A 72089-nucleotide genomic window follows, 5' to 3' on the forward strand; every position below is an offset into this window, starting at 1 on the left:
GATCATTCAAGTGGTAGTTTAAAGAGTAATATATCACATTTCAAAGAGTTTTCTAAATCCCAAAACGACAACTCAACAAAGTGCATTGTAGACTGCTAGAGCTGCTCGATAATCACAAATCTGCAGTAGTCTCTTCCTTTTATATTGCTAAGCCTCAATAAACACCCCACCCTCCTTTACTGCAACATTTTAAATGTTATTATTACTAACATGTATTTAAAATGGAAGCAGCCTCTGCTAACATTGACCTGCTTAGTGTGGATCGTTGTAATATTCTCCACTTGTTGAGCAACACAGTAAATAGAGAACAAGTCAACCTGGCCACGAACACAACCTGTTACTGTAATTCATCCTCTTTGGTCTTTAACTCACAATGCACTCTTCTGTTGCCGCCTTGTTACCTGGTGGAGAGAAAGCCACAGTCAGTGTTTCCATGGCGATAAAAACAGGTGTGAAGATGGAGACGTGACCACAAGTTAAGTAAAGACTATTAGTAAAGCCCTTAACTCAGTTACAGTCTCAAAGGCCTTCACAGACCCACACTATATTAGACACCCCCTCACCCCAAGGACTAGACTTTAAGCCTTCTGGAGGACAAGGAAAACGGCACAACACAGAAATAGGTGCTGTTTTGCTTAATGTTGTTCACTAAATAAAAAATCTTTGTGGCAACCCGTCTCTGGCCCAGCGCCCCTGGAGGCCAAGGGGGCAGGTTGTGGAGGTGGTGTACCACCGATTCTCAACAGATGGCGCCAGTAAGAACATTGGTGCCAATCATTGAAATGCGGAGCACCTGAGGAGCACGTGTGGAAGCATGCTTTAAAAAGCATGCTTCCACCCTCATTCAGGGCTCTCCTGGGTTCGCGTGTGCGGAGAGACCAGGCTCGTGGGTGGTGTGATTCCACCGGGAGGAAGAAGACTGTGAATTCCTCCAAAGCTGAGTTTTGTTTGCTTTGATAGATAAATAATTTATGTTTGAATAAAAGTGCCATTTCGGCTTTATGTAAGCTCCAGATTGTGTGCTGATTGGAAGGAGGCGGCTCACTCACCAAGCCGGGTTGCAACATCTTCAAGACAAATTTAGACTCTCTCTCCGTCTCTCTGTCTCTCTGTGTCTCTGTGTCTCTGTGTCTCTGTCTCTGTCTCTCTCTCTCTCTCTCTCTCTCTCTCTCTCTTCCCCCCCCCCCTCTTTCTCTCTCCTCACCTCTGGTTCTCCACCAGCCAATGAGGCGGAGCAGAACCACCAGGGTCAGGACGGAGAAGCCCAGCAGCACCAGGACCCGCAGCAGGACCCCCGCTGTAGGAGCTGCAAGAGATCACAGCGACCTCCATGAGCTGATGGTACAACGCCTTGAGTGGTTACAGAGGGTGATGGAGTCCATTTACCATTATAACAACCAACATGGGGTTATGTCTGAAACCACAGAACATTAAACAGACTTTATATATAAATAATAGGATGAAAGAGAGTAGGATGGTCTAACTAAGTGTACATATCTGGCCATGGTCTGCTATTCAAAATGACTTAAGGTTAAAACCGACACACTATAGAAAAGATTCGATGATAGAACACAGAATATGATCCTAGTTTTAGAGGTTGACTCCCAGCCAAAAGGTTCTGGGTTTGAACCCCACTTTGACCCAACATTTTCAGTTCTGAGCACATTTTCACTTTTGTGAAAATGTGTATGTTCATGTCCTTTAGAAAAGATGCAGATTCGATATCTCACAGCCATTTCATTTGCAGACGTGTTGCTGTGGCCATCGGTTCACATGCGGCCAGACATTCATCTGTCACAGCGTATGGGGAAGTATTTTGTGTGCTGATGAAGTTGTGAAAACGTTGTCTTAGATTATCAGATCATTAACACACATCCTATGGCCACTATGAGTCAATAGATGTAAATATATACAGCTCACTTTGGTTTCTAATTGAACTATAGCCTAATAACTAAAAACCTCCTTACTATAGGAAAATATTTCATAACCATTGAAACAATAATCATGTATTTTAATTCAGATTCAGCCTCACTTATTTTTAACAGCAAAATAATAGCCTACCTTAAGACAAATGGCAGCACTAACTGGAAGTGACCCAATTGACTGACCTCCACTACCAAGTTCTCAGAGTTACATGATGGATAAAGACACCATTTTGAAACATGGCTCCACAAGATAAGAGATGAAATACCTTTCACTGTAGGTGAGGTTGGTTGGGATGTGCTTGTGGTTTTCGCTAATGCAAATTGTGCATATGTAAATAGCAAATAAAACATGAGCTCAGATCTGTATTGTTCCCAGGCTACATCCCACCCAAACTAGTTTGCAGACATGCTGCAATGGTCGTGGTTAATGAAGCAGGCCTACGTCACTGGCCAGCGCTGTGTTCCTGTGAACCTGAAGTAGGAAGTGTGATGGTTTCATAGGGTTGGCTGTGGTGGTGGTCGGACCGTTATAACACATATGTTGATGATTTACATGACCTAAATCCACAGATTAAGAAAGAACACCATTTTGAAACACAACACAAGATAGAGATGAAATACCGTTGGGTGTACGTGGTGTTGGTGTTGATGGGGGCCTTGATGTTGGGCTGCTGCTGGCGGCTCCTTGTGGATTAAACATCAATGACAGAACAAAGAGAAACATGGAACAAGTCGTCAGCTACTTGTTGAGGTGTTTGACTCCCAGATAGATTGGTTGTGGGTTATTGAGGAAAAACTACTTTGATCCTTAGTGGTATGGTCGTCTCGTGCTAGGTATGACTAGGAGAGTGGTAAATGTTCAACACTTGGTTTATTCTAACAGAGGCACAAGTTAAACAGGCTTGTGTTCTGGAGGTGGTTCATGAAGCATCTCCCGAACACAGGTAAATAAACCGTTATATTGGGAGGGGGCGGAGCGGTAAATAGGCCACGCCTACATGTTCTAACTGACCCAGGTAAACCTTTGGTCTGTCTGGGCTTAAACGGAAATGGCGAAGTGGCCATGTTTTTAGTCTTTAACTTATCTTTAAAATCGTTAAAACCTTATATGGTGCGGTCCATTATGTGGTGAAGAAACCATTCATAACTGTTGTTAGCTTGACATATGTCATCAGAAATAACAGACTAAAATAATTTACATCAGGGTTCCAACCCCAATGTCCACACTCCACAGCCTGACTGTCATGGAGTCCTTGAGCGAGCTGCCCCTAACCCCTACCTGCTCCTTAATGACATGTGTCTGAACTCACTGTTTATATACCGTGACTAAAGCATCGGCTAAAGTGACTCAACAGAGATTTATATAGTTAACTCTCATTTAGAAATTATACAGATTCTGTTGCAACACTTGCTCAGATGCTTTCCTGTGGTGAGTGGCTCTAAGTCAGGTCACACAGACAGAAATTCAATTGGGTTTTGTGCAAGGGCAAGTATTTTTACATGCAGAAGAACGTGGGAAAACTTTTGTTGGTGATGCAGTGAGATTGTTAGAACACATACCCAGGTCCGTAGTGTTCACATGTTAATGAATTTGGTTTTGTCTCTGGCTTAACTACGATAACTCAAAACCTCTTAACTATATCAAAACACTTATCAACTCAGCCATCGTTTGATGCATAGTGTGTACCCAGCCTGACTCATGCCCCTGCAGACATGTTGTTGTGGTTAATAAAGTACATCTCTGGCTAGCTCTGTGTTTCTGTGAAACAGAAGTAGGAAGTGTGATGGTTTACTAGTGTTGGTTGTGGTGAAGTTAGATAGTTATGATACATTGATACATTGTTACAATACATTGATTCATCATACTTTAGTGGAGATGTCAGAGATTCTACAGGTTCCTCATGGTAGGCCACTCGTACCTCCACTACCAACTCAGAGTTACATGATAGATAAAGACACCATTTTGAAACATGGCTCCACGTGAAAGAGAATTACCTTTCACTGTAGTTGGGGTTGGTTGGGATGTGCTTGGGGTTTTCGCAAATGTAAATTGCGCATTTGTAAATAGCAAATAAAACATGAGCTCAGATCCGTCCTGTTCCCAGGCTACATCCCACCCAAACTAGTTTGCGGACATGCTGCGATGGTTGGTTAATGAAGCAGGCCTACGTCACTGGCCAGCGCTGTGTTCCTGTGAACCTGAAGTAGGAAGTGTGATGGTTTCATAGGGTTGGCTGTGGTGATGGTCGGACCGTTATAACACATATGTTGATGATTTACGTGACCTCAATCCACAGATTAAGAAAGAACACCATTTTGAAACACAACACAAGATAGAGATGAAATACCGTTGGGTGTACGTGGTGTTGATGTTGATGGGGGCCTTGATGTTGGGCTGCTGCTGGCGGCTCCTTGTGGATTAAAATCAATGACAGAACAAAGAGAAACATGGAACAAGTCGTCTGCTACTTGTTGAGGTGTTTGACTCCCAGATAGATTGGTTGTGGGTTATTGAGGAGAACCTACTTTGATCCTTTGTGGTATGGTCGTCTCGTGCTAGGTATAACTCGGAGAGTGGTAAATGTTCAACACGTGTTTTATTCTAACAGAGACACAGGGTAAACAGGCTTGTGTTCTGGAGGTGGTTCCTGAAGCATCTCCCGAACACAGGTAAATAAACAGTTATAATGGGAGTGGGCGGAGTGGTAAATAAGCCACGCCTCCATGTTCTAACTGACCCAGGTAAACCTTTGGTCTGTCTGGGCTTAAACAGAAAAGTGGCCATGTTTGTCGTCTTTAATTTATCTATAAAATCATGATAACCTTATATGGTGTTGTCCATTATGTGGTGAAGAAACCATAACTGTTGTTAGCTTGACATATGTCATTAGAAATAACATAGACTAAAATAATTTACTTCAGGGTTCCAACCCCAATGTCCACACTACACAGCCTGACTGTCATGGAGTCCTTGAGCGAGCTGCCCCTAACCCCTACCTGCTCCTTAATGACATGTGTCTGAACTCACTGTTTATACACCTTGACCTAAGCATCTGCTAAAGTGACTCAATAGAGATTTAGTTAACTCTCATTTAGAAATTATCCAGATTCTGTTGCAACACTTGCTCATATGGTTTGCTGTGGTGAGTGGCTCTAAGTCAGGTCACACAGACAGAATTGCAATTTGGTTTTGTGCAAGGGAAAGTATTTTTGCATGAAGAAGAACGTGGGAAAACTTTTGTTGGAGATGCAGTGAGAGATTGTTAGAACACATACCCAGGTCCGTAGTGTCACATGTTAATGAATTTGGTTTTGTCTCTGGCTTAAGTATGATAACTCAAAACCTCTTAACTATATCAAAACACTTATCAACTCAGCCATCACTTGATGCAGAGTGTGTACCCAGCCTGACTCATGCCCCTGCAGACATGTTGTTGTGGTTAATAAAGTACATCTCAGGCCAGCTCTGTGTTTCTGTGAAACAGAAGTAGGAAGTGCGATGGGTTGCTAGTGTTGGTTGTGGTGAAGTTAGATAGTTAGAAGACATAACTTGACGCTACAAGTCCACAGAGTAACAGGGATAGATAGAAACACACCATTTTAAACCATGACAGTGATAGAATACCGTTCAGTGTGTGTGTGGTTGGTGTTGATGTTGAGGGCCTTGCTGCTGGGCTGCTGCTGGCTGCTCCTTGTGGATTAAAATCAATGGAAAACAGGAACATTACTCACACCTTATAACAAATATGCTTTAAAATATCATTTTAGACAAGCGTTGAGTTTTATCAAGGTTTACAGTTATAACGGAAGAATGTGCGATTGTTTCATCATACTTTAGTGGAGATGTCAGAGATGTTACAGGTTCCTCGTGGTAGGCCACTCGTACCTCCACTACCAAGTCCTCAGAGTTGCATGATGGATAAAGACACCGTTTAGAAACATGGCTCCACAAGACAAGAGATGAAATACCTTTTACTGTAGTTGTGGTTGGTCTGTTTGTGCTTGCTGCTCCATGTGGATTAAAAGCAAAGACCGAACAAAGACCAACATCGAATTACTAAACGTACATATATTTGAATATAAGGAATAAAATAATGTAAGAAAATGTCCACAGTAATATATCTGATATATCCAATGGGAAAGAAAAGAGAAATATGGTATTAGAAACTATCCAAATCACTCTTTTTCAACAACTAAACCAGCTTAAAATATATCCTTTTATAACAGGGTGGAGGGTTTTGTCTGTGGGACAGATATTTGACTGATGAATAACTGAAGACCATGAGGCTTGAAGACTATAAAAACGTAAGAAATAAATAATGTAAGAAAATTACGAAAGTAAAAATGACATCTATTTAAACTGATAAAAGTTAATCTCATGATTGAGTTTTGGGAATCATGTGTGACTAGAGGACCCTATATTCAAATATTAATAATTGAACACCACACAGGTCATATCGTTTTCATGGAAGAGTTTTAAACCAAAAGTGTTAATTAAGGTTAGTACATAAGAATATAAATACTCACTCATTAGCTTTAGTTGATGCGTTGCATGATTATACTCTACTTGTTCTGATGGAAAGGATCTGCAGGTGTAACGACCTTCATCTTCCTCTCTCAGAGGCTTTACCTCCAGAGAACACTCCTTTGTAACATGTAGTCTTCCTTTGTTTCCTTCAGTCTTAACCTTCCCTTCTTGAACCAATTCTACAGTCGTTCTATTGTTTTCACTGAACAGCCAGGTAACACTGGCACAGTTACCTTGAGCCCCATCACATGATAGAGAGACACAATCTCCAGCTCTGAACTCTGTTCTTCCATGATCTGAGGAGAAAGTTGATAACACTTCATCACATGTGTCATTGATTGGAAGGATATCTGTGAGACAGAACAATCAGTTATGTAATGATAAGCGGACTATGCACCTTCTCATTTGAATAAATAACTTCAAGGCCATCAAACACAAACACCCACTTATCACTTCACTAGTTATTACTATCTTGTACATTCAATATTTTTGTCCTTACCTTTGTGAGTGACCATATCTGTCCCCCTGTCTGTCCCCCTGTCTGTCCCCCTGTCTGTCCGTCTGTCCGTCTGTCCGTCTGTCTGTCTGTCTGTCTGTCTGTCTATCTCTCTGTATTTTTAAGGCTTCTTATAGCGAGTGTTCTCTCACTTCCTCAAACCTATTTACTCTTCTCTTTTTTCATGCAAGAGATTATTTGGTACAGTCATGGAGTGTCAAAACATATTGTAAAGTAAATTGTGTAGATGGCAAATAATAATATTTCCTATTTGTTTGCAATGGCATCTCATCAGTGATACAAAAATACGATGCTTTACCTTTGCTAGTGCTTAATAGGTTAGGAAGTAGCCTACATGTGAAAGTCTTTGCCTCTGATCTCAAACCATTAAGTAGTATCCTCTATTTTTGTTGAACATATTTATTGATTATCAGTTCAATGTCATTACCAAATGATAACATAATGCACAATGGTGATGAGCAGGCCTGTTGTATTATTTTCACTTTGTTTAAAATGTGGAAGTGGTAAACAGGTAAACAACAGGAAATTATAAATTTTTAATTGCTAATCTCAAACCTAAGTATAAAGCAGGTTTCTCAAGTCAACGTTAACACAGGCATTTCCCCACAGAGATCGTTAATATAAAGCTACCACACACAAATACTCTTTAGTCTTTACTCACTCTACATAATGCCAAAACAGAAGAAGGGTAATGTAGAACAAAGCAACTCAAAAATAAAAAAGCATGAGCTAAAACTTCAGATTTGTACCCCTCACTTTAACCACATTTACACACTGTAAACTTAACATTCATTTGATAAGGTGTAGCTCACTGAAGCCATGGATGTTTAATAAGAACAGTTCTAGGCCTACCTTTTCACATACCCCATAGATTTAGTCTATGGCGCCCTCTAAGGGCTGTCTAAATAATAGCATTTTCATAAGATATGCTAGCCTGGCTATTGCCAGACCAAGCTCAATCGTAGATTGCACGTTGTTCTGGGTCTTAATTGTAATTTATTTGAAGAAAAAGCATTCATCAGATTATTTGATAAAAAAAAAGGGTTTGGACCTGAAGGTAAATATTGATAATTGACAGTTTTCTATATTTTTATCGATTCATAATTTCTACTGCTGTTTGCTGCTGCTGGCTTTGCTTCATCACATCCTAATCTGAAGACCTTTGGTCATTTTTCCCATCAGGGGTAACACTGTACCTAGCCCCGCCCCGACTCCCAACTCTAACCCCTGGGACGGTGGTGCTGTAGGCAGCAGCCCAGCTGCAGCACAGGAAGAGTTCAGGTTAAAGGTCCCATGGCATGCCACCAGGTGTGGTGTGATTAGTCGCTACAAGCCGTTTTGGAAATCTGCCCCTTATGACATCACCGTCACACATCTAGGTGGACACACCCACATGTGATGTCATAAGGGGCAGATTGAATTACTTTCACCCAATTCTTGTTAATATATTCCGCTTCTTTATGTCATGTGATAATAACATGGATAAATTGTGCCAGGACATGTGTTTGTTTGTGCGTGTGGGTGTGGGTGTGTGTGTGTGTGTGAAGAAAGGATGAAGTCTCACCTGGTCATGAAGGGTGAGATAACATCAATAACATTGAGCTAGTTTTGACTTTTATACTCACAGTGGTTCTGGTGTCCTTTGGCATCTTGTTTGCTGTGAAGAGAAAAGCCACAGTGAACGTTTCCATGGTGATATATAAACGGTGTGTAGACAGATGTAGGCGTGACAACATGATGGTGTCAATGGTCTCCTCTCACCTCTCCTTCTGTGCCAGTGAATGAGGAGAACCAGGCCCACGATCAACAGGACCGCTGTACCCAGCGCTACCCCTGCTGCCAACCCTGGGTCTATAGGTCCACCTGAGCACAGGGAGAGGTTACCTTCCTCTCGTTCAGTCGGCAGGATCTCCGATGAATTAAGAAGCTACATGGGTGGACCCATGTTGGAAACCATAGAAAAGACTAAAGGTTAAAGGTTAACCATTATTGTTGTCACAACATGTAACTTGATGAACTTGATGATAACCAAAGACCTCAGAGCTACATGGAATCATCAAGACACAATTTTGAAAAATTAGCCCACAAGATAGAAATGATGACGGGCCAGTCTGTAGGTGTAAACACCTTTGTCTTTCTTTCTCACCTCTTAACCCCCAGAGAACACATCTCTGTAACATTTAGTCTTCCATGTTTCCATTCTTACTGAGCAGCAGGTAATATTGGAACAGCCCCATCACCACATGATAGAGAGAAACTTTCTCCATGTCTGAAATACTTTTCAACCCTTTTCCCCAATACTTGAATATGAGATTGAATATGTTACTTTTATTAGTAATATAAAGATAAGTATATCTGTGAGAGAGAACATTAAGTTACGTAATGTTTACCTATGCTAGTGCTTAATAGGATAAGAAGTGGCCTAAATGCAGTCTACTTATTGTAGGCTACATGTAGGCTAGAGACAACCACCATAAAATAAATAATTGTAATAAATTATACTTGGCTTACGTCAGAGTTCTTACAAAAATGTAAGAACTCAAGTTAACAAGTCTGATGCGAACATATTGATATTTCTGATAAATTTAATGTAAAATTTTCATTTAATGGAAAATGGAGAAATACAAATATGTTTTATTGCACAATTAACATCTTGATAACATTTGTAGCCTACATATTTAGATACATACTTAATCTGTTTATATAAGATGTTGTTTTTTTTCGAACAAGAAACTTTTAAACAGAAACGCTTTAATATATAGTGGTTATTATTGATTTAACCTGCAAACTTTTGTGTTCATGGGTCCGTTGATTCTTTTTCATACATTCTGATTTGTCGGATTGGCCAAGGACAACATATGAAATCATTTGAAAAGCATGTTCCCATCTTTTACATTTATGAGAACACGCATTAAGAAATTATTGCTTCATGGATTTATATTAATTTAATTATTTCCGTTGAGTATAAATGTCCAATTGACCTACAGCCTAACTGGTGTTAAGGACTACCGAGTGTAGACATACTGCTTGTTGTGTAGGCCTAAATGCTTGTTTAAGGACCAAGGGAAACAAAGTTTGTTCAGTCGGTTATAATGCAACAAAACACATCCATATGATCTATTTTACAGTCTGTAGGCCTACTCAATCGAATTGGATGTTGATGAACAACTACTGCGGAATGGTTCGTCTATACATTTGAATGAAAATGAACCGTTATTACTGAACAGAAGTAGAACGCTAAGTTAAAGGTTGGGTGCTCTAATCAAAGCAAATAGGGTTGCAGAAATCTTTAATAAAAAGCTCATCAAATTACCCTCAATAGAATTGTACATATTTGATCCGCATCTATCGATTCACCCACATTTACACACGGTGAATGTAACGCTTTATGTCCTATTAGGTCTCGCTGTCGCCATTAGTGTTTAATAAAATAGAACAGAGAAATGAAAGAAAGGAACAATACGCCTGCTTTTAACATTTACCCATCAGTTTACTCTTCGGCGCCCTATAAAGGCCATCTATATACAAGCAGTTTCATAAGACAAGTGATACTCGACGACTGTAACTATCCAAGTCGGGAAATTCAAGTAAATTGTAGTTCACCTTAATTAACTTTGGTGATTGGTAATTACCATGCCTACGTCATGGTAATTACTAGCACTGCTGTGAGCAGGGCAAGAAATTTTCTCTTGCTACTTGCAAACCTGCAGGCAAGGCAAGTACTGTTTTTCGCACACTTCTTCTTCCCCTTCCGGTGCTACACCTGTCTCTATCTACTCGCACAAACGGAAAAAAAACACGAAAAAATAGGAAGAAAAAATATATTTGTAGTACTAGTGTTCTAAGAATTTTCTAAGCAGTAGTTCATATTGCTCTTAAGATAATTCAAGTTACATTTTATTACAAATCCCATGTGTTCAATAAAAAAATATGGAAACCAAGGAATGTGTATAAACTGCATGTACTCCCTCAATATTTACACAAAATACACATATTGTACATCAAAATGATGAACATGATGAGCTAATAAGATATTATACTTTTGAATTTTCCAATGCACACAACCTTCAAAGGGACATCTGTGTAAACAACAGACTAGCAGTGTTGGGAAGTTTACTGTTAAATTGTATCCAGTTACAGAACACAGAATACATTCCCAAAAATGCAATATGTAACGTATTCCGTTTCATCACTCCATCTGAGTATTGTACTCTGAACACTTGGATTACTTCCACATTGAATTGCATTTTATAAGTGTAGGAATGCGGCATCAAATCCTGCTTACTAAACAGGCCTATTCTGGTGTGTTCTTCTGTTCAAACTGGCTGAATGTGTTAGGCCCAAGTCTCCCTGAAAGTGAACTATTTTATATGATTTGCTGTAGTGGAACAAAGACTATAAGGGTATGTTAATGCGAAAGATATTTGCTATTACATCGAACATTTTTTTCACTGAACTTAGTGCATAGGTGTTGCGGGGTCATCCCTATGTTCCCCGGGTCCTATGTTCCCCGCTCGGGGAACATAGGACCCTTTTTTCTTAAAGTCCTATGTTCCCCGTTTTTCCCAAAAAGGGTCCTATGTTCCCCTGTAGCAATACATACCGGGGAGCATTGGACCCTTTTTGGGAGAAACGGGAAACATAGGATTTAAAAAAAAAAAAAAAAAAGGGTCGGGGAACATAGGACCCGGGGAACATAGGACCCGGGGAACATAGGACCGGGGGAACATAGGACCGGGGGAACATAGGACCGGGGGAACATAGGACCCGGGGAACAAAGGACCGGGGGAACATAGGACCCGGGGAACATAGGACCGGGGGAACATAGGACCGGGGGAACATAGGACCGGGGGAACATAGGACCCGGGGAACAAAGGACCGGGGGAACATAGGACCGGGGGAACATAGGACCGGGGGAACATAGGACCCGGGGAACATAGGACCCGGGGAACATAGGACCCGGGGAACATAGGACCGGGGGAACATAGGACCGGGGGAACATAGGACCCGGGGAACATAGGACCCGGGGAACAAAGGACCGGGGGAACATAGGACCCGGGGAACATAGGACCCGGGGAACATAGGACCCGGGGAACATAGGACCCGGGGAACATAGGACCGGGGGAACATAGGACCCGGGGAACATAGGACCCGGGGAACATAGGCCCCGGGGAACATAGGACCCGGGGAACATAGGACCGGGGGAACATAGGACCCGGGGAACATAGGACCCGGGGAACATAGGACCGGGGGAACATAGGACCCGGGGAACATAGGACCCGGGGAACATAGGACCCGGGGAACATAGGGATGACCCCCGCCGGTATATGTATTCCGTTACTCCCCAACCCACATCCCCATGCACATATAAGCATGCAATGGAAGTGAAGTACAATTTCTTCAGCAATTGTAGGTTTTCCAGTTTACATTTCCCTCTTATCTTCTCTCATATGAAAATTCAGTAATTCATTCTAGACTATTGATCCAATTTATTTTATTTTGACTATTAATATACTAAACTTGAATACAACCTTAATTGCTACTGCCGGTTGCTGCTGCTGCTGGCTCTGTTTCATCCTGCACTCATCTACAGATGTTTTGTTATTATGCCTGTTTGTTGACGGTGGCGTAGTGTACGTCCCCACCAGCCTTCTCTCCACATCTGGGAGAGGCTCTCACTGAGGCGTAGGTCACTGCATCGCTGGAACCGTCCTCATCCTATAGCGTGAGAGGGAATGCTGTTACATGAAATTTCGTGACATGTTATATCGTGACATGGAACAAATTGATATGGCATGTTGCGCTATGATGTTATGGAATTCCGTGATATCCCACACTATGTCTCGCTGTGCTGTGCTGTGACATGGTACTATGTGGTGACCTGTCACCACATAGTACCATGTCACATGTCGTGAGAGTCGTGATACAATGTCACCATGCACTGTGATATGTCGTGACGTTATGCGATGTGCGGACCCATCACACAGTTATGCACAACATGATATGCTGCAACATACATGTGAGTACTGAGTAGTGACATGATGTGGCAAAAAGATAATGCATACTTTAAACTAATGACAATAATTCAGCTGCTAATATTATTGACTTCTTGTGGTATGCTTCCACTTGGAGACAGTTTACCTGTGCTGTAGCCACGCTCCTCTGTCCCTCAGGCAGGACAATGGAGGCGTATGTTGGACCTCCACCCTGATCTCCGTCCACACTGAGATGCTGTGACACGGTCAGGAGTTGTGGAGAGACTCATTCGATTCATGTTCCATCGATTTTGTCTTATGCTCAATTGAATTACTTTCACCCAATTCTTGTTAATATATTCCGCTTCTTTATGTCATGTGATAATTACATGGATAAATTGTGTCAGGACATGTGTTTGTTTGTTTGTGCGTGTGCGCGTGTGTGTACGGGTGTGTGTGTGTGTGTGTGTGTGTGTGTGTGTGTGTGTGTGTGTGTGTGTGTGTGTGTGTGTGTGTGTGTGTGTGTGTGTGTGTGTGTGTGTGTGTGTGTGTGTGTGTGTGTGTGTGTGTGTGTGTGTGTGTGTGTGTGTGTGTGTGTGTGTGTGTGAAGAAAGGATGAAGTCTCACCTGGTCATGAAGGGTGAGATAACATCAATAACATTCAGCTAGTTTTGACTTTTATACTCACAGTGGTTCTGGTGTCCTTTGGCCTCTTGTTTTCTGTGAAGAGAAAGCCACAGTGAACATTTCCATGGTGATATAAACGGTGTGTAGACAGATGTAGACGTGACTACATGATGGTGTCAATGGTCTCCTCTCACCTCTCCTTCTGTGCCAGCGAATGAGGAGAACCAGGCCCACGATCAACAGGACCGTTGTACCCAGCGCTACCCCTGCTGCTAACCCTGGGTCTATAGGTCCACCTGAACACAGGAAGAGGTTACCTTCCTCTCGTTCAGTCGGCAGTATCTCGGATGAATTAAGAAGCTACATGGGTGGACCCATGTTGGAAACAATAGAAAAGACTAATGGTTAAAGGTTAAAGGTTTTATTATGTAAAATATTTGATGATAGAATACTGAATTTTTTTTTAGTTTTTATAGTGGTTTGGACCCCAGTTTGGACCCCACATTTTCACTTTTATGAAATTGTGTATGTTCATGTCCTTTAGAAATTATGCAGATTCAATATTTCACAGCCGTTGCATTTGCAGACGTGTTGCTGTGGCCATCGGTTCACAAGCGGCCAGACATTCATCTCTGTCACATGTACGGGGAAACATTTTGTGTGCTGATGAAGTTGTGACAACGTATGTTTTCATGAGGTAGGCTATACGTCATGTATTTTAAAGCAGGTTTTGCCTCACTTCTTTTTAACAGCAAAATAATAGCCTACGACAAAATAAATAGCAGCACTAACTGGAAGTGACCCAATTGACTGACTTCCACCACCAAGTCCTCAGAGTTACGTGATGGATAAAGAAACCATTTTGAAACATGGCTCCTCAAGATAGAGATGAAACACCTTTCACTGTAGTTGAGGTTGGTTGGGATGTTTTTCGCAAATGCAAATTGTGCATAGAAATAGCAAATAAAACATGAGCTCAGATCCGTCCTGTTCCCAGGCTACATCCCACCCAAACTAGTTTGCAGACATGCTGCAATGGTTGTGGTTAATGAAGCAAGCCAACATCACTGGCCAGCACTGTGTTCCTGTGAACCTGAAGTAGGAAGTGTGACGGTTACATAGAGTTGGCTGTGGTGATTGTCAGACCAACACGTATGTTGATGATTGATTTTACGTGACCTAATTCCACAGATTAAGTAAGAACACCCTTTTTAAATGGTGTTCTTCTCACCATTGGTTGGTGTTGGTGTTGAAGTCCTTACTGCTGGGATGCTGCTGGCTGCTCCATGTGGTTTAAAATCAATGACAGAACAAAGAGAAACATGGGATTTGTCGTCAACTACTTGTTCAGGGGTTTGACTCCCAGATAAAGAGGTTCTGGGATCCAACCCCGATGTCCACAATACACAGCCAGACTTTAATGGCGTCTTTGAGCAAGCTGCCCCTAACCCCTACCTGCTCCTTAGTAACGTCATTAAGGAGCTGAACTCACTGTTTGTATACCTTGACAGAAGCATCGGCTTAGTGACTATATGGAGATGGATATAGTAATCTCTCATATAAAAATTATGTAGGTTCTGTTGCACGCATGCTTAGCTGTGTTTAGTGGCTCTAAATCTGGTCACACACGGACATCATTTCAATTTGGTTTTGTGCAAGAGGAAGTATTTTTGCAAGTGGAAGAACGTGGTGTTGTTGGTGATGTAGTGAAAGATTGTCATTTTGTTAGAACACATTCCCGGGTCAGCAGTGTCACATGTTGCTCATAATGAAATTAGTTTTGACTCTTTGTCGCTTATCTATGAGAACTCAAAACCTCTTAACTATATCAAAATACTTATCAACTCAGCCATCACTTGATGCAGAGTGTCTATCCAGCCTGACTCATGCCCCTGCAGACATGTTGTTGTGTTTAATAAAGTACATCTCTGGCCAGCTCTGTGTTTTTGTGAAACAGAAGTAGGAAGTGTGATGATTTATTAGCGTTGGTTGTGGTGATTGTTAGATAGTTAGAATACATATTAACCTGATGCTACAAGGGCCACAGAGTAACAGGGATAGATAGAAACACACCATTTTAAAACACCACACACACCTTTCAGTGTGTGCGTGGTTGGTGTTGATGTTGAGGTCCTTGCTGCTGTGCTGGTGCTGGCTGCTCCGTGTGGATTAAAATCAATGGAAAAGAGAAACATGGAATTAGTAGTCAAAGACCTTTATATAACTCACTCATTTTAGCAAAGATGCTTTAAAAATATAATCTTAGACAAGTGTGGAGTTTTCTCCAGGTATTGATTAATTACTGAAGCTGCTATAATTGAACACAAAACATATCTTGAACATATCAGACACAGTGGTTATTCAAAGTGCTTTAAAATATAAATAAAATAGAATGAAATATATCTATCCAAAAAACAAATAAAAATGATGTTTATATAATTATTCAAGTAACAAAAGAATAAAACAAAACAAAAACAATATTAATTGAAAGCAATAGAAAATATGGCTAAATGCCATTTCACCCTGCCTAGACCTGACCCTAGGCACTACCAGCTGACCAGTGTCAGGAGATCTAAGTGACCTGTTGTTAGGTTTGTAATAGACTAGAAGATCTGAGATGTATTTTGGCCCCGGGCTATTGAGTGTCTTAAAGATGATAAGGAGGACTTTAAACTCAATTCTGAATTGTACTGGAAGCCAAAACTGAAGCTGATGTCTAAATGTAGTTAAACACAGAACAAAACTAAAAAGAAAATACGTTTAGTTATAACTGCAGAATGCTTTCTTTTCATTATACTTTTGCGGTAATGCTGTTAAATATTGTCAGGTTCCTAATGCTATCATTCATTCATTGACCACTAGTACCTCCACTACCAAGTCCTCAGGGGTACATGATAAAGACAGCATTTTGAAACATGTCTCCACAATATAAGAGATGAAATACCTTTCACTGTGGTTGTGATTGGTCTGCTTGTGCTTGCTGCTCCATGTGGATTAAAAGCAAAGAGAACAAAGACCAACATGGAATTACTGAACATAAATGCACAGCCAGATAATACTATATATATAATCTTGTATATTAAAGGTATGCTTACCTTCATGTGACGTTGAACGACCCATATCTATCTATCCCTGTGTCTGTCTGTGTGTGTCGTGTGTCTCAAACTACTGCTCACTGTGGAGAGCAAGACTTTTATAGCGAGTGTTCTCTAACTTCCTCATTACTGATATAACATTCCTATTTGTTAATGACAGTGATAGAAAAATACGATGGTTTTCCTTTGCTAGCACTTAATAGCATTAGAAGTAGCTTACATGTGAAATGCTTTGCCTCTGATCTCAATCCAATTAGTAACGTACATTTTTGTTGAACATATTTTCTTAGTAACTGTTCAATTTCATGACCAAATTTAGAACAAAATGCAAAATGGTGAGGAGCAGGCCTATGTTCATTGTGTTAAAATGTGTACAGGGAATTATATATTTTTAATTGCTCATCTCAAACCAAAGCAGAAAGCAGGTTTCTCAAGTCAACGTTAACACAGGCATTTCCTTACAGAGATCGTTGATATAAAGCCACCACACACACTTTACTCACCCTACATAATGCCAAAACAGAAGGTGTCATGTAGAACAAAGCAAAAAAAAAAAAAAAAAGCATGAGCTAAAACCTCAGATTCACACCCCTCACTTTAAACACATTAACACCCTGTAAACTTCCTTTTAATATGGTGTGGTAACCCGCTCCCCCAATGTGCCGGGTTCCAGGTAGGAATCACACTTTCAGCGAGGGTTAAGCCGCACTCGGCATTTATTGCATACATCTTAGACAAATAATATGCTTGCGGTCTCTAGGGCCTCCGTGAGCCTCTAGTCGCTCGCGGACCCGAGCGCTTCCTTCTCCCTCGCTCCCGTTCCTCCCAAATGTGTCTTCCTTTTAAAGTGTCTTCCTGGCTGTCCAGCCAGGTGTCTCCCATCTCGCCGATTGGGGTTCAACGGGTGCTCTCCGTCGCCGGCTGGTGGATGACGGTAGTATTTGCCGTCCAGGATGAAACCTCGGGTCCGTCTGGACCGAGGTTTAAGGGGCGGGACGCCACACTCCACCGCTTGATTAGGCCCCCTGGTAGTAGGGGAACCCGCCCAGGCAGGTATCGCGTCGGGACAAGGCATCAGCGTCGGTCTGCTCGCGGCTGTCCTGTTTGCCCGTTAGGTCCTGCAGCTCGCGGTTCCTCTCCTTGTCCGCCGCCTTTAGCTTCTTGTCCCACAGGCTGCTGATCTGCTTCTTGTGGGCCTCCCTGTGAGGCATGACCTGCTTCTGGTGGGCCTCCCTGTGAGGCATGACCTGCTTCTTGTGGGCCTCCCTGTGAGGCATGATCTGCTTCTGGTGGGCCTCCCGGTGAGGCCTGATCTGCTTCTGGTGGGCCTCCCGGTGAGGCACGATCTGCTTCTGGTGGGCCTCCCGGTGAGGCCTGATCTGCTTCTGGTGGGCTATCGGACAATCCCTCCCGATCAGGAGCGGCACCGGGAGGTGTGGTACGATCCCCGCCCTAGCCGTGAACACCCCCTGTGGTGTCCGGATGACTACGTGGCAGGTCCCGTAGGTTCGGGTGTCCCCGTGTACACATGTCACCTCCATGGGTGACCCTTCCCTTCCCTCCGCCAGGTCGGGGCGGAGGAGGGTGACCACGCTGCCGGTGTCCAATATGGCCCGTGTCTCTTTGTTCATTACCCTCGCAGGTACGGTTGGGCACCCGGACGCTTCCTGTGCCCAACAGGTCGCCAGCATGCAGGGCCGGCCCATCCCCTCGTCCCCGTAGGCCGACTGCACCGTCACGTCCCGGTCTCGTGCTGCCAGAGGTTGGGAAACACTGGTTTACACAACCTACTTGTTGTAACATCCGCTATATTGTCGTAATAATGCTACTTGTTGTAGCACTGTTAATATGAAGCGCTCCGCTACTAACATTGAACCAGGTGGTTTTCAGCCTTTTGTCTAGATACCTATCTTATTACACAGGAAATAAAAACCCTTACTCATTTATTGTAAGACACACTAATAGTTTAGTATTGTGTTTTAAACTCACGATTGTCAGGTCCTTTGGCGTCTTGTTTCCTGTGAAGAGAAAGCCACAGTGACCATGGTGATATAAACGGTGTGTAGACAGATATAGACGTGGCTTCATGATAGTGTCAATGGGCGCGATTGATTATTGACCTTTAATCTGTAGTTTAATCTGACGGTGGGAGAAGGAGACGCGGAAAGTTTGAACGCCGACTGTAAAAGAAAATGGGGTTTAGTCCTTAATCAGGTCGGGGAAAGAAGGAGCTGTTCGGGCTTTGGATACGTTGGGAGCGAGGGGTTGAGGTGTTATAAAGTCTGATAGCATGAGGTGTGGTTACTGGCAGCAAGCACAATGAAATGCAAAGATCAGAGAGTGAAGGGGAGTCTGTAGAGTCACTGGTTGTGGCGAAAAGAGCAAAACGGACGGTAACAGGTCTTTGAGGCCTCCGGAAGATGTTTGGAAAGGGATGTTGGTGTTTGAGCTAAAGGGTGGGCCAGATCTGCATCCAATCCACATTACGAAGGCAATAGAGAAAGAGATAGGTCAGAGTAATCATGCGCGATTCATGGGGAACGGGAGGATTCCGATTTTTGCAACATCCAAGGAACAACAAAACAACATACTCAAGAAAAACACACTTAATAACCTCAAGGTAACGCCACACATTCTTGGTGCAGCATCTAAGGTTCAGGGGAGAAATATCTGGGATCCCAACATCAGTAACAATGGGGGAGATCATGGAGAATTTTAAAAGAGCATGATGTCATTGAAGCTAAGCGCCTGACAAGGTAAAGAAAAAACAGAAAGTTTATCTATTCTACTATGCTTTAAGGAAGAACTACCCTCGAGGGTTCAACTGGGATACATGTCATATTCAGTGCGAGAGTATATACCACCGCCAATAATATGTTTTAAGTGCCAACAGTTTGGTCATGTTGCTAGCCAATGTAGAGGTAAAATTAGTTATGCGATGCAGTATTAAGATTTTGTAATTGTGGAGGCAATCATAGTGCAGCATATTGAGGTTGTGGAAAGCACAAAGAGGCAAGAGAAGTTCAGAAGGTAAAAATTATTAACAAAGTGTCCGATGCAGAGACGACTAAGAAAATCATATTGGAGAAGAAAGGTGCCAGCCTTAATGTCCCCTTCTGTAGGCCTACATCAGAGAGCAGGTTTGGGAAACAAATGCCCCATGTTACATATTAGGCCACTTTCTTTCTTAAAGGCGTATGAACCTCCGAGGGCATTATTTATTTCATCTGTTTCTCATCTATTGTATTTACATTATATCTATAGAAATACAAGCCTATTCGTTAGGACTTAAACAATTTATTATTAAAAATTCTACAGTAAAAGCACTTGACATTCAGCACTGCAGTACCTGGGCATATGTTGAACCAGAATATGGCTGAGTTTGTAGAAAATTGTGAATTTTCTATGTCTGCCTTCATATACCAATGCATGCATATTGAGTAAGACATACATATGTATTGCAGAAAAGGAAATAAGAAAATATATCCCGTTTTAAACCACTTTGCTGGCCATTTGAGTACATATTTCTGAGTTTACGAGGTGCAGCAATAGATGCGCAACGATTTGACACCAGAATATTGGTGACCTTGGGTGTCTTGAAAGGCGCCTCTAAATTAAATGTATTATTATTATTATTATTATTATTATTATTATTAATAGAAAATAGCTGAGTTTTAGAGAACCGGGGGATTTTAATCCCTGATACTGCATGTACTTTTTGAACGTTCACATTTTAGCACTCAAAGATTTCGACTTTATATGTCTTGGTCAAATATGTATGTAACATTATTTATGATTCACCTTATGGATATGGCCTATGTGTACGCTGTGTGTGCTCGGTCAAAGAGGAAGTCGCTTCACCGTATCCTAGATACGGTTGCTATGACACTCACGTTTGTTTTTATTCTCCTCTCGGACATGTTTTCAAGCATCTACTTTACCGATCAATTATTTTTCTTAAATATCGCTCTTATCTAACATTATTTCAGCTTGGATGAATAGTTTCTAGTTTGAACAATGAGCTCCGTTTTGCCGACTCAGAAAGAGTCTTTAAACGGCACCTACACCTTCTCAAGTCGCCCGAGACCAGCCCAGAACCGCTCGAAATACAGAGAAAACCCAGCAGAGACGTAAGCGGGACACGTTCTTTCTAAAAGTGCCAATTTATTATTGATATTTATATGATTTGTTACATGGCCTCAGACGGGAAACCAACTATTTTATAAAGGAAACGATAACACAAGATAAAAGAGCTAACGTTAATGTAGATTACACTTGGGTTTTTACACTTGGCTTAGAGAAATTCGACTAATTCAATGTGTTGTTAATTAAATGCATTTCCACTTCTGCTGTCGTGACAATACAGCAATGAAAGACACACAAATTATGGAAACATCATGTATGACCGTCGTGTGGTCAGAGGAAACACGTATGCACAACAGATTATACCAATTGTGAGTACAAGCAAATTATATTACAATACAACACAATTATGCCAAACACAGGACTTTCAAAGGCAGCCTATTCGGTTGTTCTTAACTACTAACACAGACACACATACTAATAAGTGTCTATACAATAGCCTGCCCCTGCAGATCGCGCTGAGATACAGCAACGGGAGGCCCACAAGAGAGCCATGGCTCGTAAACGTGCCAGAGCGCAGCTGAGATCCAAGACCCCGGACGCCATCGCAGGCAGAAGCCACGTTGATGTACAAACGGGTAAAGACCTTTTTTTGCGATGCACAAACGCCCATTCAGGATACAACCATGGAAAAAACGAAAGTCTCCATATGGATACGTTTTTTTCCCAGAACTTTATCTGGAGGAACTGAGCGATCACATAGAGGGCACCAACGTGGACTGTCAGACAGACGCATTCCTTGACAAGCCACCAACACCGCTCTTTGTACCTGCAAAGACGGGCAAAGATGTAGCCACGCAGATCAAGGATGGAGAGGTCGGTGAATCTGGTCATCCAGGTCAACTTTCGTTACAGAGTGGCCGGTTGATGTGTCAGTGTTCAGCTCTTATTACATTGTGTGTTTACCAATAATTTCCTCTCAAGTATAGTCATAACTAAATATGTTTAATGGAATCTATTTTATACTTTTTTTTATTCAATCCTTTAAACATTTCCAAAACAATCATTCTAAACTCTGTGGGTCAATCTATCATCTAAGCATGATTATTGAGCCCTGCACTTACTCTCCCCTGCAAACACTCTCTCCTTAGTGGTTGGTCTTTCGGGGATTGTATAGCAATTTCTGCTTTCGCACAGCCGAGGTGCTTCTGCTTCTGGAATATTCCCCAATGAACTCCTAATGCTTGCTTAGGCAAGGACAAGTCTGATTTACACGATAGGAACCCTTTAAACGAGTAACAGTAGCGGTAGTGCTTCTTAAAAGCCTGAGTTTGTTGCTTTGGATAAAAAGCCCAACGTCCTCTGTGACTAGGATTTCAAATGTTAAAATGGAACAACAACATTTCAACAATGTAATTGCTTTTGAGAGTAACGCGTTATTATTTTTTATTCTTTCCCTCCACCCTTCCCAGCTGTTTGACTTTGACGTGGAGGTGAGGCCAGTGTTGGAGGTGCTGGTGGGGAAGACCATGGAGCAGTCCCTGCTGGAGGTGATGGAGGAGGAGGAGATGGCGAGCCTGCGGGCGCAGCAGCGGTCCTTCCAGGAGCTCCGCGACGCCGAGCTCGCCGAGGTGCAGCGGCTGGAGGAGCAGGAGCGCCGCCGCCGCGAGGAGAAGGTACGTCTGGACCAAACGGAACACACCTCCAGTGGGTATCATAGAGACGCTTTGATTCAGTCCCTTTTTATTGATCTTCTGGGTTTTTAATCGGGCTTCAGCATCGTTTCAGCTTTGTCTGTAAGGGTTTTGGTTTCGATATTTCAGTTTCAGTACAAGTTTTTATTTTTTGCTCTCCATTCTCACCATCTTCTCGCTACCATCCACAGAGATCAGCACAAAGACCGGTTGATTAGCAGGGAAACATATTTCACATCAGGAAATGTAATTTGCTTTGTAACATCCTCTGCAGGATATGAGTAAAAGTCCAGTGAAGTCATCTTTGAACTGAACTCTGAAACACTTTGAGCGTATCACCGGTTCATGCGCGCGCGTGTGTGTGTGTGTGTGCATACGTGAACTTTTGCCTTGCATCCATCTGTAAATAAATAAACCCACAAACAAATGTCTATGCCACAAGGGGCGTAGGATTGCTCAGCAGCGCGAGGTGCTGGAGAAAGAAAGGGAAACGGCGGAGAAGGTTGCGGCATGGGCGTTCACCCAGCACTACCTGGCTGACCTCCTGGCGTCCGTGTACACCGCGTTGGGGGACCACGGCTACTTCTACGACCCTGTGGAGAAAGGTGTTGCTGCCCTTTACTACTGGCTCCAACTTGCTCACTTGCTTTTACAATGGGTCACTCCACTGTTAAGTATGTCTCTCCTCCCCTGAAGATGCATGTAGTGCTCCTGGTATGCCGTGTGTATGTGTTCACCGGCTCCTGGATGGGTCAAAAGCAGAGAAAGAATTTCCCCAAAAAAAGGGGCAATAAAGGATAACTTAACTTAACTTATACCAACAACCAGCCACCGCGGAGACTCACAGTAGGCCTAAAGGCTCAGTTATGGTTCCGCATCGACGAAACGCAATGACCAATCAGACGCTTCCATGCAAGGTTACAATTTTTAGGAGGCGCATGTCAGGCCCTTGCGGGGGGATGCAAGGATCGTCCCCAAGGTCGTAAGGGGTCCGTAAACCCCCTTGCGTTGTGTCAACTTACATCCCCTTACATATGCTTTTGAATGGCGATGATAGCGTTGCCAGATCTCTGAAGGTAATCAAGCAAAATCAGCCCAGAATAATGATTATTAAAGTTTTTCGAAATCCAGCTGTGTGGGGAAAAGCAGTGGTATCTTGATTGGTCATGTTTTTTTTCCCCACATGCAATTCAGATCAAAAAAATGCTTTCATGTTGACTTCATTATTATACTTTACATGTATAACTTTGTATTTATTCTAGATATTGAGACCAGTTTTTTCCCGTGGTTGATGGATGAAGTGAGCCACAACCTGGAAAAGAGTTATGTAGCAAGAGACCTCCTCGACAGTAAGAAAATACATGTTTGACACGTTACAGATATAGATTTTACCCAGGACAGCTAAAGTGCATTCAGAAACGCTCGCCCAAAGATTATACGCCATAGAGGCTTACAGCTCTATCTAGTGGTTATGTTACAACATTACAACCTAGTAGTGTATACGGCCATGACTCTTTCTTGCGTTTCCTTGTGTTTCTTTTTACAGCGCTCATCCTTGAAGTTACGCAGAAGAGAGTGGATGGCTTCCAAGAGCTAGACTCGTGAAGAATTACATTTTAACTTGAAGAATATATCTTGAATAACGTGATAAACTCGTTTGGCATCGACATCAACCTACTTGACTTTGTTCATTTCCTGAAATTATTACTCTGTGTAGGTTATACAATGAGTCAAATTAGTTCATTGTTAGAAAGATGACTATAAAAAGCCTAATCAAACCAATCCATGAAAGCAGATAAGAATCCTAAAAAGTTATATCAGCTCATTTATATTCAGCCTAGTAGCCTATAACTGTAACCTAAGCAATCAACGCAGTCGTATTTTTAACTAAACATTGTTCTACGCAAACGCCCTCGGGTATCTCAATGCGTCAGTGGCCACCCGTGAATTTGACTTGCACGGTCTGTATTTGCGTGCGTCCTCCTGATACATCGCCGGGCAGTAGGCTACGTTTGTTATTTGGTTTTCAGTCGTGCATCATTAATTTCTCTTTGACAGAGAGGCTAACAGTAATGTCAAATGGTAACTTTTATTGAACTATTTTCTATAGGCTAAGCTTATCATAAACGTTTCAAATGCAGACGGATTAGCATTTGAACAGTCCTAAATAAACTTGACGTGACCAGTAGGTAGGGCTTCAAGTTGGTGACTCAGAACGAGACAAAAGTATGATAAGAGTAGCCTACAGTGGTACTGTTCACGACACGTCCTCTCGTTTGGTTTAGACGCAAATCTTTGCGCGAAACTAGGTCTCATCTCTGATATATACGGCTCTATTTTAATCCTGTCAAACCATTGGCCAGTAGAAACACCTCCCATTTAATCGGCACTTCCTTGGTTCTCAGTGTTTGTAGATACAATGTTTGTGTGACGCAGCCGCCCGTACGGAATTGTAATTGATGTTATAGTATAGGCAACAACAGTACCCTATTGTTCATTATAGTGTTTCTTGCTCACTGCCTATTTTATTATTAGGATAGATAGAGCTATTCTATAAGTTAAGAATGCAATTAGAAACAGCCTTTTTTATTATTATTTTCACACATAACTCTTGATAAATGAACATCTAGCACATGCTGTTATTTACGTTGACAATCATCACTTTATAAATAATAATAATAATAATAATAATAATAATATATAGGCTAATAATAATATAATATTTTTATTTTTATTCTAATAAAAAAGTAAGTATTGCACCTGGCTCAAACAGAGAGACCGCGCAATTACAAAGATTGTTAAGATTGGAATTTTAATTATTCACCAGTATACCTGTAGGATGGTCTATTGATGCACTACATTCATTTATCCTAGGTGAATATCTCCTTAGTGAATTGAGACGCTGTCCCATTACGAGTGTCGTTAATACGTTCACAGAAGCGTTAATCCCCTTGCTTACATGCCACCGTGAGCCAGCCCCAGTACATCCCAGACCCTCCACTGCTGACCGTGTGTCGAGCCCGGCGGTGACCACAGGTCGGCCCTCTCTGGCACAGCAGCAGCGCACTCGACCACTTGTCAGCCATATTGCCGCGCGTTACAAATTACAGGAGAAGGAGGGGGAATCAACGGCTACGAAACCGCCGACAAATCGTCGATTTGGCAAATCCCACAATTCGGTAAGACTTTCGATACGTATCTGTGTGCGTTTCAACAAACGGAAACACTTTTCGCACTTTTGCGCCTTGTTTACCAGCCCGCGCGACCCATAGGAGCAGATCTCTCAACAGGTGTCCGCAGGATTACAGTGAGGATGTTCGCCTCTAACGCCTACATGACGGCTCCACCAACATAACAAGCCGAACAAATGCATTTGAAATAGCTGTAGGCCTACGGAAGCTTATTTTAATTGGGGGCAAAGTTTTCCACCTTCATTAAGTGCCTTTGTTTTAGTGTTTTAAACGAGCTGAGATATATTGGGTCGCTTGTCTATGCGCGTCAAAGCTAAACATGGGATTTGCTTTAACGCGGACCGGACTTTTCCTGTTACACTGGGTTTGTTATCTACTCGGGAGAGCATATGAGAGGTGTTTTCACACCTACTTTATCACGTTTCTGTAAGGTAATATCTCTTCCCGAGATTCCATGCTCAGACTCGTTCCCATGCCCCGCGTCCTATTAAATCTGTTCAATTCAAAGCAGTTTTATTCCAATAATAGTATTTTTTTTCTTTACAAACTAGGCTATTTCTAGCCTCTCCGGTATCGATACGCCAGGTTTCCCCATCCTCTGAGTAAGGTAACCAGGAGAAAAGGGTGGAGACTTAGTTGATCATAGCTGTTGGGAAGGGCTTCCATATTTGATCTGGATTTATGCGTGATTCATCATGAAGCTGTGCGTCAACTAGTCGTGCACAGCAATTTAAAGGCAGGCTATTCCGTCCCATCCAGTATCGCCGAGGTGGGTATAACTCGTTTCTCCTCTTTCTGTCTCCAGGAAGGCAAGACGAGAGCGTCTCTCACACACGGAGCAGTCTCTTTCCAGGGAACGCTTTCTTTTTGTATCACGTCTCATACAAAGTAAGGAAAAGGACCAACGATGCCTAAAGCGGTATGTATTTTATTCTTTACTTTCGCTGTTTCACATTAATCAATCATTACGTTGAATATTTCTATGATTCTATGATTTGTGATGGGGTTTACTCTAGCAGCCAAACTAACATACATTTGACAATATGTGGGCTCTTCCAATTTTAATAACAGACATTTATTTTTCTGCTGTTTGTTACATTAAGACAATTAACTCTTATTAAAGTAAAATCGGATTGCCAGCAATGATTGTACCTAATCAGGATCAAAGCACCAATTTGGAAGCACCAATTAACACAATTTACCATTTTCTTCCATTGTCCATTATTAAAATTAAACAGAAACTTATGTTTTTCTTGATTAATAATTTTCTTGGATACAGACAACGGATCTAGACCACAGCTTTCTGTGTGTCCTGTAGGGCTGTATAATCACTGTTTAACCACACTGGGACCAATTATTTGTCTTCTATTTGTCTTTAGTCTTCATTTGTATTGGGCTGATGTAGATATTCTCCTGTTATTTCTATTCAGATGTCATTGTTAAATTTGTTCAAATAAGAAACCATATTATTGTCTGTGTGTGGTGACTGATAAACTCCCTGAACTGAGAGTGGGGTCATGTTAACAAGTCCACATTGTTAAGTTCAACTTTAATTAAGAAGTGGTTTGAACAATACAACTAAATGGTTAAATGTGCTGCCACAGTGACGTCTACTGTCAAACAGTACATGGTATTGTGCTCACTCTTGGTACACGTTGAACATCTGAAGGAGGTCACTGTCGGGCGTCACACAGTTTGTTGATGGCTTGTTTAGAACTGCCTCAGGGTTGTCAGGAGTGTCACCGTGGAAATGACATCATCACGGGCTGATAGCACAACCCCGGTTGTAGGTACAGAAATACGTCTGGCTCCTTTATTTTTTTTTATTGGGGGGAGGGGGTTATAATGGCAAAATGTTTCCTTTCCATGATGTCAAGCACACAGAAGCCCTGATTTTTTTTTGTTGCTTGCTGAGACTTGAGTGTTCACTTTGTGAGTTCAAGAGGGGAGGCTACACAGCATCACATGAACCAATAGCAGGAGCATACACTAAGTATGTTTTAATGAGTTTGTTCCCCTGTTCTTATTTGCCCACCGTCTATAATTGTAATCTAAAATGAATCCCCTGAATGCTGAGGTCTATTATTGGCACCCAGTGGGTGTCTAGTTTCAGGTGTTATGCTCTGTTAGCTTCAGGTTAACTTAAGTCAGCCTGAGAGCAGGAGTGAAAGGACTTAACTAACGTTATAGTGAGTCCTTGAAAACGTTGTTAAACATCTTTCTAAGTTACAAATGTAAAGCGCTGAAAAGCCCTTACCGTAAATACACATCAATTACACCCTATGTGTCCTAAAGACTCTGTGAAAATCTTTTCGTAGGGAATCAGGTATAGAAATATATTTGAAATATCGAGTTACAGATATTGATTTGCAGTAAAAAATAAAATGTAAACACTATAAGAGCTGTTGAGAATATCTTTTGAAATCAATCAATCAATCAATCAATCAATCAATCAATCAGCTGACATGCTGTCAAAGGCCTCTCTCACCTCCAACATCGTCTGGTGGGGGTGTTGAGTGAGACGACGAGCCATCCAATGGGAGAAAGTGGGACGTGATTGGAGGTTCCTGTGACTCACGTTTCCCTCATCTGAATGACACATTGTGGCGAGGTAAACGATAGTGCTCCTCGGCTCTCCCAGAATCCTGTTTCCCTTGCGGTCACAGAGCCATGATAGAAACCTCTCAGGCGTGGCCGTGACCAACATGCATGGGTGTTTCCTTTTCGTGTCCAGCTCCATTGTTAATTTGTGTTCCTTGAAATAATTGATAACGCACTGATGGCTGGAACGCCCTCGGGGTCATTGCACAGTGCAAAAAATAGATGCTGCTCATTTGGCCAAATGTCTGCACGCATTGTGTTTGTAGGGGTGCATTATCCTCATCAGGCTGGGACCGAGGAATGCGGAAGGAACCCGAACCAAACATTGTTCAACTCCATCAGACCCCCACCATCGCACCTTCCCCCTCCCCTCCGCTGAAAAGAAGCACCACTGCTGGGCATATAAGTTTCTCTATTGCTCTGGTTCACAGACACCAAGATGAATGATTATATCCCATGAGGACGCAGTGTAATAAAAAAAGATGTTAACGTCTTACAAAACCATACTAGGCAGCTTACAGAAGCTTCTTCGTCTGTTCGTTTATTGCTATATTACCTGTGTCTATTCCTGGTTGTCCTACAAGGCCTTGCAAACGTTTTCAGAGAAGGCTTATGTTTTGGATGGCTTTCAGTGAGGAATTCAATTCAACCCCACTCAGAGTTTAACCACAGCAATGATCATGGCACAATCTCCTTAATGTGACCAAAAAGCAAGTCTTAAACCCAGGCCACACAAGGACGACAATGTATTTGGCAGTTAAGATGCAAGACTAACCAAGAGCCACGTCTCTTCAGTGTAGTAACTCTGTTGCCTCTTTTTTTCCAATGGCCAAGTTTATTATGTAGCGTTTTAGTTTTTTTCCCCCTCAGCATTGGCATGGTTACCGTAGAAACCAGTGTTTGCAACACTAACTGTCAACCTATTTATCATTCAGCGAAAGTAAGTCTAGCATTTATCCTGGACTGCTCTGTGTCTTGGCGGTTACCTTTATGGATCTGTCTGGTACCTTTGGCTTTCTAGTTTTCTAACTTATTAATAAAGGACAGAGATCTTGTGAAGTGAGCCTTCATAATGCTTAATACAACCTTTTTTTTTGCCCTGACTGAAGTCCTGTCTGTGGAACATTGGGCCTTTGCCTGGTATATTTCGAGTATATGTGTCATGTTTTCTTTTTCATGGCCTCGGTTTATTGTGAGTTACCGTTGAAGGGATTAGCTTGGAGATCACATATCACTCACACGGTGGTTTCTGCTGGCCCTTCGGTCTGCGCACCCACTCACATGTTCCATTCCCTCCGCTGCCTCGGACGCAGCCCACCGCCAACTGTAATCGCAGCGTATGTGGACGCTGTCGGTGAGAGGGACAGCCTGAGCGGCCTTAACTGCTGTTGCAGACGTAAAGAAATTCAAAAGCATCCAGTGTTGCGATACCCAAGCCCAGTGCAGTGCCAACTGGTACAGCTCTTCGGTTTTCGCTGTAAATCTCTGAAAGCGTGGGTTCACTCCGGCATAAGCATACTGATGCGGGAGAGGACACCAACTGCTTGGGGACCTGCTGCTGAATGGGCACCTTTGTTCAGCTGTGTAAATGGAGGTTTCTATCCTCTTTTCCTTTTTTTCCCCTTTTTCTTTTTAAACCGTGCCCCCTCGCAACCCAAGCTCCTCACCTTATGCACGGAGGAAGCTGTAGCAAGGTCGGCACGGGCCTTCCTCTCCCCTTTCTTTATGAACCACACGCTAGGGAAACTCAAATGACCATATTTCCCTATGCACCGAGCTAACTTTCTCCCAAATGAGAACCACTGATCAATAGATTTGACCTGTGTATACTTCACCTTTTTCCACAAAGGCCGGATAGCCACACAATCGTGAGCTTTTCCATCGGTTTTCTGCCATTGGTGTGTGAGCCTGAGCGGTCTCAGCCGGGTCACCCAGGCCTCATGCATGTTTGCAGGAAGCTGTGAATCTGCAACTCAGTCAGCACCAAACCCCTCCCGCTGAGGCCCATTTTCCAGTGGGCGTCATTGAGCTTGTGTCTACCATCGCTGGGGCTGACTGCCGTTCACAATGGCCTGGAGATGAAAGATATCAGTCAAGGCTGCTTTAGCTAGCAAACTCTCTCGTGCTCTCTCTCTCTCTCTCTCTCTCTCGTGCTCTCTAACTCGCGCTCTCTCTTGTGCTCTCTCTCTCTCTCTCTCTCTCTCCCTCTCCCTCTCCCTCTCCCTCTCACCTTCACTCTCGTTCTCGTCCCCCTCTCGGCCCGTCATTAAGAACTCCCAGAGGAGAAGAAAGTAAAATCATACTCTAGACATATGACTAAATGTCTCCTGGAAACCGCTGGTGATTGGCAAGAACCTTGGGCATTGTAATCGAATAATTGGTGCAGAAAATGTGTCAATAACTCTAAATACGTCTTGGTAAATATCAGTGCTTTGTTGTGTGTTTCACGTCAGCGAACATCGAATACAACAGTGTTTTTCTGTGTTGTGGCATCAAAACCGACGTCATCTGTTATTGTTCTGCGCTTCGTATTAGCTCAAGCTATTTGTTGAGGTTTATGCATCGCATAATAATCGCTTGGCCGGACTCTCTGTGAGTTGACATTAAAATCTCCTCTCATTAGGCCGGTTTCCACGAGATGGATCGCCGTTTTGTACACATAGGTATGGCTGGTAAATCATTAACCAACGGGGAAACAGACCGGCTCCCAGTAGGGGGAGATAAAATGAAAAAGGATTCACCAGCTTCTTTCTGTAACATCCAAACGGATGGTCTTAAAAAGGGGGCAGAGCTGGGGAGAGGCTGATAACCAGCCAACTGGCATGAAGTGCCAGTTGGCCCTCTTAAAGCCAAAGCTTTAAGAGGGTGTGGAAGGCCAGCATTTGGCTGATGGCTGCTATTAATTCTCCATTGTTAATGTCTGGTGGGTTATCAGCATAGGGACCCACTCTCAAACCGTCCCATCCTGCTTGTATTTAATATTTAACGGCTAGTACTGCACATTTAACATATTAAGGTTCAGGCTATGGCTGTGCTAATTTCCCAGGGTCCTCATGAAGTAGATGAATGCTCAAAGAAATGGATTATTCTGTGCTCCTTGCTTAATATTTTCCACTGAAACCCCCTATACATTTAGCAGCTGAATGCCTTTCAAACAGCCCATTCTGCAAAGCAGAGAGAGTGGCGATTAACACAGGGTCCTGTGTGTGTGTTTACTGTGTAAACACAACCCCCCCCCCCCCCCCCCCCCCCCCCCTCTAACCTTCCTCCAAAAGGCCTCAGCCCCTCTTTCGTTTGGCTAGTTGGGTTGGCTCTCTTTTTTACTGGGATCGAGGACTATTTGCTTCATCAGATGGCCTCTCCCCCACTCTTTACTAGTCTGTGGTTGTTTTTGTTGTTTTGTGTTTTCGTTGATGCTTATGAACTTGACTCACTGTGGCCTTGCACCTTGTGTTTTTTGTCAGCAGGTCAATGTTCGCGTCACCACCATGGATGCGGAGCTGGAGTTTGCAGTCCTGCCCAGCACCACGGGCAAGCAGCTCTTCGACCAGGTGTGTGTGTGTGTGTGTGTGTGTGTGTGTGTGGGTGTGTGGTTGTGTGGTTGTGTGTGTGCATTTGTGTCTGTTCGGGGTTGTAGTTGGCACTGAGGCAACACACATGTCTGCTTCATTGTTCTTCGTCTCCTGTACACAAAATCCATCCACTCTCACTCTCTTTTATAGAATGAAGTGAATAAAGAAAATGAAGACTACACTCATTCATCATATAAATCTATAAGGGATTTCTTCTTCAGAATGTTAAATTATAAAGCTGGCTGTTGGCTTTCTTCAAAGGGAAAAGGGATTTGAAGCTCCGGTTGTACCAGCTGTCCTCCGGCTTGCTCAGTGGAATGACATCACTGAGAGAGTGTGTGGAGAAAGCAGCTCTCTCTTTTATCACTGTGGCCTCAGTCTAGTCGCCGTCGTTGACAGTGTTATCTTATGGAGGACTGGAGGGCCACTTATCTCTCCCTCCATCCCCCTCTCGCCTCCCCCTGAGCCATATACAATCAGGGAGTAATTCCTGGTTATTCTTTATTTTGATTTGACCAAACCTTTGCAGTGTCCCTGACAAGATAATACAGCACAGCAAGGCCCACACAGTTTTCCTTGAAGTCCAATAACAAATAACAGTATAAACAAATTATATACTTGGGGAGACTTGGGGAAAGAATAACATTGAGATTCAAAGAGCTGCATGAAGAAAGTCAAATATTATTTTGAGGTCATTCTGAAGCAAATTTCAAGTAGATGGGGAGAGATCAAGATAGATAAAGGCTTTATCCCTAGGTCTACTCAAGTTCATGCATGAGCACAAAGAATCAACAAACATCTTTAGATGACGACGATGCTGCTGAACCTTTCATTGGACTTTTTATATTGAACTGGTTCAAAATATTATCCAGTTAGGGACTTTTCTAGTGTGGAAACGGACTTCATTGGAAGTTATGAAATGTTGAATGACGCAGAATAGCAAACCAGCCTGTTCCCTTAGTGTGTGCGTGTTTGGTGTGTTTGGTGTGAGATGCATGAGGAGTTGAAATGTTCAAGGTGAGGTCATAATAAAGGCAGCTCCCGCCTGAAGATGGCCTCTGTCAGGGACGGCTCTTGCCAGTCAGTGTCACGAGCCGAGATGGGCAGGATGATTGTGACGTGACTCAGCCTTATCATTTTGTCAGGGGCTGGGCCCTGGGGCTGATTTTAACATATTAGGTGCCTCTGAACTTTAGTTACGGTTTCCTTATTTTAATTCTTACAATTCAGATTTAAGATTAGTGTCTCAAGATTGCTGGCAGATGCCCCTAAATCTGGGTGAACAGGTTTTTTCAATGTCTTTGGTTTCATTCTTGATTCAACCCAATCACGATGCTCTGTCCATTATGTGGTTAAGTAACCTGTCCTGGTGACTCTTAGGCTTTTCTATTTTTCTATATATTTGTTCCTCATGATTGAGTGTACCTGGGTTTCTTTTCTTTCATTTATTTAAATCCATCCTTGCACTCGTTGTTTCCCACTCGTGGAGAGGCTTACCGTCTCAATAGTATATTGCCTGTTAACCCGAGCCTGTTTGGGACTCGATTCCAGCGCTGGGAGAGGAAACGCATTGTTTTTGCCACTTCCTGTCTAACCCGTTTTTCAATAGCTTGTTTGTGCCTGGCCTACTGTACCGGTGACTATGTCTCTGAGGCTCGGCTGTTTCTATTCCCCAGCAGTGCTGTTGAGAGAAAGGAGTTAAAAGGACAAGTCCCATGTAATTCAATATTTTTCTTATTACAGACGCCCCCCAACAAAGAAGAAAATGACTGTGGCTCTGTCTAGCAAATGATGTATAATCACTTGCATTTGGTGCCGTGGATGTGTAGAATCACAGAGCTGTCCTGTTATTTTGGTCAGCGGGATCTCTCTATCCCTTCCATTCATGTGTACGATTTTCTTCGCTTAAACCTCCTTTGCTAAGCGACAGAGAGACAGAGAGAGCAAATAAACATAGTGTGGTGCATGGTCAGTTCTTAAATTTGAGCCGCTGTCACTTACTCACTTAACTTAACACATGTTGAAGGAAAAACTTCCATGAGTCACTTAATCATAGATAGATTCTGCATCCCAAAGTAAAGGGGAACATCCATCTGTAATATCATATTGTGCTTTTGGTGCCCATTGTTTTACCAAAAGCACAGTATAATATTACAGATGGGTTTTCTTCCGGCATTAAAGGTGAGCAGGGAAGTGGCTTCATTCCGTGGAGGATTGTTTGAGCTTGATCCCCTGTTCCACTTCATGTACAACCAAATAATGGCTGGGTGAGCTTTATCTTATACAAGGGCTACTGCTCGTGGAAAGATAGGTACCCCTTGGAAATGAGACTGTGCAACTTCAAATAAACTGGAAAAAAAAAACGTGGGATTGCTCTATGTTTAGATGGCAGCTTCTCTCGCCCACATGTCAAAATCTCTTGGCGGGGTGGGTGTAGCACGACTGAATCACCTTCACACTCCCTCATAGTGCAACAGTTCAGCTTACAGTTCAGTGCCCCATTTCCAAGCAAGTGTCCCCCCCCCCCCCCCCCACCCCCCTTCCAGATAAAAAATAACAGTTTGTAGAGGTTCGGCCAGCCGGGGTTGCTATTAGAAACAGGCCCAAGTTTATGTTTAACGGCTGTGATCAGCACAACATCACACTGTCTCAACTACCGTAGTCTGTTATGGAGTGGTGTGTTGGCATTTCAGTGGACACCAGGGATGGAAATTAACTTTTTTGCCCACCAGCCACTGTGGAAGGTAGATTTAAAAAAATCATCTTTATTACCAGCCACTTTTTATACGCTATATATATTTTTAATAAATGCGTACATTATGAACAATATAATGGTAACAATAGATAAGAAAAGTGTTTTTCATGCACATCTTTTTTTCAATCGGAAGTGATTTTTACTGTAGGTAGGTTCTACCAAGGAACTGAGTTGAAAATGTTACACTCTGTCTCTTACCGATAAACAATACACAGGTATCTGCCATGTTAAGTCATGTTTATTTCAAAGGTGTTACGAAGTTTGGGGATAATTCATCAATACAAAGTACTTTCAATAAAAAACTAATTGACATATTAACAATAAAACAACATGCATGGCTACACCATCATAAGTCAATTTGTTTTTTATATTTACATGTGACTAAATACAAATTTGTCACCAGACATGGTAACTAACGTATGATAGTAAGCATTATTGGCCCCTTAACACTAATATTCAGAAAAAACACTTTCTTTCTGTTCAATAGTCTAGATAGAACTTTATCAATCACCTGTAGGAGAAATTTGTTAATGTTAGTCCCTATAAAACAATAATGGTAAAAAAATAAATACAATATACGACGGTAACTGAGTAAGTCAAACCGTCCAATCTGAAGGCTCTACTTAACCATTCCCCCTACGCACTCCACCAATGCAAAGCGAACAGAACTGAGTAGGGGAGGGCATAGCCTAACTAGTTTGTGAACGACCCAGAGAAACGCAACGCAAATTCAATGTGAACATGTATGAGGCTTTAATAAAATCCCGGACGATTTTGAAATTCCGCAAAACACTGTCTCAAAAAGAGGGCATGTCCGGGCAAAAGAGGACCTATGGTTAGGCCTACCCTACGAACGGGAAACACATTTGATTCCTACCTGTAACACTGTTAAATAGCGCCCCAAATTGGTTGGCACTATCCTGGTAATTTCTCTGCGTGAGAAATACGAAGTGTGGCGTGTGCATGGGTTGAATTCATGGGGCAAGCCCCAGGAATCTCCCACTTCCGGCTTCCATGAAAGAGAACCAAACTAATTCACACAATAGCGTTCATGCAAAACAAACATTAAAGGTTAATTTAAGGAAGTTCTCTCCAGTCACGCCCGAAGTAGTTCGCTAGTAGTAGGATTGGATCCGATTGGATCCGATTTTCGCCTGAGATGGGGAACCAATCACAGAACGGGGAGGGACGGCAAGACGATGACGACGTCTATGCGACACACCCATCGTCGTCTTCCGAATTGCGTGTGTCTCCCGCCGAATGTGTGAGACTTGAGAGCTGTTAGTTACCAGTATATTATCCTGGATGTTGACTGTCGCAGATCAGCAAGAGAGGCGTAGAAGAAGAAGGGGGCCGGATGTTGACAGTAATGGTTGTGGAACTGTGCAGCGCCGTATGACGAATGTATTGAATATGCAAATTTGTTCGGACCTGACTGGAAAGTATTACCCGACACAGTGGCGGGTGAAGTGACTGGATTCACACAAATCCACCCGCAAATGGCGTGTGGCGGGTGTTAATTTCCATCCCTGGTGGACACACACAAACACATGTACAAACACACATACACACACACGCACACGCACACACAGAAGCAGTAGACGGCCTCACTGGAAATGCTGAGTAACAGCGGTGAGCTCATCCTCGGGGGGTCGAGGGCCGACTGCGGTCACCGTGGTCATCATGGTCAACGCCAATTATAGCCCCGCTCTCCGTCATTGTGCCCGGGGGCCTAAGATGAGCAGCGGGCTGCAGCCACGCCCACTCTGGGGCCTTCGTTCCCCCCCCGCCCCCGCTACCGCCAGCCGCCTCACTACCCTTGATCTGAACTAAGGACCCACACACATAAACATATACACACATATACACACACACACACACACACACACACACACACACACACACACACACACACACACACACACACACACACACACACACACACACACACACACACACACACACCCATGCAGGCAGACCCAACCTCACCCTCTGGATCTTTAGTCAGTGATGATTAGTTGTTTATTTTGGGAGGAAATGCAATCCTGAACATGTACGGACGCGTACAAAGAGATGTCATAATTTGACATATCTCTCTCTCTCTCTCTCTCTGTTGGGTTGTTGGACTTCATCAGACCCATAGACGTGCCTGGCATCCCATTCCATCCCAATATCCTCTCCCCCGCGCCCTACCAACACCAAACTGATTCTGAATAAACTGTGAAAGGATGAATGCGATGTGGTTGATTGGATCACAAAAAAGCCAGACCAACATGCCTGCCTGCTGTGCCTTAGCCCGTGGCGGGGTGTTTTCATTATATATATATATACACACATCTGCATCACTTTTCAGCATGGACAAGATAAGATCTCAGATACAAAAACAGAAGGGAGGTTAAAATATTACATTTTGGGGCGTCTGTTGGTAGAACCCATGTGATATCGGTCGACTAAGGGTCAGCATCGTCGTTATGAACATGAGGCGAAAGACACATTCAATTACTTTTTGGATGGAGGAGGAACTCAACTTTGAAACCTGAGTTAGCAGAGAGATAGAGACGTCCAAGAGCAGATAGGAGCAGTGGGGGTTTCAAGCTAATGCAAGCTAAATTCCATCCTCCCATTGTTGCCTAATGTTACCAGAAGGACCAGTTGCCCCTCAGACATGAATCCCATTAGCTTTTCCAAAGGCTGTGTTCTTCAATATCTATTGAGTAGGGAGGGGAATTGGCAGGAATCTAACAATTCGATATCAAAATGATTCACGTATTACGGGTTATGATTTGGTGAAGATTGCTCTGCCATATAATTTATTTTTCTGTTTTGTGTGGTTAAATTTATGGGTTAAACGTTGGTTTCCATAAAAAAAATGTAAACGAACTTGGCCAAACAACATAGTTGAAGGGAATTTACATGATGATGAATGATATTATTCAGCCATCTGTCTAGTTGCTTATTCTATCCATATTTTCATCAACATATTGGTGAAATCACATTTAGGTTCAGATTACATGTTATACACTAGGTGTGGGTGGAGAAAAGGTTAATTTTGGTCACAACGGGAAAGGATGTGCTAGACCTAAGAGGCTTATCCCCCCCTCGAGAACACCAAACTTTCCTTTAGCTATGTATTAAGCTAGCGTCACTCTTTTAACACAGCTTCTCGCTTTTACTAGCCGCGCAGCCCCTTTAAAAAAACTAAAAGAACACCATGAAAAGGACGATTGTGTTCTGTGCCACTTAGGGCTTCTAATGCAGGTGAGGTCTAGGTTGAAGGGCTCTCTCGTTTCAGCTTCTGCTACTGCTTGTTGTGTTCACCAAAACACACACACACATTCGCACACACAATCTAAAGGTCTGCGGATTCTAGCCTTGCATAGGACCAACCTATTTAGCTGCTTTTTTAAGTAATCAATCATGTTGACGGGAGAGTAATTTTGGTTTTATACTTGAGGTTCCTTGGCGTTCAGCTTATCGGGTAAAATGGGTTTGGCCTGGAGTGGATGTGTATGTGTTGACTCACAGTTTGCTAGGGAGATGTAGGCCCCCACCAGAGTACTGGGTGGAGAATTTGAGACTAAACACCTTTTAAAGGACCTGGCATATATATTCTCCCGCTACAAGGCTTAGTGCATAATCACAGCCAAACACACACATACACGTACACACACACACACATACTGACTGCAAACCCTTGTTGGAAAATCACTCATAGGCCGTCGGAAATTAACTATTCTCTGGTAAGCCAGACGAAAAGTGTGACATCTTTTACAGAACAATCAGATATTTCTAGATCCTTCCACCATATATAAAAAATTGCCAAAGTTGATCACCAAAAACAATAATACCCAAAACAAGTGTGTTGTCATTGTCATTGTTGATTTAAAAGTATCAGTTTCTTTTATTTGTGCATGTCAGAAAGGGCTCCCAATTACCTTTTAACTGTAGACTGTTCTAGCACACTGAAGTCACACACAGGATGCGAGTCACACAGCACACCCTAATCATACAGTAGGCCACTCCTCCTCACAAGTCAAACAATACACACTCATTGTTCAGGGCCAGCCCTTCTAATTGTGTTCTTGTGTGCTCTGTGTCGCGGGTATTGCCACACAGTAAGGAAACCTGCATAATCACTTTCCTCAGAAATAATCAATTTGTGGGAGATAGCATTTGGCCAGAAGTGGAACAGAGTAATGTTTGAGGAGTAAGGTCAGGCTGACAACTACGAACACAGCCACCGCCTTGCCCGCGTTACCACGCACAGTAACGCACCGCCCGGAGCCATCGTGGTGTGGCACTGGAGAGGTGCGCTTTGCATACGAAGACCAATGGAGCAGAAATGTAAACACAACATATGCAAATAAACACGCATATCTGTTGCCGCGTTAATGTTTGCACAAGTTCGACTGAAACCGATGTGCTCGAGCGAGCCTGGCTCCTGGGAATGTTGGTGGTCAGTGGTTGGGTTCATCACATCAGTCTCGTGGCAGGAGTGTTTCACTTTGAAAGGGTGGGGTTTATAAAGGCCTGCCAGAGGCTGTGATGCCCCCAAAGGGCCTTTCACCAAATGCCGCAGTAATATGATCTAGTTTATTGTCTATTTGTATACCTAAACCATTAATAAAAATAATCGCTTTATCTAGTTTTGAGGTTTGCACTTTGCATCACACACCTGTGAACTCTTTGGCACGGCTTTGACTTCATCTTTGGTGGAGGAACGAGTTGTCTGTTTGGAAACCTCACCGTGTGCTCTAATTCATGAGGAAAGTCACGTAGTTAACAGTTCTTGGTGTTTTTCTCCCCATCTACAAGTCACCTCAGTACATGGGAGTGAGGCGTTGATTTAGATCATAGAGAGTGAAGCGCAGTATCCTGAACGCGTCTGTCCCCTCTCCTCTCTCACAGGTGGTGAAGACGATCGGCTTACGCGAGGTCTGGTACTTTGGGCTCCAGTACACAGACGGCAAAGGTTACCCAACATGGCTGAAACTGGAGAAAAAGGTAAGATCTACACTGAGTATTCCTTTCAGTGACGGAAATACAAAGAGTGAGAGTTTCCCCTTCCTCTGCTTTTCGAATTCCACTAACCCGGCGACTAATGTGACTCGCATGACTAGCGCTAAAGAGTTGCGAACATTGCGACGTCCGAGGCCCCCCCCCCCCCCCCTCGAGAGTCCCAGGGGCACATTCCAAGGGTCCAGGTTGTTTTTCTTTTCTTTTCTTTTACACAATGCCAAGTCAGATGGAGCCCATACCGTCGGCACCAGAGAAAGGGCCGCATTCTTCAGATGGGTGGGTTAAAAAGTGTTTGCCTTTTGCGTGGTCAATGAGTAAGCCCCGGAAGAATCGAGTGTGTACATCTGCAGTCTGGACTCGGGTGTGGATCCCACTGGGCTCTCTCGGGGGCACACTGGTGGCTCATTGATAAGCCCACCACAAATTCCATGGGTGTCGGTGGGGCGTCGACGCAACGGCGATAAACCAGCTGGAGAAGTATTGTATCACGTTAGTGTGAACTCTTCGCGACCCCCATCCCCCCCCCCCCCCCATTCCCATGCTTTCCATTCTTGTCCACTGTTGGCCTAGCGCAAACACAGATTGCCGCTATGGTCCTCTGGGGTAAACATTCATTCCCAATTGAGCTGTGCGCTGCAAGCCACCTCTGCATGCGCTCATCGCACAGAGAACCAGGCTAACAGTGCATGAGACTGCATGGGACTTTGGAATGAGGTTTTGCCTGTATTATACGCACACTGTATATACAAAGCTCGGTTTTCCACATGCACTTCCGGCGGTTTCGTGTGTCACTTATACACCTTGTGTATTTATCTTACCGCTCAGCTTTTCTTTTTTTTTTTACTTTGCCTCGCGGATCTGAGAACTAACGTTTGCCTGCAGAGAATAGAGCTGCTCGCGCCATGTTGTCATGTTGTGGAGAGGGTTTGTTTTCTAGAAGCAATGTTAGAATCAGGGTGGGAGATTCCCAACCTCTTCCATCCATTTTATGAAGGTAAAGGCCCAGCTCAATCTTAATTCTGTCGTAAGCAGACAAACGTGATTATCATGTCGCCCAAAAAGTATCTCTGAAGTATTGTCCTTTCGACGGCATTATGCGGTGCGTCCACATCCTGGTCCGAATCGATAGCTGTTGGGTCAAGGTGAGACCCTCCACTGGCCTCCGCAGGCAGCAGTGAAGTGCAGTTTGAGGACGCCCTGGCAAATAGCTGCTCCTCAGCACAATGCTTGATGGATACCGGGCTATTCCAGGCACTGATTGTACAGCCTGTACCCTGTAACCATCGTGACCCCTTGCGTTTGGTTACCGCTTTGAAATTAAGAGGAAGAGACGCGTTGTGTCAACAAATAGCTTCGGGTCATTCAACTGCATTACCGCTGTTTGTGGACGCTGTGCGGAGTCAGCGGAGAAGCGATGTCCTTTGGAACTGCGTGCGAAGGGATATTGAAGTTGAACTCAACCGACCTATTGTAACATTTAAAGAAATTCCTCCTGAACACACGCGCGCACACCCATAAACTACATGGAAGATGAGAAGTAACCGAAATGTCGCCCAAAGGCCTATTCAGATATATTAAGTAATTATATAACTGTCATATATATGATTTATTGACAGGTGTTACGTGACCTTATATGGCTATACCTAAAAAAAAAAACGAATAATAGGATGTAAAATATAATATTTGTTATAGGTTTTCTTGGTTCCTTATTAATAAAGATACAACATAAAAGGAAACCTCAGCCTCATCCACTTTCCATTCGTAGCTCTCTACAATATTAATAACGATGCATCATGATGATAGCATAGTATTAGTTCAAATTAAAACATTTCTAGTTTGGGGACACCGTCCACCAAACGCATCCAAAACACAAAGTAGAAGTCCAGCGTCCCGACCTTGAAGAACCCAGACGTCTGCTCCCTCGCTCCCCAGGTGGCGTCCCAGGACATCAAGAAGGAGAACCCTCTGCAGTTCAAGTTCCGGGCCAAGTTCTTCCCCGAGGACGTGTCGGAGGAGCTGATCCAGGACATCACCCAGAAGCTCTTCTTCCTGCAGGTGAAGGAGGGCATCCTCAGCGACGAGGTCTACTGCCCGCCCGAGACGGCCGTGCTGCTGGCCTCCTACTCGGTGCAGGCCAAGTTCGGGGACTTCAACAAGGAGGTCCACCGGTCGGGCTACCTCACCTCGGACCGCCTGCTGCCACAGCGGTGAGAAGGGGGGGCGTGAAGAACCAGGTTCAACCAAGAAAGTGGTTCTCTGTTGAATGACCATTTTATTGTTGCTTGTCTGTTCTCTGGGCCGGTAAAGCCTTTTTGTCCGTCACTGAGCCTGAGACTGGAGAGCTGTCTCTTATTTATTTGTGTTGAGGTTCTGTTCATATTTTTCCATCACATGTACATATATTTAAGTTATTCCTATTCCTGGCAAGGCAGCCAGTGCTGGTTTCGCTTGAAGCTGAGCCTGACGATGACGATGTGTGTGTCTGAGACCAAGTATCTCATTTGCTGGTGGTTTGACGTTGGCTCTTCCTCACCCTTGCAGAGTGCAGGAGCAGCACCATCTGTCCCGGGAGCAGTGGGAGGAGAGGATCCAGGTGTGGCACGAGGAGCACCGGGGCATGCTCAAGTGAGTCTGCGCTCCGGCTGCTTCAGGATATCATATTTTAAGCAGGACGTCACGTCTTCTGCTTAAATTCAGCCCTGCAAGCTTTTCTTTCAGTGCCGCTTTTCTTTCAGTGCCTTTTCTTTCGTATCGTCTTTATTAACGTCCAACTATTAATCCTCAGGTCGGTAAAAGAGGATCATTCTCCTTGATGCCTAAAGTGACTCAAGTCAAACTAAACTACAGTTTTTAATAATAATAATAATAATAATAATACATTTAATTTAGAGGCGCCTTTCAAGACACCCAAGGTCACCTTACAGAGCATATGGTCATCATAAATCGTTAAAAAAAACAAGACATTGTGGAAAAATAAAAAAATAAAAAAATAAAATAAAAAATATGCAATTTTTGCACCATACTACTTGATACAGTGGACACATGGTACCAGCACTGCTTAAAGTTGTGCCCCTCAGCTGTGGCCTGTCTCACCCGGTCCGCTGGTCCTCTGCAGGGAGGACGCCATGATGGAGTACCTGAAGATCGCCCAGGACCTGGAGATGTACGGCGTCAACTACTTTGACATCAAGAACAAGAAGGGCACGGAGCTGTGGCTGGGCGTGGACGCGCTGGGCCTCAACATCTACGAGAAGGACGACAAGTAAGAGACGCCTCCCTGCCACGAGGGAGAGGTCCCCCAGCAGGCGGGGGGACGAAGGAGAGAAGAGAGAGCATCGATTTAACTCGGTCTCTTCTGTCAGTGAACTGATTCGATTGTTGTTTTGAAACCGATGCCCGTGGCTGTAGTCGCCATACGGTGCGAGGTCAATGAGTTCCAGTCTTGGAGGCTCACACTTATCTCAAAACAGTGTATCGTCGGTTTTGGAGTTGCCATAGTGGAAAAGGGCCAACACAGAGAAAGTCACAACCTTGCAGTTGAATTAGAGTTTGACTCCAGAACTACTGTCCCTCAGTTAGTCTCTCAGTCGTTGATCCAGAGGCGAACCCTGCCTCTCCACTGTACAGAAACAGCAACTCCCCCCCCCCCCCCCCCTTTCCTTGCTGTTATTGATAAGCAAAGTGTTGTTTACTTCCTCTGGTAGTACTATGCCATCCCTCAATACCTTGGACATCTTTTGCCTGGATTTCCTTTGGACGCACGCACGCACGCACGCACGCACGCACGCACGCACGCACGCACGCACACACACACACACACACACACACACACACACACACACACACACACACACACACACACACACACACACACACACACACACACACACACACACACACACACACACACACACACACACAGCTCTGCAAATAGGCTCCCTGCAAGAGTGTCTCGGGGCTAGACAATGTCTTTGGGTTAGCTAAGCCTCTGTCGTCTCCTGCTCTTCCCCTGCTGTGGCCATGGTGACACAGACCGGTTTTTCAGGCTATTTCGTCACACAAGAATTTGGAGGAGGGTGAGCTCCTGTATCTCAGCCTCTCAGTCAATGGAGGCAGCGGCAGGTCTTTACTATGCTGCAATGCAACCCTGGCCTCGTAAAGATAAACTGCTGTGGTGAGTCCCGTCTCGGTAAACCACCTGGTTAAACAGGCAGCGGCTTAACTACAAACACCAGGAACTCTTTCCAAGGATCCAAGGATTTTTACCGACCTGCGATGTGAAATCACTGCATTTGAATTTGGGATCAATTCAATTGATTGGTTTGTTCATTTGAAACCCTTGGTTCTTATAGTGACTGCTCATTTTACGTAACCTTTTCTGTAGGCATAAGCCCACCAACTCTCAGAAGATAACGCCAGGCTGCTAGGACCACCTAACCTTCACCGTTGAGCCATCTTGGGTATCAATCTTCATTCAAGCCAATGCAAATCTTCTAGGGGTTCCCTTTAACAATTCCCTTCAGCGCTGCATGGATACAGCGGTGGGCATATTCCTTTCAATAACACCGGTCCGCAAATAACGCGATGGCTCAAGAGACCATGCGCACACTGATTGACACCAAATCGCTAGGTTAGCGACAGCGTCAACATTCTTCCCCTCAATTCCACAAGACTGTGTCAGGGAAGCCTAATTGTTCAGTTATTCCAGTTCAGGCGGTAATGCTTCTGACAGCCAACCAGAACTCTGCAGGGAGCACATTGCAACACTGGCAGGCTTGTACAGCACTTTGTTATTGCGGCGTATCTAATGAGATCGGCATCCCGCTGAGAGAGAGCGAGCAAGACGCACCCCGGCAGGAGCCTGTCACCTCTGACGGACGGGCGGGGAAACTATTGCCCAACGCAGAGTGGCGGTGTACACCTGTGGCCTCTCTCTGAATGTGTGTCTCCAGTTACTCCATGCCATGTTCTTGTTGGGCTGTGTTACCGAGTGTCCTCCTGAAGAATGTCACAGTGGTTCATCTTTTGAGCACTTAATAATAGGGATGGAATTGGGTTGAGGAGTTGGTGCCAAAAAAAACGATGACTATGTATACACATATTATGGACACGCACAGAACCTTAAAATACATCTCTGAAGGACAATAAGGCATTGAATCTAGAAAGATATTCTAGCTTAGCCTCATCGTTGCCCAGTATTGGTTGAGCTAGAAGGCCAGATAGGAATTACAAAATAGAAAAACGTGTCAAGATGTGTTGTGTTGTGTTGTGTGTGACCTGGGACCACTTGATTAGGGACAGTCTATGAGGCTAACCGATGGCTTCTCCTGTGACCTTCCTCCTCAGACTGACCCCCAAGATTGGGTTCCCCTGGAGCGAGATCCGGAACATCTCATTCAACGACAAGAAGTTCATCATCAAACCTATTGACAAGAAAGCCCCGGTAAGAACAAGACAAACCAACAAAGTAAAATAATCATTATATAATAATTCATTTTATCATATACATCCAAAAGGTAGGGATTGATTTTAGGCAGTAAATCCAAAATTTGTTGTGCTTTTTACCTGTGCATACATATTTACTTGCTATATCAGATGTCTGCATCTGTAACCCACAAGCACACAGACACACACTGAAGTACCGACCATACACACTCCCATGTACACTCCCATATACACTCACACACACCCACACACCAATGCACACACCCACCCATTTTCCATTCACTCACTGCTGACGGATTTGCATTCTGACGTAACACTCACACGCACACACACACACACACACACATATACACACACACACGCACACACACACACACACACACACACACACACACACACGCGCACACACACACACACACACACACACACACACACACACACACACACACACACACACACACACACACACACACACACACACACACACACACACACACACACACACACACACACATATATGGTGATGTGGTTTCTCTGGCGGTTTATCTCGGCTCCTGAAGCTGTATTACCTCTAGAGGAGAACCTGGGGAAAGGTGCGGTCATGATAGGCATTAACAGCTTCCCCTTTGTCATTCCTGTCAGACACCAAAACCACCAGGGGCAGTTCCCCCCCCCCTCCTCTCGTCTCCAACAATACCTTTCACTCAACAAACTGCGGTTTCTTTTCTTTGTGTTTAACCAAAAATGGTCCGTCTTTTTTCCGTGGTGGTCCCGTCAGGACTTTGTGTTCTACGCGGCTCGCCTGCGCATCAACAAGCGCATCCTGCAGCTGTGCATGGGCAACCACGAGCTCTACATGCGCCGCCGCAAGCCCGACACCATCGAGGTGCAGCAGATGAAGGCCCAGGCCCGGGAGGAGAAGCACCAGAAGCACCTGGAGCGGTGAGGGCCACACACACACACACACACACACACACACACACACACACACACACACACACACACACACACACACACACACACACACACACACACACACACACACACACACACACACACACACACGTCTGCTCCCTCCATGACCCCTGACCCCCACGCCCGTCCCACCCCTTGGCCACAAAGGAGATGCACCTTTGTAAGGGATACCAAATAAATAGGCATTAATATCGCACTCTATAGGTTAAACGCCTGTTGACTGTTACCCACCGTTTTGGGTCACCATCTGACGTCCGTTGCCCGGTTGAGGCATTACCGAGGATTGGTGTGGTCCACTAAACGCGCCAACTCGGCTGGATCAATGGGTTTTGTAATAGTAATTGAGGAGAAAATACACAACACACACTTTCTCACGCAAATTTGAACGATACACATGCAAACACACGCACACACACGCGCGTATGTACGCACGCACACACATACACACATTTATTAGCCTATTATCAGAGCTGCTGCTGTCTGGCACCAAACTAGTGTCCCTCGCAGCTGTTCAAACACAGTGATGTAACTGCCTGCCGTGGGACACAGAGCCAGCCAGAGGGGCTGTGTGCGCCCAGAGGGTCACCGTCGCTCAGAGCAGTGCGTCTGGACAATACATGGGTCAGGGAGAGCGTAGATTACAAGCTGGCCTACATGCCGTTCGAGAGCTGATCAAAGGTTTTGGTCTCACATGGTGTATTTACCCCCACACCCAGTACAGAGTGACAGAAGTAAAAAAAAAGAAAAAAAAGAAAAGCATGTGATTGAGGCTGAAAATCACCCGCCCAGACGGACAAAAGCAAAATGCATGTTTGTGTTTGCTGAACACGTTTGTATCAGCTCGTGTGTGCCTCCTGTCAGAGCGCTGGGCCTCGCACACAGTGGTTCAGGGAGAGGCCTGGGAGCCCTGCATTGTGTCGGGGGGCCGTCACTCTGGGTGGGGGTGGCAGCTCTCTCATTGTGTGTGTGTGTGTGTCCTTATCTCCAGCGCCCAGCTGGAGAACGAGAAGAAGAAGCGGGAGGCCATCGAGAGGGAGAAGGATCAGATGGAGCGGGAGAAGCAGGACCTGGTGATGAGACTGTACCAGTTTGAGGAGAAGACCAAGAAGGCAGAGAGAGGTAAGGCTCTGTGTGTGTGTGTGTGTGTGTATGTGTGTTTGTTGATGGTTCATCTATCACTGTACGTGTGTGTGTGTGTGTGTGTGTGTGTGTGGTGTGTGGTGTGTGGTGTGTGGGTGTGTGTGTGTGTGTGTGTGTGTGTGTGTGTGTGTGTGGTGTGTGGTGTGTGGTGTGTGGTGTGTGGTGTGTGTGTGTGTGTGGTGTGTGCGTGGGGATGTGTGTCTATTTGTTGATGGTTCAGTGTGTGTGTGTGTGTGTGTGTGCGGTTGGCTGGGTGTGTACTGTAGGTCTGGATTCCTCCTTAGTATCAGGAGACTAGAAACCTAGAGTCCTGAGATGTAACGATTCAAACTATGAGGATCTTGTTATCCTGGCATCTCAGGTTGTTTTCTGTGTAAAGGAAGGGTCAACTAAATGATGTGTTAACTTCAAACAAAACCTGTTGACTGTTGCTGTTTTAATCTGTTTATGATGGAACAAAGAGTCCAAACCTGAAATACAGGAGCAGGTTTCTGGAAATATGTTGTGCACAGTCATAATTTCATAATTCATAATTATACTGATGAGTGAATGACATTCAGATCACAGACTTAACTATTTGCCTTACTTAAGACATCATTTTATCAAACAGACCTTCTGGCCGAGCTCCGAGCGTCAAGTTATTACACTCTGCTATCTAGCAGACGCTTTTATCCAATGCGACCTCCAGCACACTCAGGTGCAGGTCATTGAGGTTAAGGTTAAGGTACGGGCGAGGCATCGGGCTCAAGGGGGGTAGGCTGGCAGGCCACCCGGCCCCCTTTAATCTCACCCCCCCGCCCCCCCGCCCCCAGAGCTCCAGGACCAGGTCCAGAGGGCCATGATGCTGGACCAGGAGAGGCAGCGGGCGTCGGACGAGGCGGCGCGGCTGGAGATGGAGAGGCAGGCCGCCCTGCTGGCCAAGGAGGAGCTGGCCCGCCTGGCCGAGGACCAGATGAAGGGCCAGGAGCAGCTGGTGAGCGGCCGCCACGTTTACATTGAGGGCAGTCAGCAGACGCTGCTATCCAAAGCGACTTACAACGAGTACATTTGTCGTAAGACGGTGAAACAATATATCGCTGTCGGTACGATACGGATGTTCATAGAACCAAGTGCCACGCCCCGACGACACACAGAAAGAGGCGGGCACACCGAGAGGGGGCAGGAAGAGAGAAAGGGGAGGGCACAAAGAAAATGGCGGGAACATAGAAAGGAGCGGGCACAGGGAAAGGGGCGGGCACAAAAATAAAAGGGGCGGGCATAAAGAAAGGGGCGGGCATAAAGAAAGAAGATGGAGGATAGTTGATGAAAAACAACAACATCGTCGTTACCGATAGTCTACAAGCGTCACTGGGAGATAGTACATAGACGAAAAGAGAGAGTGTGAGATGCAGACTCAAAAAAAAGAGTTTTGAGGTAGTTTAGGAATGACAGATAGTAGGCACACGAGTGATGATAAATTAAACACCAGGCCCACAGTTTCTCCTTGCCTTTCGTCACAACATACTGTCAGGGCAATACCTGTTCTGCATTGGACGTTGTTAGTTTACAGACTAGCAGGGTAGGGTCCATTGAAACATGCCTTACAAAAATGAAACTCCCCCTTGTGAACACATTGAACAGGCTACAGAATCTTTAAAACAGTGGCCTTAGGGGGGCAACAGTGGTGAACTCGGGAGGCCTTCCACCTTTTTCGGGGTGGCCTGCTTTGCATTCCTTTATTTTTAGCCACTCAGACTCCAATTACAGACATTCATCATTTGTAATCCGGTGTATTGGTCGCCCGCCAAATGGCTGATAGAGAGACCACGCTGGCAAACGGCCAGAATGCGAGAGCCCAGTTTCCTGGCAGACGGCGTTCATTCTCCCATGCCAGTCGGTTTGCCCGCCCCATTTGGTCCTTCCTGCCTCCACGCCTTGCCAGATTTGGTTTCGGCTCCTGGTCAAATCACTCAGGATCTAGCTTTAATCCTTTGACCAATGGCACCACGCTAGACAGAGAGAGAGAGAGAGACAGGGAGACAGAGAGTGAGAGAGTAAGAGTGAGAGTGAGAATGAGAATGAGAGAGACTGAGAGAGTGGATCGATCGAGTGGAGTTCAGGAAGTGTTCATCTCTCCATCGTGATTGCTTTAGATCTGCACCTGCACCAGGGAAGAGCTTTCCCCAGCATTAAGGGGATCAGAGGCAACAAAAGCTCTTAGTAATGGCGGGCGGGAAAACCACACCCACACTGGTTCCCGGAAAGCCCCCCCCTGTAAACCACCCACTGGGGACCATTGTGGGAGCCGGTCCGGTCCAACACTAAACCCCACCCTTCCACCCCATTATAGTCCTGTTGGCAGCTCTGGGTGGTAACCCGAGTACGTTAGTAACTCTCCCGGTAGCCATGACGAGCCACACACCAAAAGGCCCCCACAGTCTCTGATGACCCTTAGGTCCTACGACAATGCTCTGCTTCTAGAGTTAGTCAACGTTTTCAACGTCCAAACTTAGAACCACATTGAATAATCAATCACTTAACAGGTTGCTTTCATTATCGTAACTTTTTCTTTTCAACACCCAAAACTTATTGCACTTTTTTAACCAAGGGATGTCAAATTTAAATCCCAAATCCTTTAATACACAAAGTTTTGTTTATGGCAAAGCTGGTTTCCCTTGTCCAAACAGTCTTCAGATTCCCAGACGCTAACACACACACTGAACAAACAACAAACAAGCAGAAGCAGTTAGGTGGGTCTGGTCCGGGTCAAAGGCGCGCACACACACACACACACACACACACGCACACGCACACGCACGCACACGCACACGCACACGCACACACACACACACACACACACACACACACACACACACACACACACACACACACACACACACACACACACACACACAAACCTTCTTTGGAAGCTTTCAAAGCCATTACACAGGTCTGATGTACCTCCGCTCATCTCTCGTTACATCTCTTCCCATTTCGCTCATTCTGTGTTCGTTCGGACTGACATATCAGTGCACATAATGCCCCAAGATGTTGAAACAATTTTCCAGGAGCGCATCAAACTTCAAACAGGCATATCAGAGGGCAACTCAAAGTGGCTCATTGCATTCTGTGTGTTCTTTCCCTTGCGTTAGGCTGCAGAGTTGGCCGAGCACTCGGCTAAGATCGCCCTGCTGGAGGAAGCCAGGAGACGCAAGGAGGAGGAGGCAGACACGTGGCAGCACAGGGTAGGGCGCTTACAGCTGTCTGTCAACACAACCTACCAATCACATTCTTTGGTTTCACAGTTTGATTGGTTGACCTATAGACAAAAAATACATGCATGCTGCAGGATGTCCTCTCTTGTGGCTTTGGGGTATAAAGTAGTTGTTTTTCCTCTTTTTTTGATGGTGCATATTCAATTATGAATAACAAGTAAAAACCCATGATTATCAAGCGCTATCCTTTGTGGTTGGGCTCAATGCTTTGCTAAAAGATGAAAAAAAAATTAACATGTTCTAACATTATGTCTCTCTCTCTCTCTCTCTCTCTCTCCCTCTCCCTCTCCCTCTCCCTCTCTCTCTCCCCCTCTCTCTCTCTCTCTCTCCCCCCCCCTCCAGGCCCGCGAGGCCCAGGACGACCTGCTGAAGACCAAGGAGGAGCTGCACATGGTGATGTCGGCGCCGCCCCCGCCCCCTCCCCCGCCCATGATGTACGAGCCCATGGCGGTGATGGACGACTACAGCGACAGCGAGGAGAAGTCGAGCACGCACAGCGCCGACCTGCACTACGACGAGATCAACGACCACCGCTACGAGGAGGAGCGCCTCACCGAGGCCGAGAAGAACCAGCGTGTGCAGAAGCAGCTGATGGTGAGGGGCCCGTTGGGCTGGCGGGGGGGGGCGGGGGGGGGATTAGGCTGAGGGTGTTGCTACGGAGACCCTTGTCCGAAATCGATTGTTTGAGGTGTCGGTACTTTCTGGGGGATTGACTGCTTTCACAATATGTTTTTATAGATGTTAATGAATGTAATATTGTGACTATTATCCCCAATAGAAGTACAATTATCATAGTTAGACATTTTTTCTTTCATGATAGATCTTTCATTCATTTTTCACCCTGAAAACAATCAAATAAAAATCGCGCTAGAATCCTGTGTCCATTAAGCAGTTATTTTGGGCTCCACTTCCGGCGGTGACATCCGAGAACCTGTCGTGGGGACAAGGAACCCACGGCGGTGTTACGAACTGTGGAAGCAGCAGCACAACAAATCAGAATTTGTTTCGATTTTCGGACGTCTTCTTCTAATCACGTGCCCCCCCCCACTCACGCCCATCTCTCCCCCTCCTCTCCCCCTCCCCTCCCCCCTAGGCGCTGACCTCTGAGCTGGCCCAGGCCCGCGACGACACCAAGAAGACGCAGAACGATCTGCTCCACACGGAGAACGTGCGCGCCGGACGTGACAAGTACAAGACCCTGAGGCAGATCCGACAGGGCAACACGAAGCAGAGGATCGACGAGTTTGAGGCCTTATAAGGCCCCCGACCCTCCCCCCCCCCCCCCCAACACAACCACCCCCCACTGCCTCTGCCTCGGCCCGGCCCCCGCACCATGGTCACACCAACCTCCCCTTCTGATTGGTCGCCTCGCTTTGCGCAACTAGGCCCTTCTAGTCTCCTTGGTGCACAATCACTTGTGCAAAAACACACACACGCACATGTGCAGACACACGCACGCACACACACACACACACACACACACACACACACACACACACACACACATGCAGATACGTAAACACTCATGCACACCTATACACAGGTACATAAACTCACAGGAACCGAATGCATGTCACGTGTAGTGTGTGCACACGCACGCACACACATACACACACATACCGGTCGCACATAGATCACACTGTGGCACACAGATAAGACTCCTCCGAATACTGAAGCAGTATGAGCAGAACGGCAGATGTTCCTCGACGCCTGCCCTTCACAGATGATGGAAGCTCTCTATTTTTTTGGTCTGCTAGGCAACACACAAGGCTTCTATAAATACGTATATATTATTACAAAAATAACGTAGTGCCAAATCCTTTTTCCTCTCTAGAGTCTACAATCATATTTGTGTTGTTTTTTGGATCATGTGTAATCTTACAAGCTCGAAATTCATTTTAACCAGAGGTGTGATGAAATTGTGGGGGGAATAGCCAAATTTATTATTTTTGTAATATTCCATTATGTGCACATAGATAATGTAATCAGAGTCTTGCTTCTTTGCAATGTTTATTCATGTTTGTTGGAAGAGGTGTGAGTGAGACCTTTCACCGGGACAGCTTATGAAAAGGGAAGGAGAAGAGATAGTCTTGTTTTGAAATACTTCCATTCATGTTTTAATACAGCTCTACTGTCTCCTTAAGTCATGCTTAGTTTGATATATTTATACTGTATATGGGACATTAAGAAGGGTTTTTCATCTTTCACCGGTTTGTATATTTCTTTGTTTAGTTTTTGTTTCCATTTTTACGAATGACAATGAGGACGAATGTGCTTCAAACATTCTATATATTGACCAGCTCCATAGGTTATGTACCTTGTTAGATTGCTAAATGAATGAGGTATAACTGTAAATTATTATTTTATACATGAAGGCAAATTCACGCCATTAAATCAGTTCAGCTAAACTTCTAGCTAGGTACTTGGTCAGCGCTAGCGGTCCACAGCGTAGCATTCAGCGGCCTCCACAGCGGCCTCCTGATAGCAGCGGCCACTGTTGATTGGGTGAAACATCTGGGTCTTGTGTTTCTGTCTCCCTGTTCTTTGATTGGACCGTTTATTTATCTGTTCCATCCCCAAAGGGGCCTTCTCCTCTGAACCTTACAAGTGGTTCACTCGACGCAAAGACACAAATGATTTCCTTTATCTTTGAAGTTCAAACATTGGTTGTATCCCATTATCTGGGGACAGGGATTAAAATGAATAAAGATGATCAGAAAGATGTGTTAAACTGTACGTCACAATGAGGGGTATCCAGGTACCTTAGTCATGGAACAGTGAAGAATGAGGTGGTTGATTGCTCATTTTACACTGATCCAACCCGTTGTTTTTATCTCTTGAAGAACAGAGGAGTGAAATGTCCGTCCAAGACCATAGGCCATCAAGTATCAACCAGACATCGACGTGTTTCCCTCCCCTCTAAAGGAGACACACAGCTCTGCAGGACTTTGCATTTGAACAGGATTTTTGAATGAGATGTTCAGCTTATCGACAATAAAATGAAAATTCTCCAATGATCTCGCTGTTGTGTTTTAATCTTTGTAAGCAAATGAAATCAGAATGGATTGTGTGTGGGGGGGGCTATATGCGTGTCCATCTGGAAGCCTTCCTGGTGTGGTCTGTGTGTGTGCAACACGGTGTGTACTATTATGTATGAGTTTGGTACAAGCTACTAAGAACACATCATCACACGCTTTCCTGGTTTACGTGTTTGTTATATTGTGTATAATAGTGTGTGTGTGTGTTATATGTTTAATATAATGTGGGTGTCTTATATCGTGTATACTATAATGTGTGTGTTGTATGGTGTTTAATATCATGTGTGTTATGTGGTGTATACTTTCTTTTTTTTTCTTTTTATTTATTATACAGGAAAGTATTAGAAGTAACAAAGTTACAATATAAAACGGGCCTGTCTCAGTAAAATAGCTGATTTCCAGCAGGTTCCTGTTCTGCAGCACATATAACATGTAACAGGGACAAGGCACATCGCACGTCACATTTACATACAACACATAACAGGGACATGGCACGTATAAGTCAGTGTTTGCAAGTGTATGTGTTGAGTAACAATTGATATGCTTTTTTGAACTGTGTGATGGATTGTAATACTCTAATGTGATGGGGAATGCCATTCCAGACTTTGGTGAAAGTGTGGATGAAGCACCTCTGTCCATAGCCGTTATTGAAAGCAGGCACTGGGTGGAGGGCCATGGAGACAGATCTAGTGACTCGCACTTGGTGCATGTTATGTGTTGGTAAGAGGGAGATGAGTGTTTGTGAGGTGCTGTGTTGGAGTTGAAAATACATAATGTATAACATAATGTGTGTGTGTGTGTGTGTGTGTGTGTGTGTTATGTGATGTATAATATGTGTGTCAGGGACGCGGGAAGTGGGGGTGCTTAGGGTGCTGCAGCACCCCCCCCCTGGCGGCTTCTGGCTGTAACAAATCAACAAATCAATACTTATCATATACTATCATATTATCATTTCATTTTATTTAGAACATTGTCTGAGTAGGCTGACGTAGGCTATGACGCACAACGCAGAACTGTCGATAGCTGAATATCGTACTATGCTGATTTTACATAAGCATGTTGGTGTTCAACATCTGTTGTAGTGAACATTCTAAAAATGGTGTAAAATGTTGCTGCCATATTAATAGACACGTTGAATGTTATCGTTATGATTCTGGAATCCTGCACGTAAACTGTTTGGCAAAAAAAGAGCAAAGACGGACGGTTCACTTGACGGAGAAACGGACGGTTCACTTTTCCTCATATCAGACAACTCGGAACTCTGGATGAAAATAAAGGCTTTCTTTTATTGTCACTCTCCTTTTAAACCTTTAGAAATAACCTCCTAAATCCTTGTTATAACGCTGTGTATAATACCGGACCGCAACAGCTTGTCGGCATGTTGTTAGTGTGTGAAATTCAGCACAGTATCAGCCGAGTTGACTCTAATTTCCACATTGTTTACTTGCTGACGTTTGTGAATAACAGTGGCTAGTTGGCAGAACTCTTTTTACACACCAGTAGAGTGTTTATAGACTCTCTCTCAGCGCCCCCCCCCCCCCCCCCCCCCCCCCGACTGACTTCCCGCGTCCCTGGTGTTACCCCCTATGTTTTATTCGATACTTTTCAACAGTGTACCCTGCGTTCACACCAAAAGATGCATTTGCTGCCCGAACGCGTTGCCGCCGAAGTTTTGCTGCGCCGCAGTTCTGTTGCGCGGCAAGTTTTGCCCGCGGTGCTTCTGAATTCATTCACAACCATGGCCGACATTACGAGCATTGCATGTCTTTACCTGTTGTGGAAGAGGGAGAGACGTCTGAATGCCCATCGTTTATGGGTTCATGAGACCATTCGGAGCCGTACAGAGCTCGGTGAATTTCACCGTCTTCTGCAGGAGCTCCGTCTGGATGACGAACGCTTCCAGCGCTATTTGAGGTTGACTCCGGCCCAGTTTGATGACCTGCTAGCTAGGATCGGTGCTAGGATCTCTCGGTTGGACATTTATAGGCCTACTTATATATATATATATGTATTGGACACTTATAACTGGCCACGGTGGTGTTGAAGATCACCGGGTATGCGGAGACTGCAATTATTATCTTCTCCATTTTAGCGCTTTGATCTGGATCAGGTAGTGAAATCTAGGTCACTCCAAGGGAGGAACCCTGATTGGCTGTTACGGCATGTCACTCAGTGGCAACGCCTCAGTGGCAACTGAGGCGTTGCCACTGACGCGCCGCAAAATACGTGAACACGCCCACCGCCCGTGCCCGGTAGCTACCGGGCACGGGCATGCCGCGCTGCAAATCAGATTTTGACGCGCCGCAAATCAAATTTTGCTGCCGGTTTTCTCGGCAGCAAATGCTGCGGCAGCAAAGCAGCAACGCGTCTCTACATTCACTTTGAATGGGATCGTGACGCGCGTCAACTTTTTGCATCTTTTGGTGTGAACGCAGGGTTACCCTGGGTTTTTCATGACCACATATAAAAAACGACAGTTTTTTTTACGTTTCATTTGATAAAAACGACAGTGTTACCCCTTGTGTTTTTTTCATGACGACCGATAAAAAACAACAGTGTTACCCCTTATGTTTTTATTCATGACTACCAATAAAAAACAACAGTGTTACCCCCTTTATGTTTTTATTCATGACGACCAATAAAAAACAACAGTGTTACCCCTTATGTTTTTATTCATGACGACCAATAAAAAACAACAATGTTACCCCTTGTGTTTTTTTTCATGACGACCAATAAAAAAAGGAACAGTGACTTTCGTGACTACCAAAGAAAAACGACAGTGTCACCCCTCATGTTTCATTTGATAAAAACGACAGTGTTACACTGTCGTCATGAAAAAAAACATAAGGGGTAACACTGTCGTTTTTTATTGGTCGTCATGAAGAAAAACGACAGTGTTACCCCTTGTTTTTTTCTTGATGACTGATAAAAAACGACAGTGTTACCCCTTATATTTTATTTGACAAAGACAACAGTGTTACCCCTTATGTTTTTTTTCATGACGACCAATAAAAAACAACAGTGTTACCCCTTATGTTTTCTTTCATGACGACCAATAAAAAACAACAGTGTTACCCCTTATGTTTCCTTTCATGACGACCAATAAAAAACAACAGTGTTACCCCTTATGGTTTTTTTCATGACGACCAAAGAAAAACGACAGTGTTACCCCTTATGTTTCATTTGATAAAAACGACAGTGTTACCCCTCAAGTTTCATTTGAAAAAAACAACAGTGTTACCCCTTATGTTTTTTTTCATGACGACCAATAAAAACAACAGTGTTACCCCTTATGTTTTTTTTCATGATGACCAATAAAAAACGACAGTGTTACCCCTAGTGTTTTTTTTCATGACGACCAAAGTAAAACAACAGTGTTAAATGAAACACAATGAAATAAACATAAGGGGTAACACTGTCGATATTTGTCAAATAAAACATAGGGGGTAACACTGTTGTTTTTCTTTGGTCGTCATGAAAAAAACCACAAGGGGTAACACTGTCGTTTTTTATTGGTCATCATGAAAAAAAACATAAGGGGTAACACTGTTGTTTTTATTGGTCGTCATGAAAAAAAACATAAGGGGTAACACTGTTGTTTTTTTCAAATGAAACATGAGGGGTAACACTGTCGTTTTTCTTTGGTCGTCATGAAAAAAACCATAAGGGGTAACACTGTTGTTTTTTATTGGTCGTCATGAAAGGAAACATAAGGGGTAACACTGTTGTTTTTTATTGGTCGTTTATTTTATTGAAAAAAAACGACAGTGTTACCCCTTGTGTTTTTTTTCATGACAACCAAAGAAAAACAACAGTGTCACCCCCTATGTTTTATTTGATAAATATCGACAGTGTTTTCCCCTTATATTTATTTCATGACGGCCGATAAAAAACGACAGAGTTACCCCTCATGTTTTTTCCATGTTGACCAATAAAAATCGACAGTGGCACCCCGGTCGACGTATTTGCAGGGATCGGAACATGAGCTGTTTAGAGTGTTAACCTCCGAACTTAACAATGCACCATCAAGACACCGGTGAAGTCATCACAAAGGTTATACTTGACTTTATAATTCGCATGAAATAAAGAAAAGAAACTTCCAACGGAGGTCATCAACCGGACTTGAAGCCCGGTCTCGAGGGGGTTAGGCAGAGTGCACCCCACTGCACCACTGAGGCGATGACAATACACAATAATCAATCATCAATAAAGAGGATATACATGACATTAAAATGTATGTGTGTATTTCTATTATTTCCCTAATGTTTTTTTTTCAAGACGACAAATAATAAACAACAGTGTTACCCCCTTTATGTTTTTTTTCATGACGACCAATAAAAAACAACATGGTTACCCCTTATGTTTTTTTTCATGACGACCAATAAAAAACAACAATGTTACCCCTTATGTTTTTTTTCATGACGACCAATAAAAAAAGGAACAGTGTTACCCCTTATGTTTTTTTTCATGATGACCAATAAAAAAAGGAACAGTGTAACCCCTTATGGTTTTTTTCGTGACTACCAAAGAAAAACGACAGTGTCACCCCTCATGTTTCATTTGATAAAAACGACAGTGTTACACTGTTGTTTTTTATTGACCGTCATGAAAAAAAACATAAGGGGTAACACTGTTGTTTTTATTGGTCGTCATGAAAAAAAACATAAGGGGTAACACTGTTGTTTTTGTCAAATAAAATATAAGGGGTAACACTGTCGTTTTTTATCAGTCGTCATGAAATAAACATAAGGGTTGATATTTATCAAATAAAACATAGGGGGTAACACTGTTGTTTTACTTTGGTCGTCATGAAAAAAAACACTAGGGGTAACACTGTTGTTTTTATTGGTCGTCATGAAAAAAAACATAAGGGGTAACAATGTTGTTTTTATTGGTCGTCATGAAAAAACACACAAGGGGTAACACTGTTGTTTTTTATTGGTCGTCATGAAAAAAAACATAAGGGGTAACACTGTTGTCTTTGTCAAATAAGGGATAACACTGTTGTTTTTTATTGGTCGTCATGAAAAAAAACATAAGGGGTAACACTGTTGTCTTTGTCAAATAAAACATAAGGGGTTACACTGTGGTTTTTTATTGGTCGTCATGAAAAAAACATAAGGGGTAACACTGTCGTTTTTTATTGGTCGTCATGAAAAAAAACACAAGGGGTAACACTGTGGTTTTTTATTGGTCGTCATGAAAAAAACATAAGGGGTAACACTGTCGTTTTTTTTATTGGTCGTCATGAAAAAAAACACAAGGGGTAACACTGTCGTTTTTTATTGGTCGTCATGAAAAAAAACATAAGGGGTAACACTGATGTTTTTATTGGTCGTCATGAAAAAAAACATAAGGAAAATAATAGAAATCCACACATACATTTTAATGTCATGTATATCCTCTTTATTGATGATTGATTATTGTGTATTGTCAGTGGTGCAGTGGAGTGCACTCTGCCTAACCCCCTGGAGACCGGGGTTCAAGTCCTGTTGATGTCATCTGAAGGAAGACTCTAATCTCTATTTCATGTGAATTATAAAGTCAGGTATAACCTTTGTGATGACTATGTCCGGTGTCTTGATGGATGAAAAAAAGCACAAGGGGTAACACCGTTGTTTCTTATTGGTCGTCATGAAAAAAAACATAACACTGTCGTTTTTTATTGGTCGTCATGAAAAAAAACATGACACTGTTGTTTTTATTGGTCGTCATGAAAAAAAACATAAGGGGTAACACTGTTGTTTTTTATTGGTCGTCACGAAAAAAAACATAAGGGGTAACACTGTTATTTTACTTTCGTCGTCATGAAAAAAAACACAAGGGGTAACACTGTCGTTTTTTATTGGTCGTCATGAAAAAAAACACAAGGGGTAACACTGTCGTTTTTTATTGGTCGTCATGAAAAAAAACAAAAGGGGTAACACTGTTGCTTTTTATTGGTCGTCATGAAAAATAACATAAGGGGTAACACTGTTGTCTTTGTCAAATAAGGGATAACACTGTTGTTTTTTATTGGTCGTCATGAAAAAAAACATAAGGGGTAACACTGTTGTCTTTGTCAAATAAAACATGAGGGGTTACACTGTGGTTTTTTATTGGTCGTCATGAAAAAAACATAAGGGGTAACACTGTCGTTTTTTATTGGTCGTCATGAAAAAAAACACAAGGGGTAACACTGTGGTTTTTTATTGGTCGTCATGAAAAAAACATAAGGGGTAACACTGTCGTTTTTTTTATTGGTCGTCATGAAAAAAAACACAAGGGGTAACACTGTCGTTTTTTATTGGTAGTCATGAAAAAAAACATAAGGGGTAACACTGATGTTTTTATTGGTCGTCATGAAAAAAAACATAAGGAAAATAATAGAAATCCACACATACATTTTAATGTCATGTATATCCTCTTTATTGATGATTGAATATTGTGTATTGTCAGTGGTGCAGTGGAGTGCACTCTGCCTATCCCCCTGGAGACCGGGGTTCAAGTCCTGTTGATGTCATCTGAAGGAAGACTCTAATCTCTATTTCATGTGAATTATAAAGTCAGGTATAACCTTTGTGATGACTATGTCCGGTGTCTTGATGGATGAAAAAAAGCACAAGGGGTAACACCGTTGTTTCTTATTGGTCGTCATGAAAAAAAACATAACACTGTCGTTTTTTATTGGTCGTCATGAAAAAAAACATGACACTGTTGTTTTTATTGGTCGTCATGAAAAAAAACATAAGGGGTAACACTGTTGTTTTTTATTGGTCGTCACGAAAAAAAACATAAGGGGTAACACTGTTATTTTACTTTGGTCGTCATGAAAAAAAACACAAGGGGTAACACTGTCGTTTTTTATTGGTCGTCATGAAAAAAAACACAAGGGGTAACACTGTTGTTTTTTATTGGTCGTCATGAAAAAAAACATAAGGGGTAACACTGTTGTTTTTTATTGGTCGTCATGAAAAAAAACATAAGGGGTAACACTGTCGTTTCTTATCGGTCGTCATGCAAAAAAACATAAGGGGTAACACTGTCGTTTTTTTATTGGTCGTCATGAAAAAAAGCGTAAGGGGTAACACTGTTGTTTTTTATTGGTCGTCATGAAAAAAAACATAAGGGGTAGCACTGTTGTTTTACTTTGGTCGTCATGAAAAAAAACATAAGGGGTAACACTGTCGTTTTTTATTGGTCGTCATGAAAAAAAACATAAGGGGTAACACTGTTGTCTTTGTCAAATAAAATATAAGGGGTAACACTGTCGTTTTTTATTGGTCGTCATGAAAAAAAACATAAGGGGTAACACAGTTTTTTTTATTGGTTGTCATGAAAAAAAACATAAGGGGTAACACTGTGGTTTTTTATTGGTCGACATGAAAAAAAACATAAGGGGTAACACTGTCGTTTTTTATTGGTCGTCATGAAAAAAAACATAAGGGGTAACACTGTTGTCTTTGTCAAATAAAATATAAGGGGTAACACTGTCGTTTTTTATTGGTCGTCATGAAAAAAAACATAAGGGGTAACACAGTTTTTTTTATTGGTTGTCATGAAAAAAAACATAAGGGGTAACACTGGTTTTTTATTGGTCGACATGAAAAAAAACATAAGGGGTAACACTGTCGTTTTTTATTGGTCGTCATGAAAAAAAACATAAGGGGTAACACTGATGATTTTATTGGTTGTCATGAAAAAAAACATAAGGGGTAACACTGTTGCCTTTGTCAAATAAAACATAAGGGGTAACACTGTCGTTTTTTATTGGTCGTCATGAAAAAAAACATAATGAAAATAATAGAAATCCACACATACATTTTAATGTCATGTATATCCTCTTTATTGATGATTGATTATTGTGTATTGTCATTGCCTCAGTGGTGCAGTGGAGTGCACTCTGCCTAACCCCCTGGAGACCGGGGTTCAAGTCCTGTTGATGTCATCTGAAGGAAGACTCTAATCTCTATTTCATGTGAATTATAAAGTCAGGTATAACCTTTGTGATGACTATGTCCGGTGTCTTGATGGATGAAAAAAAGCACAAGGGGTAACACTGTCGTTTTTTATTGGTCGTCATGAAAAAAAACTTGACACTGTCGTTTTTGATTGGTCGTCATGAAAAAAAACACAAGGGGTAACACTGTCGTTTTTTATTGGTCGTCATGAAAAAAAACATAAGGGGTAACACTGTTGTTTTTTATTGGTCGTCATGAAAAAAAACATAAGGGGTAACACTGTTGCTTTTTATTGGTCGTCATGAAAAAAAACATAAGGGGTAACACTGTTGTTTTTTATTGGTCGTCATGAAAAAAAACATAAGGGGTAACACTGTCGTTTCTTATCGGTCGTCATGCAAAAAAACATAAGGGGTAACACTGTCGTTTTTTATTGGTCGTCATGAAAAAAAACATAAGGGGTAACACTGATGATTTTTTTGGTTGTCATGAAAAAAAACATAAGGGGTAACACTGTTGCCTTTGTCAAATAAAACATAAGGGGTAACACTGTCGTTTTTTATTGGTCGTCATGAAAAAAAACAATGAAAATAATAGAAATCCACACATACATTTTAATGTCATGTATATCCTCTTTATTGATGATTGATTATTGTGTATTGTCATTGCCTCAGTGGTGCAGTGGAGTGCACTCTGCCTAACCCCCTGGAGACCGGGGTTCAAGTCCTGTTGATGTCATCTGAAGGAAGACTCTAATCTCTATTTCATGTGAATTATAAAGTCAGGTATAACCTTTGTGATGACTGTGTCTTGATGGATGAAAAAAAGCACAAGGGGTAACACTGTTGCTTTTTATTGGTCGTCATGAAAAAAAACATAAGGGGTAACAGTTGTTTTTTATTGGTCGTCATGAAAAAAAACATAAGGGGTAACACTGTTGTTTTTTATTGGTCGTCATGAAAAAAACCATAAGGGATAACACTGTTGTTTTTTATTGGTCGTCATGAAAAAAAACATAAGGGGTAACACTGTTGTCTTTGTCAAATAAAATATAAGGGGTAACACTGTCGTTTTTTATTGGTCGTCATGAAAAAGAACATAAGGGGTAACACTGTCGTTTTTTATTGGTCGTCATAAAAAAAACATAAGGGGTAACACTGTTGTTTTTATTGGTCGTCATGAAAAAAAACATAAGGGGTAACACTGTCGTTTTTTATTGGTCGTCATGAAAAAAAACATAAGGGGTAACACTGTTGTTTTTTATTGGTCGTCATGAAAAAAAACATAAGGGGTAACACTGATGTTTTTATTGGTCGTCATGAAAAAAAACATAAGGGGTAACACTGTTGCCTTTGTCAAATAAAACATAAGGGGTAACACTGTCGTTTTTTATTGGTCGTCATGAAAAAAAACATAAGGAAAATAATAGAAATCTACACATACATTTTAATGTCATGTATATCCTCTTTATTGATGATTGATTATTGTGTATTGTCATCGCCTCAGTGGTGCAGTGGAGTGCACTCTGCCTGGAGACCGGGGTTCAAGTCCTGTTGATGTCATCGGAAGGAAGACTCTAATCTCTATTTCATGTGAATTATAAAGTCAGGTATTACCTTTGTGATGACTATGTCCGGTGTCTTGATGGATGAAAAAAAGCACAAGGGGTAACACCGTCGTTTCTTATTGGTCGTCATGAAAAAAACGTAACACTGTTGTTTTTTATTGGTCGTCATGAAAAAAAACATAAGGGGTAACACTGTCGTTTTTTATTGGTCGTTATGAAAAAAAACATAAGGGGTAACACTGTCGTTTTTTATTGGTCGTCATGAAAAAAAACATAAGGGGTAACAGTGATGTTTTTTATTGGTCGTCATGAAAAAAAACATAAGGGGTAACACTGTCGTTTTTTATTGGTTGTCATGAAAAAAAACATGACAATGATGTTTTTATTGGTCGTCATGAAAAAAAACACAAGGGGTAACACTGTCGTTTTTTATTGGTCGTCATGAAAAAAAACGACAGTGTTACCCCTTGTTTTTTTCATGATGACTGATAAAAAACGACAGTGTTACCCCTTATATTTTATTTGACAAAGACAACAGTGTTACCCCTTGTTTTTTTTCTTGACGACCAATAAAAAACAACAGTGTTGCCCCTTATGTTTTCTTTCATGACGACCAATAAAAAACAACTGTTACCCCTTATGGTTTTTTTCATGACGACCAAAGAAAAACGACAGTGTTACCCCTTATGTTTCATTTGATAAAAACGACAGTGTTACCCCTCATGTTTCATTTGATAAAAACGACAGTGTTACCCCTTGTGTTTTTTTTCATGACCAAAGAAAAACAACAGTGTCACCCCCTATGTTTTATTTGATAAATATCGACAGTGTTTTCCCCTTATATTTATTTCATGATGGCCGATAAAAAACGACAGAGTTACCCCTCATGTTTTTTCCATTTTGACCAATAATAAACGACAGTGGCACCCCTGTCGACGTTTTTGCAGGGATCGGAACATGAGCTGTTTAGAGTGTTAACCTCCGAACTTAACAATGCACCATCAAGACACCGGTTAAAGTCATCACAAAGGTTATACTCTAATTTATAATTCGCATGAAATAGAGATAAGAAACTTCCAACAGAGGTCATCAACCGGACTTGAACCCCGGTCTCCAGGGGGTTAGGCAGAGTGCACCCCACTGCACCACTGAGGCGATGACAATACACAATAATCAATCATCAATAAAGAGGATATACATGACATTCAAATGTATGTGTGTATTTCTATTATTTGATCGGCTAGCGTCAAACCCAATCAGATGGACTGGGTCAAGCCCGGCCATTTGGCTCTGCAGTGAGCACCACAAACGTGTGATATTAAAGGAACGGTTGTCCTCGAGCGTAGGGGTGTTTGTGTTACAAACTCGCACGATATGCATGTCGATACAGGAGTGATATTTTTGTTTAATTGGTTGTACATTGGTGCAGTGCTATTAAATACCTTGTTGTTAACTTTTTGTCAGGTTGACTTATGAATCAGAGATTACATATAAAACTATCCAGAGCAGGTTGATGAATTAGTCATTAGAAGTTGATTCTTTCTCTACGTGACTCCGGGCCCTCTCTGGCTCATGGCCCTCCATCCTCACACCCGTTTCCCTCTCATATGGGTTAGGCTACCTGTGATGTAATCTCTATGAGGAGTTCTGATTGGTCCGTTATGAACAGTGGCTATAATTCAAACCTCTATTATATAACACTATCTATTAGTGCTATATAAGTATTTAGAAAAAGTTCAAGGAATTGTTTTAGGATTTGTTTCATGGCAAAAGGCAGAAAGGAACAAACCCAAACTTAACATTTCAAGTTTGTTTAAATACTAGCAATATACTTTCTACAAAGTGACTTAGAAACACACACTAGAAAATGATTAAAGGTCCCATTTCACGCCAACAGGTGTGAGTGTGATTAACGGTTACAAGCCGCTTTGAATATCTGTCTCTTATGACATCACAAGTGGGCCTTTCCACCTAATTGTGTGCTGGATAAATGAGCAACGTTTGCTACAGTCCACTGGGTAGGCTGGTAGACTGATCAATTCAGCCCACATCAAGGTGGACACGCCCACTTGTGATGTCATAAGAGACCGATTTTCAAAACGTGTGTTCCAGTGATATAGATAGGAGGGTGAGAGCGCACATGGATGAACTGGTGATCATGTGATCCCTGAAATTACATCTCTATTGCAGATGAGCTTCGAAAGTTTGAAACTCTTGTGAGTGTGTTTTTTCTTTTCCTTAGGTACTAGAAGGTGAATACAGTAAGCGGAACAATGACCATGATGGCACATTAATTAAAGGAGCCAGGACACTGGCTATTTGCTGTGGGTGTGTCCAACTAGCACCACACCCCTTTACAGACTCATCTCTCAGCTGCCATGAACCCTGTGGGCGCGTCTAACAAGCAACTAGCAACATCACACTGCCACAGAGATGACAAGAGGATCGCTCACAAGAGATGAGCGATCACATTCTGAAACTCCCTTTTTCGCACCGTTTATCAAATCATTCTCTGACATGAGTCCGAATGCATTCAGGATCCGAGTCCACGTCTGAGTACTGGTGTGGACAATAAAAATATAAAATAATTATAAATAAAAAAAAAATAAAAAAACACATTCATGAATTAATTTTTACTCCCAAATCTAATCCTAATTTTTTTAAATTAAATACATTTTTCTTCCCTCCTTCCTTATTTAGAGTACGTCCGCCCTCCCTGTGAACCACCAGACCAGCCGCTGCAGGGAGCGTGGATGGACCAGGAGGGAGGTCCCATGGGTAAACAGAGCAAAGGTGGCGTGGGTGTGGGCCTTGTGTCACTGCTGCTGCGTCACGTTCTCCTGGAGCTGACGTTGGTGACGAGAGGGAGGCTGAAGTCATGCCACTTGTTGGTTGCCTGCAACACCGTTTGCCATGGCAACCCTGGGGCGGAGGAGAAGGGGGAGGGGGGGGGGGTCGGAAACGCCTGGTTAGTGACATCAGGTTTTTTTTCTTCTCATGGGCTGGTGAAACTAGAGTTTCTCTCACACACCACAACTTAAAGTACAAGAGGGGCTTTATGTCTGAATGCACACGCACACACACGCACACGCACGCAGAGCTCGGAAATCGAAACCACTTCCTCTCCTGGTGGGTGCAGCTCGCCTATGAACGTGAGAAACTTAAGCCGCGTCTCCTCCAGTAATTTCATTTCTATGGACCCACTGCCGCTCCACATATCGGGCTCAAGAGACACCCACGTTAAACGGGGTCGCCAACTTTAACGTTTAGCCAATTTCCCCACGTCCTCAACCCTCAAGTGCTGGGTTAATGGAAGGGAGGGGGGTCAGTACCGGTCTTATTGGCGTCTAACCGGGCGCCACCGAGGGGTCTGTCCGTCAGGGAGAGGTGGGTGTGGTCCCACACGTCCAGGACCAGCACGCAGTCCGCCAGCTCGGAGCGGGACAGCCCGTCAAACAGCAGCTGGGCCGAGTCGGAGCAGGCGCCGCTCCTCAGGCTGGAGCTGAGCACCTTCCTACCCCGGGACAGGGTCAGGCACCTGGACGCACACACACACACACATTAACACAAACGTTAAGACACACACACACACACACACACACACACACACACACACACACACACACACACACACACACACACACACACACACACACACACACACACACACACACACACACACACACACACACACACACATAAAGACACACACACACACACATTAACACAAACATTAAGACACACACACACACATTAACACAAACATTAAGACACACACACACACACATACACACACACACACATTAACACAAACATTAAGACACACACACACACACGCACACACACATTAACACAAACATTAAGACACACACGCACACACATTAACACAAACATCAAGACACACACACACATTAACACAAACATCAAGACACACACCCACCCACACCCACACCCACACACATACACACACACACACATTAAGACACACACACACACACACATTAACACAAACATTAAGACACACACACACACACACACACACACACACATTAACGCAAACATTAAGACACACACACACACACACACATTAACACAAACATTAAGACACACACAACATACATACCCACGTACACACACACACATTAAAATAAACACACACGTACATACGAAGAAGCACATACACTCACAGATGCATATACACCCACACACACCCTCTGGGACATAAGATCAAGTCTACAAGTACCAGTAGAAAAGCACTTTGTTACATTTGTTGTACACATACAAACTCGTAATTCATTCAGAAACACACCACAGATTACACATTCCACACCCTGCAAAAACAAAAAGACTTGGCATTTGACACACACACACACACACACACACACACACACACATTCACACTTACACACACACATAGACACACACACTGTATTTACCCTTTGACGTCCATGTTCTGACTAGTGTTTGCTTTAATGGGAAGGTTTTTGACACCTTTGATAAGGACAGTTAGTCGATGATAGCCTTGTGAGCCAATATCAACCCCTGTAACCAAGAATACAATACTGTTACATACATTATACTTAAGAGCACAACATATAAACCGCATACTTAATCAGACATGACACAGACGATTAGTGTCATTGAAAGTTCTTATTAATTGTACATTCACTATATTTCTTTAAGCCTGCGTCTTATTATTTTTTGGCCACTTCAACCTCTGCTCCTGTCATTGCCAGCCCCTTGTGGTCTCTCCAACACATTCAAACTGGGCAGCTCAGCAATGTTGTTGTTTTAATGGTGATTGCTTCTGTGGCTGGCGTTGTGGGGGCTGTCAGGCCAGAGCAACTGACCATGTGTTTGGCAGATGGAGGAGGTCTCACACGTTGGCCCCAGCTTGAGACTGATGTGCATCTCCGCTTTCACCTGCTCCACTGTGCCCCCTTCTGGAGCCACGGGGCGCTGCGAGTAAAGATCACAAAAAAGCGAAAGTACAAACAATTTGTAAGTACATGGGAAGCTTGTTACTCAAATGTAACTTTTCTTTTTATACCAATAAGGTCCTCCCGCTAGCTTGGCCCAAGTAGTAAAACAATCCCAGAATTTAATTCACAGTATTTGGAGAAACTAACCACCGTAAACTAGATTCTATCAAAGAGAAATGATCCCAGCCTCCCTCGGGCCTGAGGGAGAGGTTTGCCCTCAAGCTCTCTGCCAGAGAGCCTTCGGCCAGAGAGGCTTAAGGACACCAAATTAAGAAGAATTAAGAGAGACACAGTACATGTCTGGAGGATGTGGATGGATCAATGGGTCAAATACAGGAATTACACCAAGGAGACTTTTTCTTTTTAGACTTAATGACTTAAGGTGCTTTATTATATTACATTTCCATTCACAGTAGCTTAAGGGTAAGGCAGCACAACAACTGGTTAGGGTTTAGGCAACAAGAACTTCTTGACAACAATAAGGTTTAGGCATCAAAACTACTTGGTTAGCTTTAGGACACACTAATTCTTGGTATGTTTTGGGCAGCACTCGCTATATAGACTCCGGGTATGCGCTATGAGTGCATGGGCCGAGTGCGTGCAGGTAGGAAGGTAGATAGAGCAGTAAGAGCATTGGATTTATTTGATGCTGTCTGGACAAACATTGCGGTAAACGCTTACCAAATAAATTGCGTACCGTGCATTTAATATGGAGTGATTATCAAAACTTTATTTACATTAAGTCATTCAGGCAATCATTGACCATACCTGATTGACCAATCAGTGACCATAAATGACCTGGTTTTTAATTGACCAAACCGTTTGAACGGACTGGTTGGGGGGTGTTTGGTGCGTACCTTTGAGCACAGCGGGTACCAGGCGACGGTCATCTCCTCAGAGCTCCAGGCCTCCAGGGGTACGAGTGTCTCCCCCAGGAACACCTTCCTCTTCAGGCTGCCAGAGTGCCACACCGAGGCCCGCAGGGTGCAGGCAGGCAGCAGGTGGCGCTCTATCTGATACTGGGGGACACCGCCACAATGGAGGGGGGGGGGGGGGGGGTTAATGTAGTGAAATCCCTGTGAAATCTTAAGTCTGGGGATGTAGCCCTTTTGATAATGTATTTGGTAAATGACAACATGCTAAATAAGTATGAAAATGATTCTCCTGAGGCTCTCTCCTCCATTACCTGTAGGACTTCGTTATATACCGGATCCGTGGTGTTCCTCTTGACCGACGTCTTCCTCTTACTAGCCTGAGCCTTGTCAGTCTCCAGGTAGATCTTGACGTACCTAACAGGTGCAGGCATTCGATTGGACGGTCGGTCAGCGCGCTGAGGGATCTGACCCTGTCCAATCAGGAGTGGATGCAGGATACCCAAAAACATATTTTAAACATTTGGAAAAACAACACCTCAGGACTCACGGGTTACACTTCTTCTTCTTGGCGTTGCCGTAGCTGACGTTCTGGCAGCCTCTGACGGTGACCTGCAGACAGGAAGTGGTGTTGTGGTAAGCGAGTGCCAGCTCCAGCGCCCCCGTCACACTCCGGCTGCTGTCAGAGGCCCCACAGTCCACGCTGACGATGCTGCTGGCGCTGCCCTGGCAACGGGAGACATAACAACAACAGGAATCATCACACAGAGGAGCTTACAGCTTACAGGCTCGAACGAAGAAAATAAATAGTAAATAGACACATTTGAGTAACATAATTCCCTGCATCAATTTGATTACTTGTTATGGTGCAAGATTTGGTCGAATAATTCTAACAGTCTATGATTAATAGAAGGTGAAAAGATTGAGGACAAAAAAAGTGGGGCAAAGAGCTCGAGCCACAAGATTGATGGTTAACTTAGGGGGGGTTCTCAGGGGGGGGGGGGGGCAGGGGTATCCTGCTCACTCTCTTGCCGCTACAGGTCCCGGAGGCCCAGAGGGACAGATCCGCGTCGGACCCCGGGGACAAGCCGTCCTGGTTGCCCTTACTCCAGTGCAACAGGCTGCTCATACTGTGGCCCCTGGTCAGCTGGGGACATGAGGAGAGGAGAGGAGAGGAGAGGAGAGGAGAGGAGAGGAAAGGAGGGGAGGGGAGAGGAGAGGAGAGGAGAGGAGAGGAGGGGAGGGGAGTGTTTCTCTTTTCATTCATTTATTTGCAGTTATATGACAAATGTACGTACAAACGCATTACATACACATGGGAAGGCGAGAATCACAACATAAGCACTCGCAGTCCTTCAGTAGACACAGATGAAAGGAGAGGAGAAGCAAACACATAAAAGAAGGAAAGAGAGGAGACAAAAGGATAAAAGGATAGAAGAGAAGAAAGAAGAGATTAGGGGAGATGAGAAGAAAGAAGGAAAAGGAGTTCAATACAACTGAAGAGTAATAATGAAGAAGTTCACTTGAGACGGTCTATATAAAGGCCCTCTGCTTCTCCATCAGTTTGACTCTTCTAGCACAGATAAGACTGCGTTCAGCCAAACGGAAATGGCCGCCCGCAAGACAAATTAGAAAAAACATGAAAAAAAAAAGAATAATTTGTCAAGCTGAAGAAGCAGCGAGCAGAAGAGGGCGTTCACGTCGTTAAACTATCAACAACAGTTGAGGAAAATGAATGTCTTGCCCTTCTTTTAGTCTGGGAAACTCTTACAGAAGGGAGGGAAAACATGGTTGCCGAGGGAGAGGACTGCATGGAAGGAGAGCGAGACTCACGTGGAGAGATTTGATGTCGGTGTCAGACAGGCTCTTCTGCCCGGTGTAGTGGGTGGGGGACATTGGGGTGGGGTTCCCCACGGTCAGCTTGTCAGCCTGGTCGCTACGCACGTCATTCTGAGACTTGGAAATTTCTAGATTTTGAAAAATATATTAAAAGGAATCAATCTATTGTAGCACTAAAGTGGACGAAAAAGAGGAGCAGAAATGCTTTCCTCGAAATACTTATGAGTCATGACCACAGAAAGACGTCAATTAATAAATCGTGCTAAAGATAACTTCAAATTCTCGCCAACATGCAACGCAACACACTGACAGGAAAGCCGAAGTTCTTTTTATTGTAGGAATACATACATATTATCTTATTCTAGATGTTTTTTGCCATTATTTTTTCTAAGACCTCCACGTCAGCAATAAAGTATGCTTACTTTCTCAGAACTTAATCTGTACTATCTCCTGAGGACTTTTCTTTTGCTTTGAACACACAAACACCCCCCCCTATATCTACAGCTTTAAAAACCAGGGTTTCATTTTGATGGGTATCATGGCAAACATATCATCTGGTGCCTCGTAAAATAGTCATAGTGTGCACGCTTTGCCGCAAGAGGAAATGGGCTCGAACCACAAATAAAACATACTCTTAATTTGACTGGTGAACGAAACCATCAGGTCCTCCACTGATTTGGTAAAAAATGCAGAGTGTGTGAGAGGGTCCTGAAACAAACAAAAAGTACACAAGCTTTACTTTTCAAATTGGCAGGATGATTAAACGAAACAGGGGTGTATGAGGCACAGTGCTTCCAAACTTACCCCAGATCTGCAGAAAATGGGACAGTCAAGATAGGGTGGAGGAGTGGGTGGCACGATAGATATATTACTGTAGATAAAACCAAAACAAATCTCTATTAGTCTGTGGCAGGATAGTATAAAGTGTTCCCAGGCCGGCTCAGGTGTTTGAATGGTGGCGGACGGGTCTAGGGTAAGCTCCCCTGGGGCCAAAGTCTACCTGTATCCTGATGAGGGAGATGCACGAGTGTCAATTTAACGAGGTAATGCTAGCCAAATGTTGGCTGGTTTAAGTTGACTCCTGTCACAGCTTCGCACGCTTCCAGGAAGGTAAACCTTATGTGTGCTTTGTTTGATGAGAGAAAGGTAGCATACCTCAGCATACTGTATGACTTCAGTAGCTTCTCACCAACAGTGTCATGTCTGCCTGTAAGACCAAGACGTTAAAGGTCAGACAAACAGGATGAAAACATGTATTGGGCTCCTTTGATTAACTATGTTGTATGTCTATGCTCATTTTCATTTTATTCTCAGTTCATTCAAAATGAATATTCTGGCCCCTACTCGTTCCTGAACACTATATGAACACATGAAATAGTAATTATGACATAGAATTCAGATTAAATAGCCTTTTAACCCCTCACACATGCTTACACATATTACAGATTAAATAGA

General features: G+C 43.4%; 4 protein-coding genes across 8 annotated transcripts in view; 2 read left to right on the top strand and 2 right to left on the bottom strand.

Moving 5' to 3' along the window:
* Positions 1 to 17043: 17043 nt before the first annotated feature.
* On the bottom strand, positions 17044 to 20024 carry LOC132450338 (uncharacterized). Its single transcript, XM_060042423.1, has 4 exons — positions 20017 to 20024; positions 18657 to 18685; positions 17915 to 18420; positions 17044 to 17881 (listed from the first exon to the last, which is right to left on the bottom strand). Exons 1-4 carry the CDS (start codon positions 20022 to 20024, stop codon positions 17684 to 17686), a joined length of 741 nt encoding a protein of 246 aa, XP_059898406.1. The 3' UTR covers positions 17044 to 17683.
* A 351-nt stretch (positions 20025 to 20375) lies between these two features.
* On the top strand, positions 20376 to 24117 carry rsph3 (radial spoke head 3). The gene is made up of 8 exons (XM_060041091.1): positions 20376 to 20797; positions 21034 to 21121; positions 21250 to 21388; positions 21481 to 21626; positions 22223 to 22426; positions 22887 to 23049; positions 23707 to 23793; positions 23991 to 24117. Exons 1-8 carry the CDS (start codon positions 20685 to 20687, stop codon positions 24047 to 24049), a joined length of 999 nt encoding a protein of 332 aa, XP_059897074.1. The 5' UTR covers positions 20376 to 20684; the 3' UTR covers positions 24050 to 24117.
* Positions 24118 to 25443: 1326 nt separating this feature from the next.
* ezrb (ezrin b) lies at positions 25444 to 53413 on the top strand. 3 transcript variants are annotated; one of them, XM_060041088.1, is made up of 14 exons: positions 25444 to 25623; positions 26441 to 26554; positions 31701 to 31787; positions 39472 to 39567; positions 41515 to 41789; positions 42124 to 42207; positions 42698 to 42844; positions 44929 to 45025; positions 45806 to 45969; positions 46991 to 47121; positions 47955 to 48115; positions 50274 to 50366; positions 50739 to 50990; positions 51490 to 53413. In XM_060041088.1, the coding sequence occupies exons 2-14, from the start codon at positions 26543 to 26545 to the stop codon at positions 51652 to 51654; spliced, it is 1764 nt and encodes a 587-aa protein (XP_059897071.1). In that variant the 5' UTR covers positions 25444 to 25623; positions 26441 to 26542; the 3' UTR covers positions 51655 to 53413. The 3 variants fall into 3 exon arrangements, with proteins under 3 accessions (XP_059897071.1, XP_059897073.1, XP_059897072.1); XM_060041090.1 differs by having other exon boundaries at positions 25445 to 25623; positions 31704 to 31787; XM_060041089.1 differs by lacking the exon at positions 25444 to 25623 and having other exon boundaries at positions 26300 to 26554.
* Positions 53414 to 64326: 10913 nt separating this feature from the next.
* Positions 64327 to 72089, bottom strand: part of sytl3 (synaptotagmin-like 3) — a 12540-nt gene continuing 4777 nt past the window's right edge. For all 3 annotated transcript variants that reach the window (XM_060041416.1, XM_060041413.1, XM_060041415.1), the window contains 12 exons: positions 71790 to 71841; positions 71439 to 71505; positions 71267 to 71342; positions 70629 to 70762; positions 69820 to 69942; positions 69346 to 69521; positions 69110 to 69212; positions 68781 to 68942; positions 67792 to 67900; positions 67378 to 67483; positions 66274 to 66479; positions 64327 to 65863 (listed from right to left, as the gene is read on the bottom strand). In XM_060041416.1, the coding sequence (XP_059897399.1) occupies positions 65772 to 65863; positions 66274 to 66479; positions 67378 to 67483; positions 67792 to 67900; positions 68781 to 68942; positions 69110 to 69212; positions 69346 to 69521; positions 69820 to 69942; positions 70629 to 70762; positions 71267 to 71342; positions 71439 to 71505; positions 71790 to 71841 (1406 nt within the window). In that variant the 3' untranslated portion in view covers positions 64327 to 65771. The remainder of the gene's footprint in view (positions 65864 to 66273; positions 66480 to 67377; positions 67484 to 67791; positions 67901 to 68780; positions 68943 to 69109; positions 69213 to 69345; positions 69522 to 69819; positions 69943 to 70628; positions 70763 to 71266; positions 71343 to 71438; positions 71506 to 71789; positions 71842 to 72089) is intronic.

This window comes from Gadus macrocephalus, chromosome 21 (assembly GCF_031168955.1).
Source record: "Gadus macrocephalus chromosome 21, ASM3116895v1".
Classification (NCBI taxonomy): Eukaryota; Metazoa; Chordata; class Actinopteri; order Gadiformes; family Gadidae; genus Gadus; species Gadus macrocephalus.

Bases quoted from the DNA above. Each gene is read 5' to 3' on its own strand.
- LOC132450338 (XM_060042423.1), bottom strand. The intron at 18,421-18,656 runs GTGAGTTTAAAA...AACCTCTGGCAG, and splicing joins CGCCAAAGGACCTGACAATC to CACGAGACCGGGACGTGACG. The intron at 17,882-17,914 runs GTCATGCCTCAC...CACCAGAAGCAG, and splicing joins GGGAGGCCCACAAGAAGCAG to GTCATGCCTCACAGGGAGGC.
- rsph3 (XM_060041091.1), top strand. From the start codon at position 20,685: ATGAGCTCCGTTTTGCCGACTCAGAAAGAGTCTTTAAACGGCACCTAC. The intron at 21,122-21,249 runs GTGAGTACAAGC...TCTATACAATAG, and splicing joins CACAACAGATTATACCAATT to CCTGCCCCTGCAGATCGCGC. The intron at 21,627-22,222 runs GTCGGTGAATCT...CACCCTTCCCAG, and splicing joins CGCAGATCAAGGATGGAGAG to CTGTTTGACTTTGACGTGGA.
- ezrb (XM_060041088.1), top strand. The intron at 39,568-41,514 runs GTAAGATCTACA...CTCGCTCCCCAG, and splicing joins GGCTGAAACTGGAGAAAAAG to GTGGCGTCCCAGGACATCAA. The intron at 45,970-46,990 runs GTGAGGGCCACA...CCTTATCTCCAG, and splicing joins CACCAGAAGCACCTGGAGCG to CGCCCAGCTGGAGAACGAGA.